The sequence below is a fragment of the Mauremys reevesii genome, linkage group 3 (genome assembly GCF_016161935.1).
Source record: "Mauremys reevesii isolate NIE-2019 linkage group 3, ASM1616193v1, whole genome shotgun sequence".
In the NCBI taxonomy this organism is placed as follows: Eukaryota; Metazoa; Chordata; order Testudines; family Geoemydidae; genus Mauremys; species Mauremys reevesii.
Window position 1 is genome coordinate 68,052,993 of NC_052625.1, and position 72,089 is coordinate 68,125,081.

Below are 72,089 nucleotides of genomic sequence, written 5' to 3' on the forward strand. Positions count from 1 at the left end.
CATACTTTTGCATCATTGTTGTGGTGTTTTCCCAAATTAATGCTGAGTTCCCCCTCCCTTTTAATACAAGTTTTCTTGTGTTAGACACAGATTCAGTGCTTACAAGTGGGGAACTATCACTTCTTAGAGGTGCCTAGGGTGGTGGTTAGTTTTCCCAGATTGAGTGGGGGCTCGAGCCAGTTCTATTTTGTAATGTTAAGAGAAACTTCTGAATATTGAACCTGGCCTTTGTTGTTGCTGATACAACCTGGCAGAAGAGTTGCATCTAGAAGGAGTTACCCCCTCATAAGACCCAATTTTATAAGTGTGCAGAATACAGCTAGCTAAATTCTAACCTGAGCCAAGGTCCCAATCTCCACCTAGACTGATTTTCTAGAGGCTGGAGACTAGCTGTATAGTTACTTGACTCCTTCATTTTGCTTCAGTCAGCAAGCCCCCTTCACATTTTCATACTGCATTCCTAGCATTAGATGGTGCTATATTAGGATATAAATAGAAGCAATCAGAGGCACCATCACATGACCTAAAATGGAGTGCCACTTAGTTTTGAAACAAAAACAAGCCTCTCCCCTACCTTATAAGTTCCCAGGTCTCTGCTGTTGGAAAGGAAAACATAGTGCTGTATCCTGTATGCTGCAGTTGGCTTCTCTATCTTTGCTCTTGAGGCTTTATATACAGTTGCAGCAATTTTTTAAAAATATAGTCAGAATACCTCTTGATGTTAACCCATTAATAGATCTCCCCCTTGCACTCTCATTCTCCACTGACGGCTTGGCCAGATACAGAAAGACCAGTGGGAAATATGGAATTTATTCATAGACCTGTGAATAGCATTTATCACTATAATGTCAGCTCACCTGGAATTTGCTTTTATCTTCACTAAAAAGGAGAAGCCTAACAGATGTATTTATGGAGCAGTGGTTAATGAAGAAAGGGAGAAAAGACAATCATCATATATGGCTCCATGGAGAGCTATGAGTAGAGGGAACAGTCTTTTTTTTTTCAAACAAAAAAAAAAAAAAAGTGGCAAATTAGGTTAAATAATAAATTAAAAAAAAAAAAAAGAAAAATATGCATAAATATTTGCAGGCAGGGATATTGCAGAATCAACATCACTGTGAGTTTAGTCATTAAGGATTAATTAAATTACTGCTATCACAGTGCAGGCAGATGGACTGGAGAACTCCTGAGGGGCTCAGAACTTCTCACAATCAGGTGACAGAAGACCCACCCAGCCCAAATCATCTTCTTATTCTGCCTAGTCTCTGAGTCAAATGAATGTAAGCCAATTGCAAAGTGAGAGTCCAGTGGTGAAGGCAAGAAAAACAAAACAAAAAAACCCAGCCCCAGCAACATGCTTTAGCCCAGGGGTTCTCAAGCCTGTTTTTGTTTTTTTTTTGGAAAAAAAAAAAATAAATCAGGCTGTGATGACATCCCATCCCACCCACCATGCCTGCGCTGCTGGCTGCTGGCTGTGCTTCAGAGCTGGGTGCCCAGCCAGCAGCAGCTGCTGCAGCTCTGCAGCTCAGCAGGGCACACAGAAGAACAACATTGAAACCCTTTGTGACCCCTTTGGACCCCAGACCCCAAAAAAAAAAACATTATTACTTTATTTTTTTTTAAATTTTTTTTTCTAATTTTATATAATCAAAAGTGTAAAAACCTGTAAAAATGAGAGAATCTCTGGCCCCTCTGTCTTCTGAAATTCCACTCGACTTGCAGCAAGAGAGTTTTTTTTTTATTCAATTCATTCATGAAAAAAAACAAAAAAAAGATGAAGTGTCAGAGACAGTGGAAATGTATGGTAGGTCAAGAATCTGCCCAAGAAAGTCATACCCCTGTTGGAATGCAGCAATCTTCTACTTCCAAAACCTCCAAACACTACTACAACGACTGCTTTATTTGGGATGAGCTGCAGAACTCACTCACAACTTCACCATGTATGTAAGCTGGCCATCTAGAAAAGCCTTTATGCCATCGATATTTTTGTTAAAGTGAATATATAAAGAGTGGTACTTTCACTCAAGAAAAAAAAAATTGGTTTGAATTCTTACACTGCTCTTCATTGGTAGAGATAGAACAATAAGAAGCATAAAGCAATGTTATGTTAGTGCAAGGGTGTCCTCCAGTGGTGACAGTGTTATGTAACTCAAAGGATGCATACTATGGAAGGATCCAACATGGCTGCCTCCTGAATGTAACATGGGTCATGCCTGTCACAATGGAGAGGCTGAATGAATATAAAATACAGGGTCTGATTCTTCATTGCATTTTGTGTAGTCATTTTCTCCTATGCAAAGTGAGCTCAAATTGGGTATAAACCACCACCATTTTCATTTTGTGGTATTGTATATCTATTTTACATTAACTTTTCACAGGGGTAATTTCCTACACAAAGAACAAAGCAATAGAGAATAAGATCTATATTTTTACTAATTGACTTAAAAAAATCTCTTATCTGTGCTTCACTTCTGAGGGGGATGCAAATAGAATTTTGCAAAAAAACCACTGCAGTCTGTAGAACACAATATCCAAATCTCTACAGGCGTGCTGGTCCTTTCTGGAGCTCTCTCAGCTGTGCACCGATGGGACACCCACAAAGCCAAGAATCTCTCTACCTGTAATGTTGAATGGGGTACAAAGAATAAACTATGGGGAAAGATTTTTCTCTCTTTTCTCCTCACCCTCCATTTCCCTTCCACTATCATTTAACTTTGTGGATGATGGGAGTTTCCCTTTTAAAATGTTACAAAGGCTGCCAAAACTTACAATTCTCTTCATCGCCAGCTGGCTTCTTGTGCCAAACCACAGCTTTCCACCTCTTTCCCCACTCTCCTCTTTCCTAAATTCACAAGAGTGAAACCAGATCCCTAAATCAGCTCCTTAATTCAGGTCCAGTTTAGATTTATTGTTCCCAATTGTGAAAAAACCCACCAACAGCAGCCAAGGTAAAGGAAAACTATGAGGTTCTCTTCTGTCAGGGGGAAGTTCAGGGTTTGGCCTGCCCTTCACTTGTGTTTAAGGTGTCCTCATCTGCTTTCAGGCAACTGTTTGCTTTTAGGAGCTCAAGTAAAAGGGGAGTCTTTTATATACTGGGGGTCTGACTTCAGGGAGGCTATGTTAGCCACCAACAGCTATATTGAAGTAGCTTCTGGGTCCTGCTTTAAGTGTTAGGGTTTCACACAGGGAATGTGGGATATGGACATGTAAAGTAAACTCAAATTAGACAAGAAAATTGATGGTTTTGGTCTGTTTGCCCACTGACAGTCAGCTGAGGGTTGTGAGTCTGTGCAATTACCTCATTCAAGTTTAAGGGTATTTGCCTGTATTAAAAGCAATGTTATCCAGATGACTGAAGGAGATATTGATAAAATTGCATTAAGCTCTGCTCTCGTTTTGCCCAGTTATCTTGAATTTGACAATCTAGGTCATTCTGGTTATCTCATAAATGTCTCAATTTTGTGACTGAAGACTTACTTGCAGGAGCCACCATCTATCAAGGGAAAAAGATGCTTTTACTGTGATATGCAGGTCCTCAGCTGGTGTAAATTGTCTTGAAGTCAATGGAACTATGACAGTTGACACTAGCTGTTTAATTTATACTGAAATATACCTATGATGTTCATGTGAGCTTATTAGGAGGCATTTTCTGGCTTTCAAACTAGGTTTAGATAAATTCCAAGGTTTATTTTGATAAAGTAAATACCTTTTAAATGTGTCATAGAACCATAGAATATCAGGGTTGGAAGGGACCTCAGGAGGTCATCTAGTCCAACCCCCTGCTCAAAGCAGGACCAATCCCCAACTAAATCATCCCAGCCTGGGCTTTGTCAAGCCTGACCTTAAAAATCTCTAAGGAAGGAGATTCCACCATCTCCCTAGGTAACCCATTCCAGTGCTTCACCACTCTCTGAGTGAAATAGTGTTTCCTAATATCCAACCTAGACCTCCCCCACTGCACCTTGAGACCATTACTCCTTGTTCTGTCATCAGGTATCACTGAGGACAGTCTAGATCCATCCTCTTTGGAACCCCCTTTCAGGTAGTTGAAAGCAGCTATCAAATCCTCCCCTCATTCTTCTCTTCTGCAGACTAAACAATCCCAGTTCCCTCAGCCTCTCCTCATAAATCATGTGCTTCAGCCCCCTAATCATTTTTGTTGCCCTCTGCTGGACTCTTTCCAGTTTTTCCACATCCTCCTTGTAGTGTGGGGCCCAAAACTAGACACAGTACTCCAGATGAGGCCTCACCAATGTCGAATAGAGGGGAATGATCATGTCCCTTGATCTGCTGGCAACGCCCCTACTTATACAGGCCAAAATACCGTTAGCCTTCCCGGCAACAATGGCACACTGTTGACTCATATCCAGCTTATCGTCCACTGTAACTCCTAGGTCCTTTTCTGCAGAACTGCTGCCTAGCCATTCAGTCCCTAGCATGTAGCAATGCATGGGATTCCTCCGTCCTAAGTGCAGGACTCTGCACTTGTCTTTGTTGAACCTCATCAGATTTCTTTTGGCCCAATCCTCTATTTGTTTAGGTCCCTCTGTATTCTATCCCTACCCACCAGCATATCTACCACTTCTCCCAGTTTAGTGTCATCTGCAAACTTGATGAGGGTGCAGTCCACATCATCCTCCAGATCAATCTGGAGGGTCATTTCCGCTTTCATTACATATTTTAGATGCATCAGAACCAATCTAATAAAATGGGCTAGATTCCTTGAAGGCTGCAAGAACAAGGGGGGTCAGCAAAAATGGAATATATTAATAATGATTATTAATGTGTAACATCACATTTTAGCATTGAGTTAAAGTGCATAATCTTTCATCCAGTTTTGGGAACACCTAAAATGCACATTAGAGTAACAAGTTATTATTTAAAATAGGGAAGTGAAACTGTTCCATTGACTTTGATACAGAACCATGCTAGACACTGTCTGTTGAACCAAGACATAGGCCCCAACATTAACCAAACAATTTACTGGAATAATAGACATTAACCAAATGATTTACTGGAATACATAATTGGGAATATTAGGATGGGCTTCTGAAGATGTTTATCATGTCTAGCCTCAGAAATGTTACAAATGCTCATCAGGGCTGGCCTTACCATGAGGCAAACTGAGGCAGTCACCTCAGGTGCCAGATTGTGGGGAGGGGGGTGCCACTAGGACCCAGAGTATAGAAAATTGTGTCTGCTGCTGGTGCATATGTATTCTCTCAGCTCTAGATGCACAGAGATGGTGGAGTGCTGTGCTGGAGGAAGGAGGGCACAAGAGACATAACAGGCAGGCAGGAGAAAAGGTGAGAGGGAATAACAGAAAACAGCAGGAGCTGCAGGGAGAGAGAGGAGGAGGATCCTCTTATGTACCTCTCTAGCACCCCCAGGAGCCTGGACTGATTAACACCAGCTTCTCAGGGAGCTTCTTGTTTCCTGCTGCTTCCCTGAACATACATGAGGAGAACAGGCAGTCAACTGAAGTAGTAGGAGCCAGCTAGGCCCTTAAGATGCTGATATCTTCCCTCACTCAGACCCTGCTACCAGCCTGCTTATTTGACACTGAGCCACTATAGCTGGCACAGAACAGCAGTCATGAGTGAAAGAAGAAAATGCCCCTCTGGGGCAGCATTCAGAAAAAGAAAGAAAGCAAAGAAAGCTTTTCTATCTAAGCAGGAAGGAGCTCTTCTGAGATACATAGACACAAATGTTCACAGTGAGCCTTCCAGCTCCAGTGAGGATGTGAGTGGTGAGGAGATGCCTGATCTTCCAGTTAGTCAGAGTGCAGGTGACCTGGCAGCTACTGCAGCATCCATATCTCCATCTCAAATGGATGTAAACATGCACATTCCTGAAGAAAAGTGTAGACCAGAGAAGAGTGTAGTGGAGGCACAAGAATTTACTGCTGCTGTTGAATTTAGTTCCTTAAATCTAGATGATTCAGGACTGTGGACCCACTTCAGCAGTAGCCTGAGGGACTTCCTTGTACTTCATGGGCCACAACAAGTGAAAAACTTCATGTTCCCCAAAGACAATGAAAATAGAAGTTTCCATCCAACACATTACTGGTGTGAAATCCCCAATGGTGACAAAGCGGAGAGGCCATGGCTTATGTACTCAAAAACCCAGAATGCTGCATACGGTTTTTGTTGCAAACTCTTCCAGTCTAATGTTCCAGCCACATTGGGTTCTACAGGAACAAAGGACTGGAAAAATCTGGCTAGAAATCTGGCATGCCATGAGAAGGCAGCAAATCACCAGAGAGCATTCCATAGGTGGAAAGAGCTTGAGACAAGACTAAGGTTAAAGGCCACCATAGATGATCAGCATCAAAAGAAGATTGCATCAGAGTCTCTTTACTGGCAAAATGTTCTGAAAAGGCTCATTGCCATTGTGAGAATGCTTGCTACCCAAAACCTAGCACTGTGTGGCACTTCAGATCAGCTCTATGTGCCAAACAATGGAAACTTCCTTAAAATTGTGGCACTGATGGCTGAGTTTGATGCTGTACTCCACGAGCATCGAAGAAGAGTTACCACCCCCAAGAAATGTACACACACCACTACCTTGGAAAAACAATTCAAAATGAGATCATACAGTTACTGGCAACAAAAGTCAAACAGAAGCTTGTGTCAGATCTGAAGTCAGCAAGATATTACTCTGTTATTCTGGACTGCACACCTGGACATCAGCCATATGGAACAAATGACTTCAATAGTGCGTTTTGTAACAACAGAAGCTAGTGAAAATGTCCCTGCAATAGTGACTGTCAGAGAGCGTTTTCTAGAATTTATTGACATTGATGATACTACAGGAGCTGGTATGACAAATTTGCATCTTAAAAAGCTGGAAGATACGGGAATTGTGATAGCTGACATGAGAGGTCAGGGCTACGATAACGGTGCCAACATGAGAGGAAAGAACAGAGGAGTGTAGACATGTATCTGAGAGTTAAACCCTCGAGCTTTTTTTGTCCCATGCAGTTCTCATTCATTGAACTTGGTGGTCAGTGATGCAGTATCAGCTTCTAGTGAGGCTGCTGAATTTTTTAATATAATTTAAAGCACCTATGTATTTTTCTCTTCATCAACTCATTGATGGCAAAATTTGAAGCAACATCTGGGAACATCCTCTCTGACACTGAAACCACTGAGTGCCACACGATTGGAAAGTTGAGTGGAGGCGATAAAGCCTATCAAACACCAAATTGGGAAGATAGATGATGCCACAGTTGCCATTATGGAGGATAATACTATGACAGGAACTGTTCATGGGAGAACAGTGGCAGAGGGAAATGGAATCACCAGAAACATATATAACTTCAAATTTCTGTGTGGCTTAGTGTTGTGACATGACATACTGTTTGAAAGAAATGTTGTAAGCAAGAGACTTCAAGGTGTTGACCTTGATCTATCTGGATCAATAGAACAACTGGACAAAGCAAAGTCATACCTACAGTCTTACCAGTCAGATGAGGGATTTCAAAAGGTTCTGAAGAGTGCACAGAAGTTGGCAGAGGAACTTCACACTGAAGCTATTTCCCCATCCATTCAAGAATACAAGAGTAATGGAAGAAGAAGACATTTTGATTACAAGGCATGGGATAATCCCATAAGAGACCCCAAACAACAGTTCAAAGTTGAATTCTTTAACCAGGTGCTAGATTGTGCAATACAGTCAGTTGAAGAACATTTCATGCAGCGCAAGGAACACAGCAGTATATTTGGGATGTAGTATGCTATTCCAAAATTTCTCACTATACCTGAAGAAGACCTACAGCAGCAATGCAGGGCACTAGAGAGAGTGTTGACACATGATGACATGCGCGATATTGATGCGAGTGATTTAGGTGATGAACAGAAAGCACTTTCAAGATCCATTTCAGCAGGATCAACTCCAAAGGCTGCTCTGGAATATATGTGCGCAAATAAGATGACCACCCTCTTTTCAAATGCTTTTGTTGCTCTGTGCATACTTCTAACACTTCCTGTAACAGTTGCCAGTGGAGAATGCAGCTTCTCCAAGCTGAAGTTAATAAAAACACATCTACACTCCACAATGACACAGGAGAGGCTGGTCGGCCTTGCAAATATCTCAATAGAGCATGAGCTGGCCCAGACTGTGGACCTTCAGGAAGCAGTTCAAATCTTTGCAACCAAGAAGGCACGGAAAGCACCACTTTGATTATTCAAACAGATAAAAATGCCAGTGTTTACTATGCAGACAAGAAAAGTTACATTTGCTGGTCAGGCGTTTGAAAGTTAAGTGTTACTTAAAATTTTTGAACAAGGCATTTTAAGTTGTTAGTTCTCCTTTATTGGGGTAGGTACCAGAGCAGTACCATGAGAGGAGTAGAACAGGAAGAAGGCAGAATTGAGACCTTTCAAAGTTTTGGCCCAAGCAAGGGGATATGGGGGCATCATTTGAGCTCCACGCCTCAGGTGCCAAAAATGTTGTGGGCCGGCCCTGATGCTCATGACTGGTGAAATATTGAGATGTACTCTCTGGGCCTGCCAATCAGGGAGACCCATAACTGTTAGGAAAATGGGCTGAGTTTGATGGTGTCAAATGGCTTGAAGTTGAGCTCAATGTTTATTCATCGAGGGACCCTGTAGGAGGTGCAAGTGGGAGAAGCAACAGATCTTCACTGAGAATGACTGACTGCTTCCATCCCCCAAAACATTGCATCTGAAACCAGAATTCTAGGATCTGGTGGACAGCCACACTAGTACTTATGAGCCAAATAACACTTGAGTTTGAGAGAAAGAAATTGGAGATAAGATATAAAAGTCTGGCCAACTTGTAAGGACAAAACAATCTATGAAGCGTTTAACATTCCATCTCTCAGAGGTCTGTTTCAAGAGAACCCCCCTGCCAAGATCCAGGAACAACAAAACAGCACCACAGAGTTATACATATCATTGTGGAAGAAACCTGAACTGTCCTTCCCTATCTGAAAACCTAGTACCTGCCAGCTGTGAAACTGAGCTGGGGAATCCAGCTCCGTGAGACATCTACCTACTAAGTACCAGAGACTTTAATTCATTTTCTTTTGAGTAATGGCTCAATTAATTGAAGTTAATTGAAGTTTTCGAGATGTATTCCTGTGCATATTTATAGGAAAGATTTATTTAGATCACCAATGCCATAATTGGACTTTGGTGTATGATAAGTGTCAGCAATGACTATTGTACTCTGGAAGAGGTAGTTTTGAATTGAATGGGTATCGTCAGTAAATAAGTTATTGGCTGGAGACCTCAGTTCTTCAACTTGTTGCTTGTGGGCAGACTCTGGAGCCCACATGGAGCCCCACTGATGTCAGTGGGGCACAGGTCAGCCCATGTGCACCAAATTGCAGAATTGAGACCTAAGCTTCTTTGGAGTTATTTGGCTGATTTGGCGCAGTAAGGCCCATAGCTTGGAACTGGCATATTAAACTGGAGTGGCAAATCAGAAAAGGACTTGTATTAAGGATCCATGATTTTACACTGATATTGACATTATTTACCTGAATAAGTTAAGTTTTAGCTGGAATAAGTCACTGCTATCTCAAAAGATTTGTGATAAAATGTTTATGGAGTCTACATAAAGACCTAGCACTTCATATTCAATTCATTATTTTGAAACTCTATATACACTCATTTAACTATTTTTATTTTCCATTCTTCAATTTAGCACCATAATATTTTGTATAACAAGATTTACAAATTTAGAAGAATTCTTGCATCTGTACTTTGGATTAACCAAACAGCCATGAAAACTATGATATGGATAATTCATAATTCAGATTACTTAACCAATGTGTGTCTAATCCCATATGTAGTCTATTGTTCTTATCTGGGTAAAATGTAATTTAAAAAATAATTTAAAACAGTTACCGCTAGTCACTTTCAAACTGTAAGAGTGTTTGTGACAGCTATTAAATTTCTGTATTTATAGAAAAAGCTATCACTTGATAAATATCAAACTATACAATTATTTATAAATATGCCTCTTACAGAACAATAGAAATATGGCAAATGCCACTAAAACTATTCATTAAAGTTCAAAAATAAATAATGAATAGGCATATCCTGTCACCAAAATTGAGTGACAGATTAACAAATCCAGCCAAACAGCTCAATATATTTGAAATACTGTATATTTTCACTGAACACCTACTCACGACACATCTGTCTAGGATGCATTTTTGAAGACATGAGTCTAGCAAAGAATAACTTGCAGAGTAATAAACCTATTGGATTGATCACTGATCCATCTAGTCTTGTATCCTGTCTCTAGCAAAGTCTAGAACTTCTGAGTAAGCTGCAAAAAATCCCATAGTGGACATTTATGGGATAAGCTACCTACTGAAATTTCATCATAAGACCCATCAGTTAGAGGTTGTTTTATTCTCGGAGGTAGAGGAGTTTATCTCTTTTAAAAATAACCTTACATAATGCAATTATAGATGCTTTCATTACCAATATATTTTTATTAGTTTCATATAAGCTAATAAAAAGGACATATCTAAGACTCTAGGCACCTTAACACATTAACTACATAATACAGTAATCCCAGCATCATCAAAATAACCATTCCAACAGGAACTCAGCCATCCAGAGCTTACAGGGAGTGGGACTCCTCTCTACCCCTGGAGTATTATGGGATAACATATACCTCTCTGAATGTTATGGAAACTCTTGGTCTCGTGATATCTAGTGGCAATGAATTTTACAGTTTAGTTATGCATGGTGTAAAAAAATATTTCCTTTGATAAAGTAACATTTATCCCCTTACAATTTCATTGAGTACCCTTGTTCTGTTATTGAGATGAGTCAAATAAAAGCACTCAACCTATTTTCTCTGTACATTTAATTATTTTATACCTCTGTCATATCCACTTATTCATGTAAAATAATTTTTAATTTAAATCCAGATTTTCAATCTTTCTTCCTGTGGAAATCTTTCTAAGCTTCTAAGCATTTATGTTGTCCATCTCTGAACCTCCCCACTCTATTTCTGATTATTTTTTTTAAAACATGGTGATCAGAAGTGAACACAATGGGTGAAATCCTGGCAGAGAAGTGGGATGTGATGTACTCGCAGAGGAGGGGGAAGGAGGAGAGGTGCAGGGGAAGGGGGAGGTGCGGGAGGAGAGGGCTGGGGGAGGGCACGAGGGGAGAGATGCGGGTGAAGGGAGAGTACAAGGGGAAGGGGTTTGGCGAAGGAGCGATGGGGGGAGGTACAAGTGAAGAGGCTGTGAGCAGGATGGGGGGTGCAAGGGCTGAGAGGGGCAGGCGCTGACAGCTGCTTCCCCACCCCTGTGCAGGCAGAGCCGAGAGGACGGACACTGACCCCCAGGTGCCTGAGCTGCAGAGGTCCCCCGGTGGGGCAGTATCCCCAGCTGCCCCGCTCGGAGCCGGGCTCTGCCTTTCCCCGCCCCTGGCGCTGTGGGGGCCCGGGGCAAGCAGCGCAGGGCTGAGGCAGGGGAGGTGTGTGGCGAGCGGTGTCCGGGGGGCGGAGGGGGCAGTGGCAGCTCCCTGGCAGCTCGGCAGGGCCAGCTCCAGGGCTTTTGCCACCCCAAGTGAAGGAAAAAAAAAAAGCCGCGATTGGCGTCTGCTCCACCGCGCTGCTTTCTTCTTTGGTGGCAATTCGGCGGCTGGTCCTTCCCTCCGAGAGGGACCAAGGGACCCGCCGCCGAATTGCCGCTGAAGAGCCCGACGTGCTGCCCCTTCTCCTTGGCTGCTCCAAGCACCTGCTTGCTGAGCTGGTGCCTGGAGCCGGCCCTGCTGGTCTTAAATCTATTGATATCTTTTCCTCTCAGAGTCTCTTGTGTCAGAGCCTCCAACTTAGACAGTACCTCATCTTCATTACCTGCTAAGAATAGGTTTGAGGAAGGTATTCCCCACCAACAGCAGCCTCTCTTGTGAAAATGGATACAAATAAATCCTTTATCTTCTTGCAATGCCGTTATTCTCCCTAATTGGTTAACTTGCACACTTGAACCATCCCATACAATATTAGAGATCTGATCAAGGGTCTTGTCTCTCTGATGGGGGAGCCTTCCAGTCAAAGGTCAGAGAAGGAGGTAAGGGCTGCTTTAAAAGTGTATCCCCCACAATCCTTATATGCCAGTAGCAATAGCAACTTGAGCCCAGGAGCTACTGCTCTGCTGCTGTTCTATTTCATTGATAACTGTAGCAGGTTTTTAAATAACTTGCTATTTATCTAACAACCAAAAATAATATAACCACAGTCCTCATACTGATTTTGCTCCACTGTATCCACATCCTGGTTCTAGGACTTTATCATCAGTGCTGATATATAGGACTATTGAATAATAAATAATTTGATGTATATATTTTGCTCCCACAGTAATGGATTATTTATCACAACCTACAATATTCTGAGCAGAATAAAATATTATTGAGTATTTAGAGGTTGTTCTGCTGATCAACTTGATTGAGAACAAAGAAAGTTAATCAGCTAACACTCAGCAGACCACAGCTTAAAATCTTTTAAAAAAAGACTTCACCATATGCCACCTGATCAGCACTGTTGTGACTAAACATATTTAGCTATTTTTATCTAACACCTGGCAGCAACTTGTGCATCACTACTGAAGTCATCAATTGAGCTATTAAGAATGAAGACACATTTAGTAACCACTGCAGTTCTCATAAAAAGCAGGGCAAAGGGTAATGGTGATGTAGTTCTTAGCACCAGCACTGAATTCTGATATAATTTATTATCGTGTCCATTATTTTCCCATAGCTAGAATCTGCATCAGACTTACAAAACATACAGTTACCACTACAAATATGAGAGGTTTCCCAGTTAGCAGGAGTGGTCATAAGTCAGTATAATAATCTTCTCGGGGAGTACAGAAAGAAAAAAAAATCTGAGGTTGTAAAACATGAGGTGGCTACAGGACCTACAAAGAAAATAATGGAGGCAGTCTTTTCCACTGAGCCTGACAATGGAATCTCACAGTGGCATGAGACATCATCTCAGTGGTGTTGGAACAACTTTTAATGTGAACAAAACTAAAACCCCTCTATATGATGGAAGGCACTTAATGCCAAGGGGTGCTGCCATGCCCCCAGTATCCCTAGTTCCAACACCCCTGCAACTTCTTCCCCTGGTGTAAGCAGCTGGAGAGGATTGGCATGTTCAAAACAAAAGTCTTTTGATGAGGGTGTCTTTTATCCAAGGCTTTATTCTGGCTCTGTTATGTATAGAAACAACAAAAGATTCTTACTTAAAAAAATTCAACCCAGGGTTACGCACAACTGCCAGGTTATCAGGAGCACCTGGAATCATTGTTCATAGAGGAAAAGCAAGTGAGCAAGATTTTACAATGAAAAATAACGTGCCTCAAGGGACAAAACCATGAGTTTGGTCCCACCTCTTTCTCCCACTTCCAGATACCCTCACTTACTTGATGATCCCTACCCTTGATGGGACCCAATGTGTTAAGCCAATGTATCTGTCAGCTTTTCCAAAGATGATGGTAAGACAAAGGTTCACACAGTACATTGGCTCTTTACAAGAGCCTGAAGGTCAGGCATGTATTGCTGGTGCAGCTCAGATGCTTGGGCATCTTGGGGGATGCTGTCCGCAGGGACTGATGGAAATTGTTATGCGGGGAGCATGTGACTGAGATCAGGTGGTTGCAGACTATATAATGCAAGCTGTTTGGTCAGTTGGCAGTATTGCCAACCCCAAGCATTTAAAAATCATGACTCAAGCCCTGAAAAAAAACAAAAATCCAACCCTCCCACCCCAACTCCCACAGGATTGGTTTAAAATTGAGCTTTTTTTTTTTTTTTTTTTTTAAAAAAAGGTTTGGGTGGGTTTTATTTTCTATCTGGTTCCTGAGTCTTTGAGTACACTTGATTCACATTAAAACTTCTCTGCCACCATAAGGGCTAGAAACTTATTTTTTAAGAAAGGTTCTCACAGAATCATTTGGCCTTAGGAGCTGAAAAAATAAAGTTGTTGGTGTGGCAACACTGATTTTAGAGATATCAGGGATAAGGCAAGACCAGGAAAAGGGCTCTCCTCCAAAGGAAGGCAGCCTGTGGGGTCAGGCCTTTGGTGAAAAGGCCTATAAAGAAACCCAGGAGGAGGTTTACAGATAATCAGGGGAAGAAAAAGGACCTCCAAGGAAGAGTAAAACACTTGATGGAAAAATCCTGGGGCATCACAATAATGGTGCTCACTTGAAGCCTGGTGTTATGCTCGTTTAAGGCACCAGGCTGGAGTTTCCAGAGTTCTGTTGGCAGCTCAGCTATAGACAAAGATGTGAGGATACTTTTTATCCAGAGAGTTTGGAAGAAGTCCTTTGTCACCCCCCCTGCAACTATTGCAGTAAAAGCTGTAGCCTGGGATGGGACAAGGAAGGTTTAGCAGTGCTTTAATAGGGCAAGAGACTATTTAGCCTGTGAGGGAATTGCTTAGCTTTGTGTCAGTGGTGTAAGAGACTGTTGAGCCTGGAGAGAGCTGAAGGACTATTGAACTGAGGGAAGAGAAAATTTGAAACAGTCTCAAGGTTACGAACATTTACATTTTGCAATTGCCATTCTTTTAAATATCAGCTGAAACCTAGAATGTTGAAGGCTGTGAAATGTCTTAGGTTTGAATGAGTCTTACTTTAGCTGCTGGATGCTTCAGAATTAAGTGCAAAAGAGAAGAAAAGATTGACTTTTGGTGAAGACATGGCACTTAGCTAGGAAATGAGAGTTCCATTGCCAGCTCAGCTATAGACAAGGGGATGAGCATACTTTGCTTGTAAAATTATTGATATAGGGTAGAGAGAAATGTGCACCTTCAATGACTTTTCAAAGTCCATCATGGAGCAAAGAAAGAGCAGTGCCTCCCAGGCCCAATATAAAACTATATTCTCCACTTCAGTAAAAGTAACAAAAATACCATTGTTACTCAAAAAAAATATTCTCTCTCTCCAAACACAAATGTTCTAATTAAAAATTTAATCAAACTCAGGAAGAAGCTTCTGCTTAGTCTCAGAGAATGTCAGCGGAACAGTGTTCCTCTTGCAAAGAAAAGAATAAATTTTAAAAAATATCTTTCACACATGTTATCTTTAACTTTCACTATTCTTACTTCTATAGTTATCAAATTCCTTGTTCCACATCAAACACGGTGTGAGAACCAAGTCTAATTAGGGGAAGTTGATCAAGCTTTTACATTGATTGGCTGTTATGCATCCAACTCTTCCAAGGTTGTGACCCTACATTGATTATTGAAAGAAATGAGATTCATAGTGGGATTTTCAAGAGCACCTACATACCTATCTCATAGAACTGGAAGGGACCCTAAAAGGTCATCAAGTCCAGCCCCCTGCCTTCACTAGCAGGACCAACTACTGATTTTTGCCCCAGATCCCTAAGTGGCCCCCTCAAAGATTGAACTCACAACCCTGGGTTTATTGGGCATGAGGTGCCCAGGCACTTTTGAAAACCCCACTAACAGTATCAGTTTTATAAAAAAACACTTGATATGTTTTTTTCTTGATTTTTATATTTGTTCACCAAAACCAAGCTATTATTAATGTTAAACTAAAGTAAAAATGGAACAATACGAAAACTGAATTAAAATCAAATTGGCAAGTTAGTCTCAAGATTTGATTGAAATGAAATAATCAAATAAGTAAAAATCATAAAATGAATCAAATTAATACTAAACATAATCAAATCTAAAGAGGATTTTAAGTAGGTAGCGGTTTAATTATAAAACCCAACTAAAGAATTTTACCAAGGTTAATCAAATCTATGATTTACAGCTGGTCACAGGCTTAATACTGAAACCAAGTTATCTAATGTCTGAGGCCTAGTCTATACTACATGGTTAGGTCAACATCAGCTGCCTTCATGGACCTAGCTGTGGAAGTGTCTTCACTTAAATTTGGCTCCTATTGATGTAAGTGCCTCTCTACACTGCTTTAGTATCACCACCTCCCCGAGTGGGGTAGAGTTCCGGTTGATGTAACTAGGTTGACACAGTGACAGCATAGACACTGTGTTGCTTACATTGACTATTATTTGCTTTCAGGAGTTGTCCCACAATGCCCCACTGGCAATACAATCAATACCAGGACTCCTAGTGAGGACACACCACTGACACAAGGAGCCAAGTGTGCACACACAGGTGATGTAATAACCGCAGTGGGTGTATGCTGGTGTAAATTAGGTTGGCATAATTTTGTAGTGTAGACATGGCCTAAGCCACATCCTCAGAGACAATTATAAAACTTCCTTAGAATTCTATTCTTGTGTGGTGGGTAACCCTTTCCTCCCTTTTCTCAACAGAGATATTATGGTCTAGACTTTAGCAGACTACTTAAGCAGAAGTTAGACAACTCTTATTACCAGAAATTACAGATGACAATCTCAAGTCTCTCAGGACAAATAACCACAGAACACACTTTAATGAATAATTTTATGAGCCAATATTTTAAGCTACTAAATCTAGAGAACTTTCTGTCACCTTTCCGAGGTAGACTTTATGGGTATTCATACATACCCGTACACAGCCACACTTTCACATCCTAAGGTTAAAAGAATACAAAAAGGCTGCGATGTCTCCCAGCTACAAAAATATTCAGACAAGAAAAACAAAATACTTAAGATAACAGAAGCTTTGCAAATTCTTCAACTGATGTCTGTGACACACATCCCCTCAAAATATAATAAATTCAGTTACATGAGACCACTTTTGAATAAGCTGGCACAGTCTTATCTCTGTGAAAGTTCTTAAGAGGACATTGTGTCATCAGTTTATGGAAAGTTCAACATCAAAATTCTTTAAAAATACTTGACTGAAAAAAACAAACAAAAACAAAACACCCTAACAACAGTCACTCAACATTCATCCATTAGTAAAATTAAAAATAAGTTCAAACAAATAATCAATTTCATCCCTTCAGTTTCTCAGACAAAACAGAGTAAATGCCTCGTTTCTATTTTAGAAGTGGGCTATAAGTCAAACAGCTTGTCTTCTGCAATCTTCATCTTGAAGGATAAAAGTTATTGTAAAGCCTCTGAAGATGAAACCCATCTAAAACATAAATACCGTAAATTTCATATAAAGGTAACTATACCCACGAAGCTATTCTTCTCACAACGGTATTCCAGTCCTGTGATTTTTCCATTTTGTAGTTTCAGTAACTCTATTTTTTATGCCCTTGATCAGAAAGTTTGTGTGTGTCAGAGTCATCGTCAGACCTACTATATGGAGAAGACAGGAACAAACAAAAGTAATCCTGATTCTTGTTTGCAGAATAATAATTCTACACACCACTTCAAATACAGGTCCATAAAAAATTCTGAGTTGTACAACACTTAATTTTTATATTTCTTTTCTTCTGTGACTGGATGATTTCTTTGTGTATCAACAGACGGAGGTGTCAACACACTTAAGGTTAGGTATGTATCACCCACCCCCACCATGCTTATAGTTATACTTCTGGCCACAAGCTTTCTGTTTGATGTTGGGCAAGTTATTTAGCATATTTGACTCAGTGTTCTCTCACTGTATAACAAATACAACATTTACTTATCCACAGCCGTACTTTAAAGCTTACTTTGTTAATATTTGCAAAGCTCTTTGAAATCCTCTAACTGAAGATGCTATACAAGTACAATATTCAAAGTAATGAATTCAAAAATATTAGATGATAAATTTATCCTAGTGAGGATATGTGTAATGTTTCTTTAAAACTGTAGCATGAAGCCAGAAGGGAAGGGCCCTGGAGAAGTTTGTAGGAAAAGCTCTACAGTGAACCAGAAAGACAGAATAGTTTCAGGGACTAATATTCTCATTCTAATAAAGTTCCTTTTTCAGTGTTAAAAAAAGATGTATGTTACCATTTTCACATGACAATACCTCAGTTAAGGTCAAGCCTGTAAAAGGCAAGCCTACCTTAAAAGAAATCATATAAATAACATGAATTATATGGATATTTACATTAAATATTTCAACTTGCTTAGTTTCATTTAAGATTGAATCGGAGCTAGCATGGGGTAGAACATTGGACAATTTCAAACACTAGCACATCTCAAACTCAGGATTGCCTCAAACTCTGGATCATTTAAAAAACTTCTCCAGTGGGAAAGAAACTGAAACAGAAACACATAAAAAACCTCTGAGATTATTACAGTCTATGGACCAGCTCAAATTTGGGACCATCTCAATCTCCAGGCCATCAATTTGAAACTTCACTACTTTAAAACTACTGAACTGATTTTCTTCACATTTGGCTTGTTTTGTAGATATCATTGAAAAAACAAGCAAGGCTGAAGCTTATAAGTACTACACTGTGATTTACTGTATGCAAGTATAAGACATTTCAGTTGTGTATCATATTAATTTTAAAATAACTAGAATTCTATAAGGGACAATACTTAAATATAACCTGGGGGGAAGGAGTTAAATTTGAGCCTTAAGCTCAGCATTTCTTGATTATATTTCTCCTGTTGCAGAATTACAGGTGGTTCAGAGAAGAGTGACAAATGATAATAAAGCGCCTGGAAAAACTCTCATCTGCTGAGAGATTGAAAAGATTGGGATGGTTAATTTTAGAAAGGAAATATGAGAAAAGTATATAATATAGTGAATGGTTTACAGAAGGTACATGGGGAGCTTCTGTTCTCCCAATCTCATTACTCAAGAACACAGAGCCATTCAATGCAATTAAAGGACATGAAATTTAAAACTGATAAAGGGAAATACTTTTTCACATAATGTTTGATTAAACAGTGGAACTTTCAAAGATTAAAAAAAGATCTTACAGAAAAATGCATCGTTCTTTCCCTCAAGTGTGGATTCTTCACCCCCTCATCTGCAAAAATTACACTGGTCCATAATCAAGGATGGGCATTACACAACTGTAATTCCCATGGAAGAGGCAGATCAAAGCACAGTCCAGAGGTCAGAGTTCATGCAAGGATCTGATAGCCAGGAGATCCACTCCAAGGGAAAGGTTCAGCAAGGCAGCAGAATGGTCCAACTAGCAATCAGCAGGCAATGGCTTGTTGATCAGACAAGGACAGAAAGGAAGCAGGAAGTTTATATAGAGTCACTAGCCAATCAGGGTCACGACCATGTGGCCAATCAGGGAGAAGGATGTTGACCCACTCAGCTCTGTAAAGTCCCTCACAGCCTGGTGCATGGGTGTGGTGTGATGGGTAAGGCTGTTTTCTGAGCTTCTAAAGGGCTTCGCTTTGAGACTACATTCCTGACAACAGCCCTGTTCCAGTGATAGATTAAAGTCCAATATCTTACATGACACAAAAACTACAAGGTATATCATTTAAATGCATAGAATAGCTACTTTAGGTTATTTTCAGAGATTTCTAAAATGTATTAAAAAGTTGCATTTACAATTTTTATTAAGGTACATTTCTGCTCTTCCGCTGATCAGTGTACAGTTGGATTTGTCATACTAAAGCAATCTGGCTTTTCAGGCAAAGGGATACAAAAAATAATCCTTCCTTTTCAAAACAACTTTCTAAAATACTTTTCCTGTTAAGTATGTGGCGTAGAATTCATCGTTATATGCATCTATATTATATCATATGCACACACAAAATAGGATAAAGTTCATATAACATCAACATCTTACTATACCCATCCATATCTTTCCTTTTCTATAAATGTGATTATTCAATTGTAAAAGTGAGATGTGCCTGTATTTGCTTATTTAGCTTTCCTTTTCTGTTTTTGATGTAAAAAACAACCAACCCCTCTACTTTTAGCAGAGCTGTTACCCCAAAAAGGTAGACCTGCCAGTGATTCCATGCAGTCCAAGAGGCACTTTACTTGTGCTTCCAATTTATATGGAAGGTGCTCGGATACTACACTGATGGGCAACCATATAAATCCGATGATGGATAGCGAGATTGATGTAATAATTAACTACATCATCTGTCCACCTTCTGGGCAATGTAAAGTTATTATTAGTGCTTTACTCTTTCCCAAAGTGAAATAAAGGGGTTGCTGATTAATAAAAAAGGCAACACATTGAAAAGAAATATATTTTAACATTTTTCATAATCTAACAACAACAAAAAGCTGTCTTGTAAGGGTTTCATTTTCCAAATATTACTGATCTGAGACTCTTTTTTCCTCTAATTACATTTATGTAACCTGTTTTAATAACTGCTGAATCACAATAGCAGCTACCTCCTATGACTGTGAAGACTACTTAGAATGCTTTCATTCCATCAAAACAATAATTCCAATAATTGTAATCACCAGATTTCTGCATATGTTTATTGCAATACAAGTGCCTAATTCATTGAAGTGAATGACAAAACTCCTATTGACTTCTGTAGGAGCAAGATTGGGCCCTTGATTTTCACTAATAGCAACACTATTGTTGAGATATTCCTTGCCTTGTTCAGTTTAAGAAGAATTTGAAGACAAGCTTCCGTTGATCAAACAGTTTTGAATCTTTCCCAGAATCACAAGCAAAGCAAGTCTGGTCATCTCATACTTCATTTTATCCCAAGCTATATAAATGGTCCTCAGATCCTTCTGATCATATTTTAAAGAATGACAAAAGAGTCTCACAACAGTTTTTCTCAATATGCCTTTAAGAAAATGTTACACACCAAATTCATGAACAAGTTCTTGTTTGGATCATAGATGTCAACAAATGCTATTGTCAGTTTATGAACTGCTCCTATTTGTAAAATTACATCTATTGTTACAAACTGACAAACTACTCAAGGCAAAAAATTACTGGGCACACTGGCTAATTCAGCTGCTTTATGTGGCATTTCAACCCCCTCCCCCCCAGTGTGATTATTGGAATTTTTTTCACTGATTGTTAAAATACTGGCTAATTATATATTATCAAAACTGCACATAATAGCTGAGTTTGCCTCACTGCTGATGTCTATAAAAACAAGCTGGCTGAGTCAGAGAGTCAGGTTAGTGATGAATGTGTTGCATGTGTCACTCCACCTGATGCCTGTGCTAGCATTTATTTTTGCCTCCCTTTTGTGTTGCACTCCTATTGCATTGTACTGCTGCACAGCTAGAATGAAAGCATCTACCAAAGGTCATCACGTGTTCTTCTCCGGAAGAAGTGCCCAGTACTTCAGAACCTTGTATCTTGGGTTATTTGAACGATTGTGATAGAGATAACTGGGTGCTAACTCAGTTTTTTATTGGTGCCTGCTCAGTCAGTTATTTCCAAAAAAGAAAATGGAAAATCCCTGCCTATCCCTCCATATTTGAATGGGTTCAACAGGCCTGGAACGTCGTGATACAAATCTGCAAAGCTATACTTTGAGAAGTCATATAACTCTGCACACATATGGTGTTCTTTTGCAAATTATTTTTCAAAAATGAGAAAAAGACCATGTAAGCTGGAAGGCTCACTGCCGAGGAAGCCCAGTTCATTAAACCTAACACCGTAGATTATGAAACCACAGAGTTTTTAAATTGCTGTTTACTTTTTATTATGTACCAGTTGTTTACTTCTTCCATTTCTCTCATTTTAAGGAATGATGACAGACTAAGGCTATGTCTTCACGACGACCTAGGGATTTGATTCGCCTGCTCTTGTGTACATACATGCACTAACGCTCATTAAACTGCCAGGAGTGTAAATAGCAGCATAGCTGTGGTAGCACTGGTACAGGCGGTGGAGGCACAGCTGAGCCATGTCAATACAAACCTGCCTGAAATCTGTGGGTAGGTACCTGACATGGCTTAGCCGTGCCGCTGCTGTGGCTACTCATGCTCCCATGACTATACTGTCGTTTAGACTCCTGCTACCTCTATGGGAGCTGGTGTGAGTACGTGTACATGAGCAGGGGAATCACATGCCTAGCTTGTAGTATACAGATAGCCTTATTTTCACTTTTGTGTCTAGTTAGCATCACTCCCCACGTTTTAGTATCTTGCTGCAGCACAGACCAGTTTCAAGACAGTTTCTGTTCCTAGTGAAAGGGTTTAATGTACAGAAATATGGTAAGACAATGTCCTACTACTTCCTGGCTGCAACCTGCAACTGCCCAGTCCTGGGTTCCTTTGTTTCTGCTCCCCAGCTGGAAGCTTGTCCCAGGAAACCCAAACACTGAATGAAGAATGTACATCAAGTGTGACATTGCTACACATCCTGGAGGACATATAACACATGTATCTCACGCACCTGCAGAATGCTGCAATGCTTGGGTTGCTGGCGTTGCAAGCAAATTCTTATTTTCCCTTCAAAAGCTGTTTCCATCTTAATTTTTTAATTATAAGGAAACATTTCTCTTGGCCTTCTGTTTTGTACAAGCTGGGTTATACGAACCCTAAAATCAGGAGTTAATTGGACATGACAGTGTTCCTATTAACTGTTTCATTGTATTTATATAATTCTTCATAATGAGAGTAATATGCAATATCCCAAGAGGGTGGAGATTACCCATTCTCTGGCACCAGGCTGGGAATTGTTCAAACATGTTGCCTTTTATATTCAGCTGTCACTATTCACAGAGAGATATAGTACTTCCAAAAGCGCACAACCTATAATTACCAGACCTGACAGTTTTGTTTTCTGCTTTGAACAAACTGAAAAAAAATGTAGAAAAACTAAAAATTCAAAGAGCTCAGGTTATGGATACTCTTTCAGACAATGGCTTATTCCATGTGACAAGGCACTTATTTTACCAACTATAGTATTTGAAACAAATAGTGGATATTTCTTCTGAATCTACTATGAACAGATTTTACACCTGAATCTGAAACTATTGTTAGCTTTTAAGTAAATTAGTGCATCCTTAACTTTAGAAATCTTTATTGCAGCATGTGATAAGTTTTTAGTTGGAATATCACTAACTAGGACTTGTTGAGCTATTGTTTTCCTGAGCATTAGCCACAAACATTTGCCCACAGTGGCAGAGGAAATTGCATAGGTTTTTCCTTAATATCCTGCCCTAATTCTGTGGACGCCAATTGTTCTCTTTGTGTGTTTAACAGAGATCGGCATCATTTGTGAGTGCAAGTAATGCTCTACACAATTACCAGAAACATGGTCTGGTTGTCAGGCCTCAAGAAATTCACCTTGCAGACAAAGAATTAAAACCTTTGGAATGGTACTTTGCAGTAAATGACATGGGAGATCTATTTAAACAATCAAGTTTGTCATTACACGGTCTTCCTGTTAGCTATTAATGTGAAAGAAAAGAATTGATTTTTTTTTATCTGTGCCATCCTATTTTCCCTATTATTGCAGATTTGCATTAAAATGGAATATATTATATTCCATATAAAAACTCTATTCAAATGATATTTGTTAAGTGAAGTACTAAAGTAAGGAAATGTCAAATTTAAGGTTACATATAAAACCGTAACTCTGCCTCCTTGTGTATGAGGATTGCATCACAAACAAAGGAAAATAGGAATTGCCATACCCTATCAGATTAGTGCCTTGCCTTTGAAAGTGGGCAGTACCAGATACTTCAGAGGAAGATGCAAAAAACGTCATAATAGACAATTTTAGAATAACTAATTTATCATTAGTGATTGGCTTGTGCCGTAAGCAAATGGGTCTGTATCCTTAATTATTTTTAATCCTATATAATGTCATTGTGGATGTTCTCACTGTATGTACAAACATCTAACCTTTTTCCAAATCCTCTACTAATAATGAAAGGTAATAATTGGAGATATACCAATCTCCCAGAACTGGAAGGGATCTTGAAAGGTCATTGAGTCTGGCCCCCTGCCTTCACTAGCAGGACCAATTTTTGCCCCAAATCCCTAAGTGGTCTCCTCAAGGATTGAACTCACAACCCTGGGTTTAGTAGGCCAATGCTCAAACCACTGAGCTATCCCTCCCCCTAAGTTGTTGTGCTCCATGGTGTCTCATAGCAATGTCTCCTTGCTTCTGCATTCTGAGAGAAAGTAAACAGAAATTCCTGACTTACCTTCCCCCTACCTACCATTCATTATTGTATAGACTTCTTATGTCTCCTCTTATTCACTCTCCTCTCTAAATTAAACAGATCCAATCTTTAAAAACTCTCTTCATATGGATTTCCCCCCATACTTCCAATCTGTTTTTCAACTCCTCTATCTCTGCTTTATCTTTTTTTTGAGAGATAACATGAGAAGCAGAGCATTCCGGGTTTAACACTGATTTATATAATGACACTGTAACATTGTCAGCTTTATTTTCATCCCATTCTTTATACATCTCACATTTGTTTGCTTTTATGCCTGCCACTGTGCATTAGGCAGAGGTGTTTATTTAACAACATGTGATGACATTGACGTCTTTTTCCTGAGTAGTGACAGTTAATTTAGATCCCAGCATTTGCAAATATGAAACTCTACAGCTAGGTCCAGAAATTAAAAATAAAGAAATAAACCTAGGTACATTCATTGACCAGAGAATACTAAAAAATGCATAACAAAAAGAGAGACTTTTCTGTGATTCATGGCTTTGAAATAAAAGTAAATTAGCACTGGAGGAAAATAGAGCCATAACTTCAGTTGGAATAAATCTGTGTAGCACTGTTGAAGTCAGTGACTGAGCATCCGGACAGTAATGTGCATTCGAAGTAGCCACTTACAGCTCTGTTCATCTGGAAGCAGTCTGGAGAGCAATAGATCTGCGCGATAAAAACAAGACACAGTTCATTAATAATAACATCTAGGTCTTCTCTAGTGCTTTTCATCATTAGATCCTAAAGCACTGTACAAAGGACGGTCAATATTTTTATTGCCATTTTTGTCTACAATAATAATGCACTGAATACAGTAACTGAGAAAAGTAATGCTCACCTCTATTAACTCTTACATGACTTGACATTTGTATGGTGATGGAGCTTCAGCTAAAGGGCTGAACCTAACACCTTAGATTAGAGGCCTGGCCCACACTGCCTTGCACCAAGGAACTTAATTATAATAAACAATAGTCTCAGCATTTCAGCCTGCTAATGGGAAAATTCACATATGAAAACCAACCAACCTCTAATTGATGTTTAAAATACAAACACAGCATGTAATGTTTAATAAAGAGTAAGGTCCCTGTGCAGCAAAGCACTGAAGCACATGCTTGACTTTAAGCACGAGTAGCCCCACTGAACCCCGGGCAACTGAAGTCAATGGGGCTACTCACATGCTCAAAGATTAGCACACACTTAGGTGCTGTGCTGGCTCAGGCCCTGAAAGAGTATGTAGAAGTGTTTGTAATGGGCTTTACAAGCCCCATGCTGAGCATAGGTAGCAGGGAGAGAAGAGTCTTCCTGGATTACAGGCTGTCAGACTGACCACATCCCTGCACAACCGCCAGAACTGACAGCGGTGGAGGTATGTAACCAGAGCTGTGATCAATCAAGAGAATAAGCTCAGCTATAAAGGAGGCAGAAAGGTCTGAGATAGCAGAGGGACAATAGTGCCATGTAAGGCTGCCTCCAAGAAACTAAGAAGGAGAAAAAAGATGACTGTAAGCCCTAGAGTGTAAGGGCTGATAGACTCAATTTAGGTTAAGAATGTATGGACTGGTCTAATTGTAGGCAGATTGAAGGAGACGTGTTAGGAGAAAGCTGGGACCCCTAGAATGGAATCCAATGGTCATTGTGGACCCAGCTTGATGACCTGGACTTTGCCGACGACCTTGCACTCCTTTCGCACAGTAAACAGCAGATGCAAGAGAAGACCAACGTAGTGGCAGCCACGTCATCACAGGTTGGCCTCAACATCAAGGGACAAGACCAAGATCCTTAGGATCAATTCCATCAACACGACCAGTCACACTGAAAGCTCCTGCTGGAAAGAAGTGCAGTCTCTTCCCTACCCTAGGTAGCATCATCGCCAGCAGGCAGGCACAGCACAGCACATCAAAGTAAAGGATTGGTAAGGCAAGAGCAGCCTTCTCTTACACAAAGAACATCTGGAGCTCCAGAGAGAGCTGTCTTTGGCAGATCGACTGTGTTCAACTCACTCCTGAAATCAGTCTTACTGTGGTGGAGCTGGTGACCTGGAGGACACAAAACACCAAACCACCAAGAGAGGAAGATTTTTAATAATAGCTGCCTCAAGGATTCTCCTGATCCAGGCCAGCCCACCACCATACCATCCCATCACCTCCCATCCTCTCCCCCCCAGCAGAAGAAATTAGAAGAAGAAAGAAGAAGGGAAGGAGGGATAGGACACTGGCAACACAGCCAACCAACATCACAGACAACAGCACCAGACAGGCCCCACAGCAGCGGAAACCCCCAAGGCAAAAAAAAGAGCTGACCAAGAACCTCCTGGCGCATAAAACCTTCAGGTTGATAGCAAAAACTGGCTAATACCCCAACCAGCTAGAATGGAATGGCCCAGGTTGTTGGCGAGGATAGTTGTTTTGGTTGTTGGGACTGAACCAATGAATGAATGATGGGACCCCTAGAGAGACCGCACCAAGAACAGCTGACAGCATCTTACCTGTCCTGTCAGTGCAACCCAGTGACTTCCCTTTTCTTCCATTTCTATTGTCTGCCTTTGTCAGGTAGATACTTTGTTGTCAGGCAAAGTGGCGTGCCAGTATCCTCTGCAGTCACCACTCACATCTGCTTTGGTGTGAAGATGTAGTACTGGTGCACAGGAGTGTAGGAGGCTCATGTTGGACCAACAGAAGGGTAGCTGAAACACACTCTTCTAGACCCTGCATTCAGACAATCACCCATTAAAGACATTCCTCCTGGGCCAAACAGAGTGTCAGCAAGTATTACAATAATGGTCTCCATCACTTGTATACACTGTGTGCTTGGGTAACTGTTGACACTATTTCACACTGAACTGATGCTCTCTGTGGGTTTTCAATACATGATGGGAGTCAAGGAACTGTTACCCCAGCTGTTGATGGAGAAGTAGTGGAGTAAGTGTACACATATTGCCCATGCAGTGTGGATGTGTTAATGTGCGTTTTTCCCACTTCCCCAGAGCACTGTAGCAAGAGAGGGTGTGGATGTGTTTAGTTACAGTTGTTACTGTTAGTTTTACAGTAATGATCTTTTAATATTTGCTGTTAAACTCTATCACATAGTTTATTGCATCTTCAACAGATGCTAATCTCTTTTCAGAAACAGCTGAGCATTTGGCTTTGCTCAGCTGTTTCCAATTAGAGCCAAAGACAGTCATGCAGCAACCATAGCATTTCATTTTGAAAATTGGCTATGGATATTTAAAAGGAAATGCTGCAGTTTTTCTACAGCACAGCCAAAAGCATTTCTCCCTCTGCATCAGTAATACCCACAACTCCGGCCTGAGGCCTGTTTGCTAATTTTGCTGTTTAAATACATGCTGAAAACTCAATGGGCCAAGAAGGAAGGAGAGAATAGTCTAGTGAGACTGCTCGTAAATGTGAACTCTTGCAGGGACCTCAGTTAGGTAATGGCTAACTGCAGTGAGGTATGGGGAAAGGAGCATCTATCTATTTAGTTTTAGTTGGTGTTGGTCCTGCTTTGAGCAGGGGATTGGACAAGATGACCTCCTGAGATCTCCTCCAACCCTAATATTCTATGATTCTAAACTAGATCCTGTCAAACTAACTTGACACCTCTTTTTGATGATATTACAAGTTAAAGGTAATAATGCTGATATAATATACTTAGACTTCTGTAAGGTGTCGGCACCACACAACATTTTGATTAAAAAACTAGAACAATATAAAATTATCACGGCATATATTAAATAGATTAAAAACTGGCTAACTGATAAGTCTCAAAAATTTAACTGTAAATGGGGAATTAGCATCAAACAGGTGTGTTTCTAGTGGCATCCTGCCGGGATCAGTTCTTGGCCCTCTTCTAGTTAACATTTTTTATCGGTGACCAATAAGAAAACATAAATCATCACTGGTATAGTTTGCAGGTGACACAAAAATTGGAGGAGTGGTAAACAATGGAGAGACTAGATCACTGATAAGAGAGTGATCTGGACCACTTAGGTCAGGGTTTCTCAAACATGGGTTGCCGCTTGTGTAGGGAAAGCCCCTGACAGGCTGGGCTGGTGTGTTTACCTGCCCCATCCGCAGGTGTGGCCGACTGCAGCTCCCACTGGCCACGGATCGCTGCTCTGGGCCAATGGGGGCTGCTGGAAAGTGCAAAAACAGGGAAAACTCGAGTAAGAATAGAGAGGTTATTTGTTTCTGTATTTGGTACTGGTATGACCACTGTGGGGATAGTGTCCAATTCTGGTGTCGACAATTCAAGAAGGGTGTGGATAAATTGGAGAATGTTCAGAGAAGAGCCATGAGAATGATTAAAGGATTGGAAAACATGCCTTATAGTGAGAGACTCAAGGAGCTCAACTTATTTAGCTTATCAAAGGAAAGGCTAAGTGGTGACTTGATCACAGTCTGTAAGTACTTACATGGGGAACAAATATTTGATAATGGGTTCTTCAATCTAACAGAGAAAGGTATAACATGATACGATGGCTGGAAGTTAAAGCTAGATAAATTCAGACTAGAAATAAGGCATATATTTATAACAGTGAGGGTCATGGTGGATTCTCCATCACTAGCAATATTTAAATCTTTTTCCTAAAAGATCTGCTCTAGGAATTATTTTGCAGAATTTCTGTGGTCTGTGTTATGCAGGAGATCAGACTAAATGATCACAATGATCCCTTCTGGCCTCAGAATCTATAAGTCTATGAATCTCACTGACAAATAAGGTCATCTGTACAAATGTGAGGATGACATACATGATGTTATAGAAGTTGAATTTTATGTTTGACGCTAATAATTGTTGAGTCAATTACCCAAGAAAACATCTCTAATATCCCTGAAAGTTAGACCTCAAAACAGTAAGGAATACATTCTGTATATCTGCTAGGGAAACAAATTCTCAAGGTATAAATTCATACTATGTCTGCCTCCCTCACAGCTTGTGATTGCCTCTCTCTGACTCCATCACAACTTTCTTCGCCAAATCATCCTGTTTCCTCACAGAACTTTACACTTGGAAATAACATCCTATTATAATGTGGTAGCTAACAGGTTAAAGACACTTTAGCACTCAGTGTCAAGCAGGACAGGTGTATTTAAAACCACCTCAGACATTCATGTTCCACCAGACTTGCTAAGTGTAATACACGTCAAGTGACATTCATGCATTTGACAGGCCTGTTATGCCTGCTCACATCTCAAGTACATTTTTTATTGGAGGTGGGTGGGGGAGGGACTTTTTCCGTTAGAGTAGGGCAGGGGTAGGCAACCTGTGGCATGTGCGCTGATTTTCAGTAGCACTCACACTGCCCGGGTCCTGGCCACCGGTCCGGGGGGCTCTGCATTTTAATTAAATTTTAAATGAAGCTTCTTAAACATTTTAAAAACCTTATTCACTTTACATACAACAATAGTTTAGTTATATATTATAGACTTATAGAAAGAGAGCTTCTAAAAATGTTTAAATGTATTACCGGCACGCGAAACCTTAAATTAGAGTGAATAAATGATGCCTCGGCACACCACTTCTGAAAGGTTGCTGACCCCTGGAGTAGGGGAAAGGGGACTAGGCTTAGAGCCAGAAGACCATAGGTTCCAGTCTCACTATTTTTACTAATATTGCTGTGAAGTTTACAACTCCTAAAACTGATCAGATCTGCAGATCCCTACATCTACATTCCTCCTTATGTAACGATGTGTTGCACAAGGTCACTTCAGCAAGAGATGGAAATAGAACCCAGGTCTTTGCTGCGGCAAAACTAGGTCTCATCCACTCAGTCACACTGTCTTTCAGATTGTGCCATATATATGTGTTTGGCTGTTCTGCCTTTGACCGATACTCTAAGCACTAGATTACACTTCCCTCCCAGAGTCAGGAATAAACCCCGGAATCATTCCATTGCTGTCTCAAAAACTGCTGTGAAACCCAGTGGCAAAGTGCATGTCATGACCCACCTCTACGGGCTGGCCCACATACAGTATAACCGCCTAATTGTGCCAACAGTGGTTCCATTCACTTAATTAGAAAAAGGTGCCAAGTTAAGGTTGGAAGTACCTATTAGTAATTTAGGGAAAATACATTATGTTTAGGGGAAAAAATTAACAGGATTCAGGGCAGTAATTATCAAAAGAAAACTAATAATACTTATAATAAATACCTAGCTCTCATACAGTGCTTTTCATCTGCGGATCTCAAAAGTAAAGATCTTAAAAAGTAAACCTAGGAAATACAAACCTAGGAAATTCAAATACGTAAAAGTATGGAAATGCATATGTAGGGCACCCAAACAATGTTAACTCTACCCTGTAGTGACACCAAGCAATAACCATGGGACTTTCTAACTGTCAGGGTGGTTAAGCACTGGAATAAATTGCCTACAAAGGTTGTGGAATCTCCATCATTGGAGATTTTTAAGAGCACCTGTCAGGGTTGGTCTAGATAATACTTAGTCCTGCCATGAGTGCAGGCAGAGGTGAAAGTAAGCTGGTACGGAGTACTGGTAAAAAAAGGTGCAGTAGTGTACTGGCAAATAAGTGAAGCATTCAGTACTGGCTTACTTTCACCTCTTTTGGCTGCATAACAAAAAGTTCAAACTCAAAGCTAATAATAGCTTGGGAAGGGAAAACTCACTGTCACATTTGTTTGTTGTTTCTCTCCCTCTCCTCCTCGAGCCAGGCTGCCCAACACACCTAGGCTCCATGTTTCCCCACCCTCCCACTCAGCAGGGGCTGCAGGGGCTCCCTTCTAGCTTGTAGCAGGGAGCAGGGGGACTGGCTGAGGGATAAGCCTCCCCAGGTAGCCTGCTGCCTGCATAAGAACAGTTTAAATTTAGCTGTTCATCCCCTGGTATGAACCGCGGGATTAGGGGCTATTTCTGGCATCCTGTTAATTTCACTCACGGTTGTTGCCGGGTGTGTGTGTGTGTGTGACCAAAGCTGGAAATAGCCCCGAATCCTACAGTTCAGACCATGGAGTGAACAGCTAAGTTTAAACTGTTCCTATGCAGGCAGCAGGCTACCTGGGGAGGCTTCTCCCTTAGCCAGTCCCCCTGCTCCCTGCTACAAGCTAGAGGGGAGCCCCTGCAGCCCCTGCTGAGTGCGGGGGTTGGGGGAATGTGGAGCCTAGCCCTGTCGGGCAGCATTGCTGGAGGAGGAGGAGGAGGGAGGAGGAGGAGAAAAATGTGACAGTGAGTTTTCAGTTTTTCAGGCTTATTCCAATAGTAAAGTTTTATTACAGACAGTACTGGTAGTAGTAATAGTAGCTTTATTTTCTATATCTAAGTCATGCAATGGGAGGGATCCATGAAGTATGTAGGAGAGATGGGTTGCTTGTGTTTGGACTATAGAGGTAAGAAATGTAACTTACTTCCACCCTGGCCCCACCCCTTCCATCTGAGGCCCCGCCCCTTCCTGGGGGCGGGGGCAGAGTGGGACCCGTACTGGTAAGAGCTGTATTTTACTTTTACCCCTGAGTGCAGGGGACTGGACTAGATGACCTCTCGAGGTCCCTTGCAGTCTTATGATTCTATTAGTCTATGATTAAGCAGTTTAGCATTTGTAGTCCCAATGAGGATTAAACTGATTTTTAAAGGCACATTAGAATTTTTCCTTTATCTTTTTTTCCTCATGGTGTCACTACAAGGAAAAAGAAAAATGAGTGACTCAAGTATTTAAAAATCATTTTTAATTAAAATCAGTTAAAACCAAACTATCAGAACTTTTGATGATTTTATTTACAAAAACCTATTAATTTGGGGTGCAAAGCAGACATAATCAGCTGAGGATTCCTCTTGCATGGAGAAATTCTTTTGCCATAATGCAGGACAATTATGTATTTCCCCCCTTGTATTCACACCCTATACACTATTGTAGTACTCTTTGTACAAAATATGCCTTGTGAGGATTAGTTGAAAACTAATAACTCACTGATCATTAATATTGTGATGTATGTACGTGGGGGGTATTAAGAATGATGGATATATGCTGGAATGATGACTAAAGTGTGTTTAAACCAGGCCTGTCAGGGGGAGTTGGTAAACAGGTCTGCCTTAGACAAATGAATGAGTATTTGATTCTCTGACCCACCCTATATTCATGCAAAGACAATGAAAGTCCATTTTGTACATATTAGGTAAACAAAGCTATTAAGATAACAAGTGGGTGAAGAAAGAGCATGGAGTTACCTCCACCACCGGACTCAGTGCCGCCTTCCTCACAGCTTGAATAAACTTTACTTTGAGAGGTAAACCCTCAGAAGAATCCATTTCCTGGTCTATAAAGACAGGGGGTCTGAACCGCAAATGATAAGCAGTCAAATCAACTGGTTGTATACAATATTACGGTACTATAAAATTACATAAAATGAATGCCTATGGCACACTGGTAATTAATATAATTGTGAATTGTACATATTAGCACTATTATGGATACTCATTGATATTAGGCATTCCTGTCTGTGACCAAACAAAAGGAGACATAGGCTGTCTCTCAGATTGGAGCAAGGGTACCTGTCTCCAATGAAATTAGGCAAGGACCAGAAACAATGGAAGCTCCATTACATAAAAATCAGCAGGGGGATGAGAAGCCCACAGGAAGGGAAGAACAGCATGAGGTCATCCTGCCTCTTGAAACAAAGTCATTGACCTCTGGAAGATATAAGCAAAGACAGAAACCATCTCTGGCATCCATCACTAGACAGACACAAGGGAACAGAGCTCTTGCAAGCTGTGAAAGATGGGTCCTTCAACCAAGGGGGATGCTGAAATCTTTGGGAACTGAATATAGGTGAGAAAAAACAACTTGAACAAATCCAGAATCTTAGACTCTTAGATGAGTGTTTTCACTTTTATTTGCTTGTGACCCTTTCTAACTTTATTCCTTGTACCTGGCATCAGTAGGCATCACTATGTTCTGTTGTTAATACATTTGTTACTCTTTTTATTATAAACCAACTCAGTTCTGTGTTTCAAGGCATGTATTTACTCCAACTAAGAGAATAGCTGTGATGTGTTTTTGTGCCTTTAGAGGAACAAACAAACCTTTTTATTTCTCTGAGCTCTCCAGGAGAGGCTGGACATTAAAGAACACACAGTTTTAGGAAAATTCGGGACTGGGAGTATGTTGAGGTCACCTTGTGGGTGGTCACCCAGGCTGGTGGAAGCCAGAGTGGGGCTGTGGGACTGTAGACGGGCTGCTGAGGTTAGAGCTCTTGAACCAGGGCTGGCTACCTAGCACACAGACACTCAGGGTGTGACCTGCATGCAGTAGGCTGGCTGTAAGAGTCCCACGCTGGGATCAACAGCAGCAAAGCATTGTAAAGCACCAAGGGTTGCAGTGCAAGTGGTAACACAATCCTTTTCTGGTCTAGATTGCACCCTGCCACTAGACTTCCGGCTCCTTGGCAGTTACCTTTCCTGGGCAGAGTTCCATATCTCTCTCCCCCAGACCAGGATCTCTCCAGGCTGCACAGCTCTCTGCCTACACTGTGAATTCCCCAGCAAAGTCAAACTACCTAACCAGGCCTGCTTTCCGTTTTTCCTCGGAGATATAAACAGTGTAATTGTCACAGGTAAGTAACTACACAGCTCTTTCTAAGCATTACAGAGAAAATACAGTAAAAGATAAAAGAACATACATGCCAGCTAATAAGTTTGCCAGAGCTCACTCCTGATTCCAAAAGGGACTCTGGCTGGTGAACAGTTCGTCAAACTCCACCCAGGGGTTTTTGTGTGGTTACAAATTCATACCCTCTTTTGCTCAGAAGAAGAACACAGACTGAGCCAAGTCCTTCCAACCTTCCCAGAAAGTATTGGGGCCCTCCGTGGACAGAAGGTCCTGTCTGTTTGTTGGCCTGTCAGGGGGAGTTGGTCAGAAAGAAGGCCCTGAGTTGGTTTAAATTCAGGCTATTTATTCAAAAGTCCTTTCTCTGTCTGTTGTCCTCTGGAGAATCTAGTATGAACTAGTATATTGGAGCATCCCCAGGAGGTGGTACCTCTATGGAGGTATTACAACTGAGTGAATTTGCCTAATCACCCTACACTGTTCTTCGCTCCTGAAGGGGCTGTGGTCAGCTTCCCTCATGGAATTACATACACTCCCTGGCCCACAATGATACACAGACTTAATACAATAAGATCTCCAAAGATATTGCAGGAAATTGCCATGTCTGTCACTTTTCTATTAGCCAGGAGCTGGTCCTGCACTAACCCCTGGGAGCCGTTGGCATGGTGGGAAAGTCAAGGGTGTGGCCAAACATCTGCCATGGTCTGGTGACCCTTCATTGCTTGAAAGGCCCATGGAACTATTGCAGCCAGTAGAAAATTAGAACAGCCCTGAGTCTGCTTTAGTATATATCACCTTTCCCCAGCTCCCAGGTCCTGAAACAAGCAGAGTCTGGATGGACCTAAAAACCTAGCCTCATATTTTTAAATATATATATTTTAAAAGTCTACACTCTATATTTATTCGTACGTTACAATCTGGCACTCTTGGGAGAACATGTCCCCAAACTTCTATTCTTTCTTCCTGCTTTACAAAATGTTAGTGCTATTGGGAAAAAAATCTCATTAGGTCCTGAGATGCAACCTAGATATTGTAAATAAAAGACTAATAATCTCACACTTATCCTCACAGTGGGAAACCGATGTGTATTATGCAGTTACACTAGATGAAAGCAAACGAAATTGGTATAATAAGGTTCTAGGTATTTGCGAGTTGGCAGTAAAGCAATGCAGAACAGCACAACAATTACCTCAAATATTTCAGTGTCCATGTTTGAGCCGGTTGCAATCAGTTTTTCTTAACCCATTTAGCCACTGGTCTTCTGCATAGCATTGAGGTACTTGATTCAAAATGCATGTCCAGTTTAGCCTAATGTATGCAATTCATCCTTTTAAAATGCTGGCTTTCTAGTGGAACATCAGTTCTTCAAGGAGTACATGCAAAGCCCACTGCCACGCAGCTGCAGCAGCAATCAGCAGGAAAGCAGTTTAAAAAAATCATCAAATTGCTATACTTCAGAGTGATGTTGTTGAAGAAAACTGCATCATTGTTCTGTAACTGGGGTCTGAAACTAAAGGTTTCTTTATAAATATCTGCAAATCCCATCTGCCAGTGCAAAGCAAGCTGTGTTCTTTAGATCAATACCTTATAATGTGCCAAAAGTCGGAAAATAACTGTGCTGGATAGAATACATCTTAAAGTTCTCATACTTTAAGAGCACTTCTGATTACTAAGAGAAAAACACAACACTGTAAAGATATCCACTATTAGTCAAACTACATGCTCCCCATGTATCATTTTTATTTGCCAGGTTCTACAACTTGGGGATGCAGAGCTAAGAAAAATAAGGGAATTAATAACAATTTTCCAAGAACATGCGACTAGGAGAAGGGAAGCTGAGTGCCACAGTGGTTTAGTAGTACAGTTTTTTCATGTCTTGAGTTCAAATTTATCTTGGGGACACTTAGGGAAAAGCCCCATAGAGATTAAACAAATAGGGTTCTATAGGAATTAGTCTAAAAGCCTATAGAATTTAAAGGAATGACATCCTTTTTATAGTATTTTCAACTTCTACTATTGGTTGATTACTATAAGTCAATGTCTGAAATGCTGCCTAGAGGTGCAGAGCTCTTCTGCTGACTCCACCAGATCAAATGGGTTTCATTGGCTCCAACCACGGAGTACAAAAGTTGGAGAGTTTCTCTGAAGCAAGAGCAAACTAGAGGCAGAGACAGAAGGGAGTGGGGGAAGCTGGGAACAGCTGTACTGAGGTTGAGATTATGTTTGCAATTGGTTAATTTAACAATAAAGGAAATGCTAGGAGAGAGATAAATTTGGACCACATTCAGCCTGTATGTGTCAGAAAAAATAGGGTGGGAATACTACCTGCTGCTTGTAGAATTTAGTACAGAATTATATCCATGCTGTAGGTTTCTATAAATAGGTTAAAAAAATTCTCTAGAGAAGCTAACATTCTTTATTAAATTCTACAATATGTTTCCATTGTGAAATGTGGCTGGACACCTGCATGTTATTCCTAGGTAACATTTGTCAGAGTTAGAAAATTAAAATAGAGTTTGGTACAAAACTAAAATGCAGCTCTTGCCCAAATCTTGATTCCAATAACTTCAGTCAGAATCCTGTTTATGTCTTCAATGGGATTAAATTTTAGTCCTTTTAGTCCCTCACTGCTTGAGACTGTTGCAGGTATTAGAACAGGAGGGGTGTTGTAGGTCCATATTGCAATTTAACCTTAATTTCTTCACCAACTCATCTGTCTACTTTCTGCCTGCTTCAAATCCATGTTATTGTCTCTTCATGGAGCACTTAAAGTTTCCAAATTCATGGGGGAAAAATTGAGTGTTGTTGACAAATGTTAATGGGGAACTATCCGAAGACAATCAAGCACATTTTACTTTGGAAAATCCTATACAATTGAATATAAAAACTTTCTACAGAATTTTTAAACCATCCTATAGAATTATCCCAGAAAATTACTCAAAAAGGTTACTTTTGATAAAGTGTCAAGAGAAACTACATTATTCAGAACATTTTTCCATCCTTATTTCTGCTAGATCAGTGGTTTTCAACCTTTTTTCATTTGCAGACCCCTAAAAATTTATGAATGGAGGTGCAGACCCCTTTGGAAATCTTAGACATAGTCTGTGGACCCTGGTTGAAGAGCTCTGTATTGGAGCTTTTGTACTTACACACATCACATGAGAAGACTGTAAAAGTTATAGGCAAAATACTTTTGTATTAAGGGTCAAGGTATTGGAAAAAAAATGCCTGAGTTTAGCTTGAATAAAGATTCCCCCTCACCTCCCTTGGGCTGAATAGAGATGTTCATTAGTGTTATTCATACTGCTGATGCCCTTTGCAAAAATATAGTTATTATAAAAACATTTCTTGGCTCAAATAGTATTCCAGAAATTGTTCTAAACAACACAGTGTGTTTACAAATCAGATCAGGCTTGAAGAAAAAGTACAGAATGTCCGAGAAGTAATCAGATAGCAGTAAGAAGAAAGAGTATTATTTGCAGAAGACAAGTAGTGCAGTAGCACCTTCACATTTTATTCCTATTTAGTGTAACTCTAGAGAACATGTACCACTGGGTAGCTCATTAAAAAACCCATAAAAAACGGTAGCAGCAAACAGCTAAAGTAAAATATACTATTTTGACACCTAGCTTAGCATATAATATACACTTCCATGTGCTGGAATTTGCACAGCATCTTAAAAAAATGAACTGTGGGTAAATTCCTTGTGTCCTGTTTCTCCTCAACATGAGCAATTGGGGAAGAGTCAGGCACAATCAGGCTCCATATGTAAAGATTATTTTACCCATCTGTGACAAAGTGCCAGGAATGAGTAGGTGAGCCTGCACTCTGGTCGTTTAGATGCTAGTTAGTGGCCCAGGAGATGCTAATAGGGGTAATTATCTGATCAGGCTGGTGATCTGGGTGGGGATAAAAACTCAGTGGGCCCCATCAACCGAGGGCTGATAAAAGAGAAACCGGAAGGCAGCGAAAGGGAGAGAGAGGGAAGAATAGGACTAGCTGAGTCTAGTTATATAGAGGCCTCAGAGTAGGGAGACCTCTGTCCCCCTCAGGCCCTGATGAGAGGGCCTAAAGCTCAGCAAATATAGTAAATAGGCGAGAGCGTGGGGGACTGTGGTGATATTGGAGAAGGGGAATCGAAATAAAGTGTCACTCAGAGCACACACGGCGGGGTCTGTATGATTTCTGCAGGGAAGAGGATGGGGGCAGTGAAATGCTGCTGTTACACCATCACTGAAGTGTAGCCAACTCTGGGTGAAATGCAGCAATTGTTTAATAGTGCATGGTAAAATGCTACAAAAATTTGTCAAAGGAAGCACTGACAGGGTATGTCTGCACTACGGGATTATTCCGATTTTACATAAACTGGTTTTGTAAAACAGATTGTATAAAGTCGAGTGCATGCGGCCACACTAAGCACATTAATTAGGCGGTGTGAGTCCATGTACCGAGGCTAGCATCGATTTCCGGAGCGTTTCACTGTGGGTAGCTATCCCGTAGCTATCCCATAGTTCCCGCAGTCTCCCTCGCCCATTGGAATTCTGGGTTGAGATCCCAATGCAAAAACAGTGTCGCGGGTGATTCTGGGTAAATGTCATCACTCAATCCTTCCTCCGTGAAAGCAACGGCAGACAATAATTTCGCGCCCTTTTTTCCTGGATTGCCCTGGCAGACGCCATAGCATGGTAACCATGGAGCCCATTTTGCCTTGTCACTGTCACCGTATGTGTACTGGATGCTGCTGACAGACGCGGTACTGCAGTGCTACACAGCAACATTCATTTGCCTTTGCAAAGTAGCAGAGACGGTTACCATCCCTATGGCACCGTCTGCCATTGTAAATTGGCGATGAGATGACGGTTACCAGTCATTTTGTACCGTCTGCTGCTGTCATGGGTGCTCCTGGCTGGCCTCGCTGAGGTCAGCCGGGGGCGCATGGACAAAAATGGGAATGACTCCCCGGGTCATTCTCGTCTTTATGTTTTGTCTAAAAATAGAGTCAGTCCTGCCTAGAATATGGGGCAAGTGTGCTAGAGAACCAGAGAGCACAGTGCTCTGTGTCAGAGCCCCAGAGATCCCGCAGAAATGATGAGCTGCATGCCATTCTAGGGGGTGCCCCTGCAACAACCCCACCCATTGCTTCCCTCCTCCCCCAACCCTCCTGGGCTACAGTGGAAGAGTCCCCCCATTTGTGTGATGAAGTAATAAAGAATGCAGGAATAAGAAACACTGACTTTTTAGTGAGATAAAATGAGGGGGAGGAAGCCTCCAGCTGCTATGATAGTCCAGGCAGGATATTAAAGGGTGTGGGGGGAGGGGAGAGGAGCGCAGCATCCCGCTGCTATGATAGTCCAGGCAGTACAGAATCTTTTCTTTAGACATGAAATGGGGGGGCTGATAGAGCTCAGCCTCCAGTTGCTATGATGAGGACGGTTACCAGCCGTTTTGTACCATCTGCCGGGAATGACCGGGAGTCATTCCCATTTTTACCCAGGCGCCCCCAGCCGACCTCACCAAGGCCAGCCAGAAGCACTCATGGGCTGATGATGACGATGGATAGCAGTCACATTGTACCGTCTGCCACCAGGAAGGAGATGCTGGTGTTCAGCGCTGCAGCCCCCCGTCTACCAGCAGCATGCAGTAGACATAGGGTGACATTGAAAAAAGGCGAGAAACGATTTTTTTCCCTTTTCTTTCGGGAGGGGGGAAGGGTGTAAATAGACGACATATACCCTGAAACAACCGGGAAAATGTTTTTGACTCTTCGGGCATTGGGAGCTCAGCCAAGAATGCAAATGCTTTTCGGGGACTGTGGGATAGCTGGAGTCCTCAGTACCCCCTCCCTCCCTCCATGAGCGTCCATTTGATTTTTTGGCTTTCCGTTACGCTTGTCAAACAGCACTGTGCTGTGGACTCTGTATCATAGCCTGGAGATTTTTTCAAATGCCTTGGCATTTCGTCTTCTGTAACGGAGCTCTGATAGAACAGATTTGTCTCCCCATACAGCGATCAGATCCAGTATCTCCCGTACGGTCCATGCTGGAGCTCCTTTTGGATTTGGGACTGCATCGCCAGGGGCGGCTCTAGGATTTGCACCGCCCCAAGCAGGGCGGCACGCAGCGGGGGGGGGGAGGGGGCGCTCTGGCGGTCGCTGGTCCCGCGGCTCTGGTGGACCTCCCGCAGGCACGCCTGCGGATGCTCCACCGGAGCCGCGGAACCAGCGACCCTCCACAGGCACGTCTGCGGGAGGTCCAGCGGATCCGCGGGACCAGTGGACCCTCCGCAGGCATGCCTGTGGGAGGTCCACCAGAGCCGCCTGCCGCCCTCCCGCGGGACGCTGCCCCAAGCGCGCACTTGGCGCGCTGGGGTCTAGAGCCGGCCCTGTGCATCGCCACCCGTGCTGATCAGAGCGCCACGCCGGGCAAACAGAAAATGAAATTCAAAAGTTTGCGGGGCTTTTCCTGTCTACCTGGCCAGTGCATCCGAGTTCAGATTGCTTTCCAGAGCAGTCACAATGGTGCACTGTGGGATACAGCCCGGAGGCCAATACCGTCGATTTGCGGCCACACTAACCCTAATCCAACATGGCAATACCGATTTCAGCGCTACTCCCCTCGTTGAGGAGGAGTACAGAAATTGGTTTAAAGAGCCCTTTATATCGATATAAAGGGCTTCGTTGTGTGGATGGGTGCAGGGTTAAATCAGTTTAACGCTGCTAAATTCGGTTTAAACGCGTAGTGTAGACCAGGCAACACTCTAGTTCAGAATTTAACTACCCGATCTGGAATTTGGCCAGGACCAAGACCTCATCTCTTCTCATTCAAAATTTGCCATAGGATCTTTCATGACCATCAGAAGTCAGGATGCCTTTTATCTGAAAGATGGTAGGGGACTTGGTTCAGTACTGTTTCCGAGTGTTATACTGCTATAGACCTAGCATCAGGGCCGCCCAGAGGGGGGGGGCAAAGGGAGCAATTTGCCCCAGGCCCCGGACTCCGCAGGGGCCCCCAAGAGAACAGCAGAGACTCCCGCCTCCGCCCCTCTCCTGGAGCCTCAGCGCATCAAGTGCCGTGCCTCCGGCGGAGCCCCTGAGCCCCGCCCCGCTCCGAGCCGCGTGGTGAGGGGCGGGGCTGCGAGCTCCGGGCTGAGCTCAGCTCCCTCCGCTCGGCGTGGAGCTCCCAGCCCCGCCCCCTCACCATGCGGCTCTGAGCAGGACGTACCTCAGGCCCCGCCGGAGACACTCTGCGGCTGTCGGGCGAGGCGCTGAGACTCTGGGTGAGGAGAGAGCCGGGGGTAAGAGGCTGGGGCTGGGGTTGGGGCTGGGGCGGGGGGGAAGCGGGACCCGCTGCCGAAGCGCAGCCCGGTCTTGGCGGCGGGGCCCTTCCGTTCGGGACCCGCCGCCGAAGTGCCCCGAAGACCCGCGGCGGGGACCCCCCCCCGCCGCCGAATTACCGCCGAAGACTGGGCTGCAGTTTGGCGGCGGGTCCCGCTTCCGCGGTAATTCGGAGGCAGGGGGCTCCCGCCGTGGGTCTTCGGGGCCCTTCGGCGGCGGGTCCCGGAACGGAAGGGCCCCCCGCCGCCGAAGACCCCGGGCCCCCGGAATCCTCTGGGCGGCCCTGCCTAGCATCACTCCTTGCAGCAGCTTTGTGGTTCCATTGAGGTATCCCTTGCAATTACTCACTAGGCTTGACTCTGTTTAATGTCAGAGCTCTTAGACGATCATAGCTATTGTGTCATATTTGTGCCTCTAGTAACACTCATTTTTTATCCAATATTTTGAAGACACAAATATATATTGTGGGCCAGATTATACCTGGCCCTGCACATGTGAGAGAGTTTAAGGTGGAGAGGGATACTAGAAGCCTTCTACTCTTACACTCAGGCACAGGTGCTAGGTACAATTGCAGTCCTTGTGTTCAGGGAGTTCAAGGACCATGCAAGTCTAGTGACTTCAGATGTTCTAAACTCTTCAAAGGGAAGGGGTAGAGGCAGGAAGAGAGTGGGGACCATGGAATCATTCCTCACCTCCACACAGGTTAGCAGACTAGGATGTACAAGGATGGGATCACCTGTTACAACCTTTCAAAGGGAGTTAAACTAACAGCTTCTCCTTTTCATCCCAGGAGCTCCTGTTGGGACAGTGTAGCTCTGCACTCATTCCAACACAGATAGTAGGCTCTTGGCTTGATCTAACACTAGGGCTATGTGTACACCCAGCCACTCCTGGTGGATTTTAAATGTTTTTTTTAACAGTGTTTGATTCTGTCCACACTGGCTAGTTAAAAACTTCTTGCAACCATTTTTTCCTGATGCATTGTAAAGTTGTGTTGACTTGAAACCCCTTCAGCTGACATTGGTGCAATGCAAGTGTAGATGAAGCCAAAGACTGTTCACATTAGAACTTTCAATAGTTTTTGACAACAGGTGTCAAACATGGCTTGCCCTGTTCTCCTCCTTTAACTGTTCCAGTGGGTAGACAAGGTGAATAAAGTTCATCAGTCCTTTAAAGGAAACATGGTGGACCAACTGTTCTAACAGGGGAAGCAATCCAATACATTTGCACAGGTCCCTAGAATCCAGTGATAGCTTATGTGGAGGAAAGCTGAGTTTTCCCTTCCATTTCCTCCTTCTATTCCTGCCTCAATCCTCTTGTCCCAAAGTCAATCACATTGGATTGACTCTACTACCTGGCCTTCCTCCTGCACAGAAGATGCTTGCCCAGGTCAGGGGAACTGATGCTGCTAGAAACTGGAGTTAGCGCATTTACATGAAATTATAAGATGCAGTGAATTGCCATAATATCAGTTTATGATTCACAATATCAAGCATGATTAACAAGTTAGCCTGACAGATGAGAAGGGCAAACATGGTCTCGCTGATTTAAGAAGCTCTTTCTTCAGTCAAAAGAAAAAATGAAACCTTCAATAAACAAGGCTTTGGGGTTGCAAAAAGCTATTAAAGTTAGGATTTTAAGGCCACACTTATCAATAAGAATCATCTTTAAGAATCATCATGGGATCTGAGGATCTTCCATGATACATAGTTTTAATACAAGGACTATGTTGTTCATAAGAATTGATTTTTTTAAAACTGAAAATAAGAAATGTGTTATATTAAAATAACTTTAATTTTAATAAAGTTGTCACTAAAACTTGACTCATTCAGTCAGATTTATTCCCAGAAGTATCTTTGATAAATAACTGCATTTTACTAATTCCCCCTGAGTACTAGCCATAATCCAGATGTGCAATATCAAATTGTTATCAGCATAACACAAATGCTACTCACTGCAGAAAAAAAGTATTAGATGTGTGATTAGTAAGGCTGGCTGTTCAGTATGATAAACAATGAGAAACACCATGGCTTTGTTATGGCTCAAAAATGCAAACTTCATCATTTTAGTTTAAAAAAAAAAAGAGAGAAAAGGAAAAGTCAGAGCACTGAAAATTTTAAATAATCTGAAATTGTTTGGCCAGGGAAATGAGAAGTCAAATAGCCTTTATTTTACAATGAAAAGATTTGGGCACCATTGGATAATATTTAGCTAATTCTTTACAACCATTTATTATTTATTATTTGTAGTATGCTAGCATCTAGGAATCCCAGTCATGGATTAGGACCCGATTATACTAGGTGGTGTATAAAAGGATGGCCCCTTTGCCAAAGATCTTACAATCTAAATAATGAATTAAACAATAAATTATAGTAATATAACTAGTAATTAATTTATGATGCCACAGTCCATGACATCTGACATAAAAAGAGCCAAATTTGTAAAAATGCATGACAGTCTTGATTAGTAGCAGGCTGACTCCTATGATAAAGATCATGACTTTCTATTGAAATACCATAAAAGTCACTTTTTGTCATGGAAGTCTTGAGCATGACAGACATACCTCCTTATGAGCAATGCTGCCATAATATATGTAAATCCTAGTTATGCCCATGTGATTTTAAAAGAATTTTGTATTTGTGTAAGGCTCTGTGCTAGCAGGTCATGTTTGGGGATTGGAATCTTAATGAATAGCTTTTAGTTAGTTTGGTGCTTATATAAAGAGATAGCTAATAACTTTTGGAGGACTTTTTGTCTATTATATGCTGCTTATAGAAACATTTCCACAATAATAGAGCTGCTTCTTATAATTGAATCATCACAGAAGCAAATAATTAGAAACAGAAATGAGCAGTTGGGTCATTCAGCACACCCATCTTCGAAAGCAAAAATATTTCCTATAGTACATATGTTTAAATGACTGAAGTCATGGGGATTCTACCTACTATCATCCATCAAGTTGTTAGGAAAGTTTCCTTAATATTCATCTTAAATTTACTTTTATTGAACCATTACTCCTAGTTTTAGCACTTTGTTGTATTCTTACTTATTGTTAAAGATGAGTAGAAAGCAATAGGCATTAAGCAGGGCTGGGCAAATCAGTATGAAATAAGAATTGGCATTCCCCAGTGCCCTGAATCTAACATTTTTGAGATATGAATATGTTTAGTTGATTTTTCTTCTTACGTATATTTTCATTTTTGCATGCTTTGAACTTCCAGGTTTTGTCCAGGATCAGAAGCAGAAATTCTGAAATATTGCAACAAAGGCTTTTCTTGTGGTATTTAAGGAAGTAAGGAAAACCAGAATACTTTGAGGAAAGACTCTTCTAAAGTGATTCCAGCCCAGTTTTACAGACACAAAGGATCTAGTGGCGCTTCATGATCTTCAAAACAAGCAGGGGTTTATCCCAAGTGGTTTTTGGCTCTATGCATGCAGGTAGACATCCTCTTCATCTGATCTTCAGGATCAGCCTGAAAAATTGAGTGTAAAAACACAGCCTTTGTCATGGCTAGGTCATTCACTCCAAGATAAATTATGGGCCTGTTACTTGTTGGTTGGAAGACATCTTTTAATGGTTTATCCTAGAAGGCTAGTGCATTCTAGATATGTTTAAGAAAGTAAACTGCACAGTCACTGAACCACTCTGCTAATGGTTTAGTGGAATAGTCTGACAGTTTTCTACTCACAGTATCTATGGACCTATAGATCTTCAGATTATTAAAACAATCCACTGATTTATTCATCTGTAGTCAGGTGACTCTAATCCTTATTACCACTACTTGAATTACTCTATTTCAACCTAGCCCAGACATTTTGATCAAGGTATAGACAGCAGCTGGCATTAAGGGCCTGATCCAATACCCATTAAAATCATGGAAGTGTATCTATTGCCTTTAATAGACTTTGGATCATGCCCTAACAGTAATATTTTCAAAAGTGCCTAATCAGGTCAGGCACCAAGGTACTTAGGTATCTATGTCCCATTTTTAGATCCCACTGTGACAGTGGTGCCAATTCAGACATTTCTTGATGGAGTGGAGAACAAATTCCTGTCCCTGCCTCACCTCTCACAGGGACCTTGTTCTAGGTTCTGCTCATCCTTGCTGGCCTTCTGCAGGGACCCTGGGTCTCCCTCAGCCAGGAAGTCTCTTCTGTCTCTTAGCTACACCATGCATGAGCTGGTGCCACCAGGAGTTGAGTTCTTGGTGGACTCCCCTGTGCTCTGCTGTACAGAAACTGATTCCCCATACATCAAGTTACAACATTACTCTCTGAAATGTGGCCAGACTAGCTCTCTGTATGAAAAGGCAGCCGGGTCAGATTTCAGTGACATGGCAACCATGCAGTCAGAGTGACTCTCCGGACTACTCTGTTGGCAGTTGTACTGAATTAGTACAGGACGACTGTTTGAAAGTGGTCGGGGCCATGGCCCTCTGACTTTGCAGACTATGGAACTTTGAGCAAATGCAAAAACTGCGGGAAGGGTGTTTACAAAAACTGCGGGAAGGGTGTCCACAAAAACTCCTGCTTGGCTGCTGCCTAGCACTGTAGTGCCTAAACTCACTCAGGGCATTCAGGCGCCTATCTCTTGCCTGAGCATTCACACAGCTGCCTCAGGATAGACATCTGGATGCCTGCCTACGCCCCAGAGCAAGTCACAAATTGGGAAAGATAGGCATTCAGCTGCCTAAGTTGGGTGTAAGGGCCCACTCCGGTAGGCATCCTCTAAGCACACCTCCCAGATCGGGTCCCTCAGACGAGTCCACACAAAACATAGCTGGGGTGGGAAAGGGGGAGGACTTCCCTTATAACCATTAGACTAGTGGTTAGGGTACTCACACAGGATGTAGGACAATGGTTCTAAGCCAGGGCTCGGGCCCCCAGAGGGGGCTGCAAGTAGGTTTCAGGGTGTCCGCCAAAATAAACCAGAGATCAGGGCCAGTATTAGAGCTGGAGCCCAGGGCAGAAAGCCAGGGGCGGCTCCAGGCAAGCAGTGCACCAAGTGTGTGCCTAGGGTTGCAAGCCGTGGGGTGCGGCCTGCCGGTCTCTGTGAGGGCAGCAGTCAAGCTGACTTCGGCAGCATGCCTGCGGGAGGTCTGCCGGTCCCATGGTTTCAGCGGCAATTTAGTGGCGGGTACTCCGAAGGCACGGGACCAGCGGACCTCCCGCAGGCATGCTGCCGAAACTGCATTACCAGAGGACCTCCCGCAGGCATGCCGCCGAAAGCCGCCTGACTGCTGTGCTTGGGGCGGCAAAATACATAGACCCGCCCCTGCAGAAAGCTGAAGACTGAGCCCTACCACCCAGGGTTGAAGCCAAAGCCTGAGCAACTTAGCTTTGCGGGCCGCCTGTGGCGCAAGGCCCTGGGCAATGCCCTGATTGCTACCCCGAATGTCAGCCCTGGCTTTTAATCTACTGGATATGCAGAAAAAGATATGCAGTTGTTGTGGCACAGGAGGGCTGTGGAATTTTTATAACTCAGAAAGAAAAAGGTTGAGAACCCCTGATGCAGGAGACTCCTGCCCCAGTTCACATCCTCCCTCCTCCTGAGGGGAAGAAGGGATTTGAATAGGGATCAGCACTGCTCAGTGAGTGCCCTAACAACTAGGATATGGGGTAGGCTGATGTGAGGGTCCCTCAATCTCTCCTGTTGAAGTTGTTCCACTTTAATTAAATAATTGACTAATTAAATGTTAACTGGGCCGGTGAAAGAGGTAGAACCACTAGCCTCATGGTTAATGTCCTTACCTGAGAGGTGACCGATCTCTGTTAAAATCTCTTCTCCCCTGGAGGCAGGGGGACTTGTACCAACATCGCCTCTGGTACCAGGTGTCTCCTACATTCTGGCTGAGTAGCCTTGCCACTAGGCTGAAGGTTATAAAGGGAAGTCATTCTCCTCCCCCACTTTTTGTTCTGGGCCCTGCACATGACTTAGGCAGCTGAACACCCTTTTTCCCCTGGTTGGTGGATCATAAACGGAGCTAGGCACCTCCCTGCATTCCAAATTTAGGTGGCTATCTCTGTGAGAGGAATGAGGATTAGCACACACCTCCTGTGGTCAACATCTCTCTTTGGCTAGCTTAGGTGGCTCCCACCTAGCTGTTGCTGGCTCTGAATTAAATCACAGTCTAAGGCGCCTTTCTCTCCCCAGTCATTGTATAGAGGCCTAGGCTCCTAACTCAGGCTGTGTGGCTTGCGGTGTTAGTTCCTGTGACTTTCTAGGAGCCTAAAAGTTAGATATCATGCCACTTAGTCCCTTGGTAGTTCTGGACCCTAACTCCCACTGTGTTTGGCTTTTAAAATCTGTGTTTTTATACATTTACAAAAGGAGGAAGCATTTCTTAGATCCCATTTCTTCACCTTTCTCCAACTGTCTAATTCACATATTTGAGAGGTAGATTCAAGGGATGAAAGCCTTACATAGATTTATCTGAAATGCCTTAAGTCCTTTAAAAGGATGGACATTTGCCTCAAGCAAAATATTACATGAAACTGGATCTCTTGTTAGACCCGAGACCTGGGAGGATATCTCTGGACAGATGACCAAAACTGGGATGAAGTAATACAGGCAATCCCTAAAATTTACCTTGCAGCTGATATTGGAGAAACTCAGTACAAAATGATATACAAGTTCAATATCATTCCTGCTTTCAGGGGAAAGTGTGTGTGTCATTTTGATTTAGCAGGTTTGAAATGTGGTATACAGATGGCAGACTGAACCCACTGTCATTGGTGCTGCCCAAGGGTGGACTTACACTGGGAAATAACTTTTTAAAATTGTATAACTTCTTCAATACTTCCCCCCGCCACCCTGTCAGATCCAGTTATAGGAAACACCTCCATATTCAAGGGGATTCATTTGGCACAGGAAACTGGCAGGGCCTGACTGCTCTAACTGAAAGGTGGAGTAAATGCCATTAATTCAGTGGTAGTTGAATTATCACTTCATTGGAAGTGTTCTGCAACTTGCAGGATTGAATCCTTTGAGACTAGGTGGATGAGGTAATATCTTTTATTGCAGTGGTTTTCAACCCGTGGTCCGCAGACCATGTATAAGGGATCCGCAAAAGGTTCTCGTTACCATAGGACAGTGGTTTCCAACCTGTGGCCACAGACTCCTGGGGGTCCGCAGACTATCTCTAAGATTTCCAAGGGTCTACACCTCATTCAAATTTTTTTAGGGGTCTGCCAATGAAAAAAGGTTGAAAACCAGTGTTTTATTGGACCAACTTCTCTTGATGAGATAGAGAAGTTTTGAGTTTACACAGAGCTCTTCTTCAGGTCCTTTTGAACAGGGAAGGAGTCTGAAGCAGTTAGTGGAGAAGATAGGTGTGGGTGGGGGCTGTTTCTGCTATTTCTTGGGTACAAGTCTGGGTATCTACAGGGACAACTTGGGCCAAAAAGTGAAAGATGTGTGTTGGTGGCAGAAGAGGCAGGTTGTTTTATGCAATTCTAGTATGTTCAACATATTTCATACCCTTTGTTTAAAACCTGACATTCAGAAATCTTACAGTCCTCACTCAGGCCAAACTCCATTTAGTTCATTTCTGAGTAAGGACTGCACACTTGGGCCTCATGTTTGAATAATTCATCAATGCAGTTTGGTTTTTCCTTTTTCCATTTTCCCATGAGTCAGCTGTTATGCTGAATGTGGGGATCTGACACCCACAGTGAGTCCCCCTTAGACAAGGTGGTTCTCCCACTCAACTCCACCGTCCTTCATGCAACAGCTCTGTCTATTGAGACTGAATCAGGACAACAATTCCTTTCTTTAATTCAAACACACTTCATAGTAAGTTGGATAAAATTTAATGGAGGTGATAATGACTTTTCCCATTTATAGTATTCTTAGTTTTAATTTCATTGTTGGCTAATGATCTGTCTATTCTTTTATCTTGTGTATCTGCAGGGCTGAAGAAACTGCTCCTCAAACTGTTCCCAGATGAATAGATTAGCAAGATGCTACTTCCTATGCATTTTATATTCCTCCGAAACTAATTACATTTATTTCAGGAGATGTAAATCAGGGAAGGGTTTATCTTATATTGTGTATCTGAAATCACCTTTACAAAGATAGGGAAGTATCATTATATAATTTTGTCTTCTGAGGCCTGGTCTACACTAGAAACTTACATCATCATAGCTACATCTCTTAGGGGTGCAAAAAATCCACACCTGTGAGAGACTTAGCTATACTGACCTAATCCCTGGTGTAGACAGTGCTAGGTTGATTGAAAAATTCTTTTATAAACCTAGCTACTCCCTCTTGGGGAGATGGATTACCTACACTGACAGAAGAAGCCACCCTGTCAGACTAGGTAGTGTCTACAATTAAGCGCTATAGCAGCGCAGCTGCACCCCTGTAGCCTTTTAATTGTAGACATTGTCACATTGTCTAGAGTGGCTTATGTCTGCAAGTGCCTACCTCAGGGCAGATAGTCAGAAAACAAGGCAGACACCCTAAGCTGGTGGTGTGTTCTACAATTAGATTTCACCAAGCCAGTAGCAAATGTCAACTCCTGGATCCCTATACTAGGATTACCATGAAGTCACAGAGATTTCCCTTAGACTCTCCAGTCTATCTTGCCGCCCAGGCAAACTGGACTTAGTGATAAATGGTCACTTACACCAAAAATCACACCACATTCATGCTGCATCCAGTCCCAAGAGATCAGTCATTTATCCCAGATCAACTTGTAGTCTAGATCCTACACCAAATACAACGCCTGTAACCAGTCCTGTAATAAACTATCTAAAGGCTTATTAACTAGGGAAAAGGAATGAGAGTTATTTACAGGTTGAAGCAAGCAAACATATCCACACAAATGAGTTACCATCTAAATCCTAAGAGTGACAGAGTTGTACTGATCTGTCTATTCGAAGTGTCTTTCAGGGCAGACCTAGGAGGCAGCCCATGGGGAATCTCTGGCTTCAGTTTAGAGTCTCTGGCCCTTCAGAGTTCAAACAGCTAAAAAGGTGCAGTTTCTTCTTGTCAGGGATTTTTATTCCTTTCCCCCAGAGTTCAAGATAATGGGATGAGTTCAGGTGCATGTCTCCTCTTCATGGGTGGGGGGAGGGAGCAATCAACGAAGTGTTTTGTCCTCTGAAGTTCCACAATGGTTTGTCTGGGGTCCATCGGCGTTCTTCTGTTGGGCCTTCTATGGCAAGCTAGTTCACACTTGGGAACATTTCTCTCCTGACTGTGGGGGTTTACAGTTTTAGAGCAAACACTTCTACAATTATGGAGCAAACACTTATGTTCTGGCTACACTAGAGAGCTTACAGTGGTACAGCTGCATCGATGCAGCTGCACTGCTGTAAGCTCCGTACTGTTGCTGCTCTAAGCCGATGGGAGAGAGCTCTCTTGCAAACTTAATTAATCCACTCCCAACAAGTGGCGGTAGCCATGTTGGCAGGAGAAGCTCTCCTGCCGACATAGTGCAGTCCACACCAGTGATTAGCTCAGTGTAACTTATGTCATTCAGGGGGGTGACTTACTCACACCCCTGAGTGACATAACTTATACCGACATAAGTGGTAGTGCAGCCATAGCCTTAAATATTACCTTACAACATGGGATACAGTTATTATAAGTGAGATGAATACAAGCAGCAACATACAAGCATTTCATAGAGTCTAAACACTAAATACATTCTTATAAGACCTATTTTGAGCAAAACTAACATACAGGTGACCTGATCTTTCAGTTCTCAGCTAATGCCTGCAGCCTGGGCCAGAGTTGACATCTGGCCTGCCAGTATCACAGACATATGGTTAGACTTCTGTTAATCACTTTCTTTTATTCTTACATCATCTTTCCAACCAGACCCATATATCTGTTTTCATCCACTTGTTTGACATATAAACTGTAAGGTCTCTGGGGCAGGGACTGTCTTCTTTGCTAGTTGTCTATCTAGTGCATAGCATAATGGGCTCCTGATCCTGGACTGTGGTTCCAAGGCAATAGCATAGCACAAATAAATAATAATAATAATAATAATAATTTATAGATGGATAAAGTGAGGCTTAGAAATGCTAAGTGACTTTGCCAAGATCACAAAGAAAGTCTCTGGCACAGTCAGGGCTCCTTGCTCCCTGTCCTGTGCTTTGACCACACCATCCTCTTTCCTCATGTCTAAGCCACCATTTTTACTTGTTTGTTTTCTGTTGTACTGAAAAAACCTTGTTCAGTGTCTGTTTCTGTAGTACTTTGTAGATGGAGTGCAGTGTGTCTGAAACTGGACATTTCTATTAGTGAGCTTTTAAAGGGCGGTATGCGCTCCAATCTAAAATGTTATCTATCAGTCTCATACACTCACCTGAGGCACAGAGAAGGTCAGTGTTGACAGATGTTAGCTTTGTCCTTAGGGTTCCTCAGCCGGAAAACAGAAGTTACAAACTAAACTTAGAAATCGTGTGATCGGTTAACTGGACCTTTGACTCCCCTCCTTCCATTGGTCTTCCTTGAGGACACCCACCTATGGACTCTAGCTACCTAGTCATCACCTCTCTCAGGCAGAGACCTGCAACAGTTTCCTAAGGAGGAGTAGACTTGCAGTCCCTGTGCACCTCACTCTGGGGTCCAGTACCTGAAGCTAACCTTTCTATGCAGGCTATGACAGTGTGTACCAGTTAACCACCGGCCTGTACAAAGCATGATACATTTACTCTTTGGATAAAAGCATTACAGAGAAAACATTAAAAAAACCAACAACAATAAAAGTTCCTACATGATTACTAAACATACCAGGACTCACCCATCAGTATTAAGGGGCCCTAGTAAACCAAATTCGTTCCAACTTTTCAGTAAAGATTGGGTCCTCGTAGGACCCAACATTCTGTCTGTTGAATATAAAGGCAGATTCCGATTTTCCCCAAATTTGACCAAAAGCCCTTTCTCTCTGAAAAAGCCAGCCTGCCCTCCCTCTCACGCACTGTTTTTGGTTCCTGGAGGAGCTGTGGTAACCATCCCTCCGCCTGCCTGCCCCGATGGAATGGCACACAATCCCTGGCCCCCAATGAGACATAAACCATTCATAAACTTAATACAGTCCCCCAAAGATACTGCATGTGGTTGCGATATCCATCACATACAGGCTACAGTGTTCAAAGGACATCTAATCATGCCCCAGAATGAAGATATGAATCTAGAAAGAGGCTACAATATTGGGGCTCTGTGACACCCATCAATTAATTTGCAGTCTTTAGTTTATGCCCCAGAGTGCCTTGAAATACTATTAATCTTTTTTCTGTGATCACTTACGTGGTGCCATCCCACTCTTTTTCCATTTCCAAGATCAGCAATTTTCTGAGATTGTGTGTGTCAGCACACACTGTTCTAATAAAATCCAGTGCTTTTAAATTCTAAAGAGCCAGAGTTCTGTCCTTTTCAGCATGCTGCTGGCTCCTCCTCCAACATATTAATGGCATCCTCTCTGTCCATCTGGCATGCTTCCTTATAAACACATAGGATCGCCTTTTCCAAAGAGCTCTGCTCCATTTTAGGCACCTAAAGGAGATGGCTACGTGTGGGAGCAGGCTACGTGCTAAGCACATTTGAAAAGCTGGCACATAATTCTCTACCGCCTAGAATATTTTTTGTTATAGCTCTAGTTAAAGATAACTGCATGCTCAACCTCAGTGCTGAGCATAGAAGTTTTGTGACTGAGTGTCTGTGATCCTGATAAGCCATGACCAAAGGAGGTTGGACCCAGGAGTTTGAGTATGATGTTGAACCAATCTTTTTAGACACATGAAAAGGGGAGTAATTGCAGCTGTGCACCACTTGCCCTTCTGAGAAACCATCAATTCTCCATGAAGTACTATGACAGAGGGGCTGGTATCTGTCAGTTAGAGATATTTAGTGTGAAATATGTGTATGGTAAAAACAGAGTTATTGACATTTGTAAGTTACTTTTGCAATCTCAGAGAGACATGGAATGGGGCTCAGGAAGTTAAGCATTTGAAAGGAAGCTATTTAGCAACACTCAAGGCCCTTCTGTATATCAATAATGAGGTAAAATGTAATGAGATAACTAGCGCTGCAATGGACAATACGGAGTCTGTTTGGGCAATGGTCACATTGGGGAAGAAAACTACCAGAGCCTCATCCAGGGTAGTGATTGGGGTGTGCTATAGACCGCCGGGATCTAGCTTAGAGATGGATAGGGAGCTCTTTAATGTTTTTAAGGAGGTAAACACTAATAGGAACTGCTTGATCATGGGGGACTTTAACTTCCCGGATATAGATTGGGAAACAAATGCTAGTAATAATAATAGGGCTCAGCTTTTCCTAGACGTGATAGCTAATGAATTCCTTCATCAAGTGGTTGCTGAACCGACGAGGGGGGATGCCATTTTAGATTTGATTTTGGTGAGTAATGAGGACCTTGTTGAGGACATTGTTGTAGGGGACAACCTTGGCTCAGTGATCATGAGCTAATTCGTTTCCAAATAAATGGGAGGATAATCAATAGTGCATCTGAGACTAGGGTGTATGATTTCAAAGGGCTAATTTTACTAAATTAAGGCGACTAGTTAGGAAGTGGACTGGGCTAACATATTTAGGGATCTAAGGGCAGATGACGCCTGGGGTTACTTCACGTTGAAGTTGCAGGAGTTGTCAGAGGCATGTATCCCGAGAAGGGAAAGCGGCTCGTAGGTAGCAGTTTTAGACCGAGCTGGATGAGCAAGCGTCTTAGAGGGTCATTAAGAAAAAGCAGAAAGCGTACCAGGAGTGGAAAATGGGAGGGATCAGCAAGGAAACCTACCTTATTGAGGTCAGAGGGTGCAGGGAAGCTGTGAGAAAGGCAAAGCGACAAGTGGAGATGGATCTAGCGAAGGATTAAAACCAATAGCAAACGGTTTTTAGCCATGTAAATAGGAAGAAAACCAAGAAAGAAGAAGTGGGACCGCTTAAAACTTTAAATGGAGTGGAGATTAGGGATAATCTTGGAATGGCACAATATCTGAACGAATACTTTGCCTCGGTCTTTAATGAGGCTAATGAAGGGCTAAGGAATAGTGATAGAGGACCGATGGGAATGAAGATATGGGGGTAGACATTACGGTAGCTGAGGTAGAAGCCAAACTGGAACAGCTTAACGGAAGTAAATCGGGGGGCCCGGATAATCTTCATCCTAGAATATTAAGGGAATTGGCGAGGGATATTGCTAGCCCGTTAGCGATAATCTTTAATAAATCCCTAAATTCGGGGATTGTACCGACTGACTGGAGATTAGCTAATGTAGTTCCTATATTCAAGAAGGGAAAAAAGTGACCGGGAATTATAGGCCTGTTAGTCTAACATCTGTAGTATGCAAGGTCATGGAAAAATCTTAAAAGAGAGTGGTTCGGAGCATGAGGCCGATGGCAACTGGGATAGATTACAGCATGGATTTACGAAGGTAGATCGTGCCAAACCAACTTGATCTCCTTCTTTGAGAGAGTAACAGATTTTTTAGACAAGGGAAATGCGGTGGATCTCATATATCTGGATTTCAGTAAGGCGTTTGATACGGTACCGCATGAAGAATTACTGGTTAAATTGGAAAAGATGGGGATCGAAGTGAAAATCCAGAGGTGGATAAGGAGCTGGTTAAAGGGGAGACTGCAGAGGGTAGTATTGAAGGGGAACTGTCCGGTTGGAGGGGGGTTACCAGTGGAGTTCCTCAAGGCTCGGTTTTGGGTCCGATTTTATTCAATCTATTTATTGCTGACCTGGGAACCAAGAGTAGGAGTGGGCTGATAAAGTTTGCGGATGACACCAAGTTGGGGTATTGTCAATTCGAAGAGGATCGGGATATTCTCCAGGAGATTTAGATGACCTTGTAAACTGGAGTATTAGTAACAGGATGAAATTCAATAGTGAGAAGTGTAAGGTTATGCATTTAGGGATGTCTAACAAGAACTTTAGTTATAAGCTGGGGACGCACCAGTTGGAAGTAACGGAGGAGGAGAAGGACCTAGGAGTCCTGGTTGATCGCAAGATGACTATGAGTAGGCAATGTGATGTGGCCGTTAAAAGGCTAATGCGGTCTTGGGTTGCATTAGGCGAGGTATTTCTAGTAGGGATAAGGAGGTGCTAGTCCCGTTATATAAGGCGCTGGTGAGACCTCATTTGGAGTATTGTGTGCAGTTTTGGTCTCCCATGTTTAAGAAGGATGAATTCAAACTAGAACAGGTACAAAGAAGGGCCACTAGAATGATCCGAGGAATGGAAGGCCTTTCGTATGAAAGGAGACTTGAGGAGCTCGGTTTGTTTTCCTTAACCAAAAGAAGGATGAGAGGAGATATGATTACACTCTTTAAATATATCAGAGGATAAATACCAGGGAAGGAGAAGAATTATTTCAGCTCAGTGCTAATGTGGACACGAGGACGACGGATATAAACTGTCAGTCAGGAAATTCAGGCTTGAAATTATTTTAACCATCAGGAGTGCAATACTGGAACAGTCTAGAAACAGTGGGGCGAAGGACCTCCATGACTTTAAGATTAAGCTAGATAAGTTTATGGAGGGGATGGTATGATAGGATAACGGGCTTAGTCAATAGGTCAATTATGTGCCTGGTATGATATAACCTTTTCCAGAGGGTTTGGCTGGAGAGTCTTGCCCGCATGCTCGGGGTTCAGCTGACCGCCATATTTGGGGTCGGGAAGGAATTTTCCTCCAGGGAAGATTGGCTATGGCCCTGGAGGTTTTTCGCCTTCCTCCGAAGCATGGGGCAGGGTTCACTTGCTAAGGAGTGGGTGGATCGGCTTATGTGGCCTGCATCTTGCAGGAGGTCAGACTAGATGATCATAATGGTCCCTTCTGATCTTGAATTCTATGATTCTATGATTCTTTCCTTCCCTAAACAATCTCCTGGAGGATGGGGGTGGGGGGAATTCAATGCATATGTTTACCAATATCTATTCTGTGTCTTTTCTCTTCAGAGGATTTCTTGGGGAAAGTTTTGCAATGATAATGAACTCTGGAAAAAAAACCTGAGCATCAAAGAATTTGATAAGGACACACAGACTTGAAAAACTGAAGCCTGGAACATAGGAGAGATCTCAGAGACACAGCAGGGAGGCCAGCTGATCAGGGAATGGTCAGAAAAGGTTGATTGCAACAGGTGTAAACTTTTCTTGCCTCTGAGACAAAGTTAAGAGGAAACCTTTCTCACTGGGCTTTGCAAAGTATCCAGATAAGGCATGTTATACAAGTTCTTTTTTTGCCTTACTACCACTTTCTTTCTGTTTTTAATAAATCTTGTTTTGACGAAAGCAAGTGTTGCATTTGGTCATTTCATACAGGTGGCTCTCCTAGAAATGAGAGCCCCTCAAACACTAAGTAGAGATGCTGAAGAGTAAGGCATTTTGGGAACCTCACCCCACACTAGATATCTTGGCCATAGCCATAGGTGTTCTCTCCCATTGTTGTGTTGCCAAAGGACTGTGGTCAGATGCGCAATCAGGGGAAGCAAGCCAGTACAGAACTTCATATCACTTTCACTCCTGTCATATCCCAAAACATCCATCCTCCCCCTTCTCCCCTTTCACCTTCCTCTTAGCTCTTCTTTTTATTGAAGAATGTGCCCTCTCCCTGAAGGATCTGGCACATGCTCTCCTCTTTCTCTCAGTGCCTCAGAGTGAGTTTCTGCCAGTTTGGATATAGATGGGAGGGAGGCTCAGTGGCTGCAGGAAGCTGCACTGTAGGAGACATTGTGGAAGGTTGTAGTGGGAATGAATGAGAATGGGATGTTCACATAGTACAGTAAGGAACAGGAAAGGAGAAAACAGTAGTTGTCCCAACATGTTCTATTTATCATTTTCTTCCAGTGCTGGTATCTTTACTGTACTTCCTATCTTATCCTCTAAGCCCCTCTCCCTTAATTTTTTTTTTTAAAAAGGAATGTGTCTTGCTATAGTTGTGTGACAGCTATGGGTCATAGACCCATTAATACAATGAAGAGGCGGGGGAGGAAGAAAAGTGGGGAGACCACTAAAATGTAAAAATATATTACTCTTATTTCCTGTGGGAACTTCAATTAAGAGAGTTTAAATTCCAGAAACAGCTGCATAAGAAATCCTCTTTATAAACTACCCAATGAAGGGGGGGAACATTTTAACTACAACCCTTCCTAAAGTTTCCTAATTTTCCAGACTGAAATAAGCTTCTTAAACTCAAACAAACTCCTGAGCTAAGTTACAACTCCCAGATGGAATGAAACCCCGTGTGACCACCCCAGACCTCTACTAAGGTGAGTTCCCCAGCCATAGAGCAGACTTTATAATTCCTGAGCCTTTGCCCTAACAGGTTCTGCCCAATCATCCCCCAGCAACTGACTTACACAGGAGTTTTAACTCTGAGACTCAATTAAACCCATTTAGGAACCAACCCCTCAGCAATGCCCCACACCTGCCTTGAGTCCTATAACCCTACCTTAGTGCTGTCACCAGTCCTGCTGCTTAGTTTTTGTTCTTCTCAGTTTTCTATTATGCTGTCTTTCTCTCTTTTCATTTCTTCATGTTTCCTTTACTGTTTTCTTTCTTTCTCATTGCCCCACCAATCTGTCACCTGCTGATACCCCCCTCCTTTTTATTATATCTCTTCTTCTTCCTTGCTCCTCCATTCCGAATACTATTTTCTCTTCTTCACCTCATCTTGTCTCCTCTTCAGCCAAGTGATCTGGATGCCTTTCCTCCTAAACCATCCACTGTGGAACAGCATCAGCATGGGTTTTTAAGGTGGAAAGGGGTTGGAGAGCAGGAGAGCCTGCAGCTGAGTCTGTGAGAGCGGACACCTACCCTGAACTCAGCAGGTGTAGCAGTGGTCCCTAAAGAAAGTGGGTGCATTATGATGGCAGGATTTATGTCTCCCAAGCCCTACTATGTGATAATATGCAGAATGATAACTAGATCTCTTAAATTCACCAAAACACTTTAGCCCATGCTTTAAGTACATTCTTATTCAACAAAGTGTAGCATGTACTGAACTTCAAGCATACATAAATCTCCCTCTCTCCCCCCATGCACATTAATGTTTCAGAATCTCGGACATTATCTGCATTACCACTGCACCAAATTTTATTTCTGGTGGGTAGAAAATGTGAAAAAAATAATTAATGTTCTGGATATCTGTGTAAGACTACATGTTGATTTATTGAAAATGAAGCTATGATTCAAAACAGAGCAGCTACGTCTTGTCAATCCACCCCAAGGAAAAATCCTCTCTGACCTGTTCTTTCAAAAACTTCCACACTCCAACAGGATTAATACAATCTATCTATCTATCTATCTATCTATCTATCTAAAATATGGAATGTTTTTGGAGACTTGGTTCCCTTTATGACCAAAATATAAAAATTCTGGGAAGTCATTTTTAGTGCTGGAATAAAGAAATGACAGAGATGGATGATCTACCTGATGATCCACTGGTGATCCTACTGATGCGTTTGGCTAAAATGAAAAGATGAAAAGAAAAACATGAATCTGATATTTCACAAGGGGAACCATGGGTGGTGGTTGCATACTGTGAAGCTGCAACAAAATGCATGAAAAAGAGGCCCCAAGCATAAAGAACTGGTTAGAAAGTGTTTGGGAAGCATTAATAATGGGGGAACTAACAGATGCAAAAAACAGCTTCTTTGGAGTCCATCACACAGTTTTTCTTATCCCTTTATATGTTTGTAAAGAAAAACAGACACAATTAATAGTGAGACTCTCCCCCCTCACAAAAAACCCCAATAACCAAATGTTAAATATTTTAAAAGCATGGTCTAGATTTATATATGATGGATTATGGAAACACGGCATACATGAGTATCTACAGCTGTTTGAAGAACTTTGGTGACATGCTCTCATAATTTCCTCATTCACTTTTTTGTTCTCATCTGAAATTGTTGCATTGCAGTATTGAATCCTGTTAAAAGAAAAAAATCAAAGTAATATAATGGAACAATAGTAAATGAGATTCATTAGGTGTTAGCATAAAGTAACTCTACTAAGACATTAAGTTTACGACTGTATTAAGAAACAGGGAAGTAATTATAGAAAAAGGCCTCCTGAAAACTCTACATATGTTATAAAGTAGCTTGGAATTAAGACAAAGCTAAGCCATGAGTGTACTATGTGTCTTAGAAGGCTTATGGATCCCTGCCATGAACCTTAAGAAACCCATGGTTCCCCTTGTGAGTCTCCAGAGGCTCTTTGGTGATCTCCAGAATCAACATCACTCCCCAGAAGTGATAGGGACTGCTTGGCAGCTTTGGAACACCCATCTGGGCCTCTTTGGCTGCTTTAGCAGCTTCATCAGCCGTCAGATGATCCAAAAAGTATTGCAGGTTGCAATTTTCTGTGAGAATTCCCAGGATACTTGCTTGAAGATGAAAGTAATGGTGGTTTACACAAAACCTGCTATGAAATTTATTGGATTGCTTATTGTTTTTGTTGAAGAATCAGTTGGTTGACCTAAAATAAGCAAAATATAGGCTCACACTTTAGTTTAAGTGCCTATGCAATTGATGGTGCATTGTGTATCTTGGCATGCAGGCCCTTAAATATTTTAATCATATTGTTAATCATGGATAAAAATTTAAAAATTAAAGTAGATTCCACTAGAGATCAAGGAGTTTTAATTGGATGAGTAATCAAGAGTGGTTACTAAATCCTTTAGAAATGTGTCTTTAAAGGGCATTTTTTTCCCATTTTCATTTAACATCTTTGGCCTTTGTACACACTTTGTTGAAGGTTTATGCACTCTTTTTAAAAATGAAAGACTGATTCAAAAACTTGCACAATTGAAAATAATTGCACAGGCAATTTACCCACATTACTTTAAATGAAACTGAGCTTTTACCATCTAGCCTAATAGGCTGGTTAGAGAAAAGAAGAAATATTTTAGTATCTCATTTATATAATGAGTAAGAGTTAAAATAAGCTTTGTTGCAGACAAGAATTCTGGAGATACTGTTTTTCCATGATCCATAAGGTATAGGAAGCCAGGAACCAACTACTGTTCTCAGTCATAGCAGCATAAACATAGAGTAACCCCAGTAAAATCAATAGAGTTACTTGAGAGTTAAACTGGTGTAACTGACAGAAGAATCTGCTCCTACTATTTTAACTTGGATGTGCTCTTGCAGAGAAGAATGAAAAAAAGAAACTCAATTTACTAACAATTTGCATGGCACAATTTCCATAAATTTTACTAATAGAGCAATTTATAAAAATTGTGCTGGTATATTAAGGAGCCCAATTTACCAAATGCATTTAGAATCATAAACTGAGGTTTGTCGGTAATGCAGCTATATTTTCAAATAGTGATTTATGTATAAAACAAATTGTCTGCCTGTTTTCATTCATGCTACATTATGTTAATACCTAGTATAGACAAGAGCAAATAATGAAATACTCGGATTTTTTGTTTATCTACAGATTGTAATGATGGTAGCCACATATTCTGGAGGCATTAGACTTTGTTGCTATTGAAAATCATTCTTAACTAGGGCACTGTGGATATTTTTGTGAAAATTATTGAAAAAATTATTTTCTAAAACTCTCTAGCTTGTCAGTCAAACAAATAACTCAACATATAGACGTGAATACATTAGCACCTTGCTAATCCACACTTAGCTAAACCTTATGATTTAAAAATCCATTTGCAAAATGAGCGGTCTCTGCCCACCTATCAGCAAAGATTTAACAGCAGATGTTGTGGTGAGGTCTTTTATTGCTAATACTGCATTATTTAAAATATACACTCTATTACATTTACTAGTATGTTATGAACGATCATAAAGAATGAATGAAAAGGATACATCTGGTGGATACACTATCTTTGTTCATTTAGGAGCAAATCCTGCTCCCATGCTCTTTGGGCATGAATGGCAGTCCACTTGCAGGGGATCCTTTGTGGTTCTCCTACACAAGGAGGAAGGGCAGAATGTAGGAAAGCCATGGAGGATGTGTGTATATTCCCTGTGCAGAATACCACCAAGCTCCATAAGTGCTTCCTCTGTGCTGTTTACAGGGTAGGGGAAATATGAGGTGGGACTGAAGGATCCACTAATGCATTGGTCTTTCAGTTCTTCCCCTTGCAGGGCATGTCTGTGCACATGCACACACAGGTGCTACAGTTAGGCTGGAGCAGCAGCCATGGAAAGTTTCCTTTGCCACTACTGCCTGAACTGGGAGGAGAAATTGTTACCTCCCCCCCACACATACACTGCAGCATTCAGCAGCACCCAGACAAATTAGTTGGTTTGGGTACTGAGGAGAGGATTTTAGCCTCATTTGCTATTCATAACGTTTGTCCCATCCGATGCTGCGACTCATTGAGCTTCTACTGCATATTAGCCTCTGATGAGTGGCAACTGTTAATAACAAACACTGGGAGATGAGAAGGAAAAAAAAATCAAATATGTCTACATTGCATGAGAAGTCCTTGTATTTTAATCATTTTAAACCCCTTAAATATTACTGAAGTAGACGGTCTTCTCATTATGTTCTAAATAGTTTTAAATGCAGCTCCATTTAGGATTAACCATATTTTTTTCCCTAGGCGCCATTCTCCCACCAGCTTCCCCCAGGTGGCATAGCAGGGAACTTACTCCAACATGCATATGATCAAGTTGCATTTATAAGCCAATGCTCTACTGGGTTGCTGGCTGTGCCTTCTAATGGTGTATTTCTCTAGTTCAGTAACAATGCTCCAGGGTCTTATTATCCTGGAAGAGTTTGCTAAGCTTAATGCTCATAGAATGTTATTAAAAATAAGTTGTGAAAATTCTAGTAAAGTAAGGAAGGTTTGGACTTTTCTAAATTTTGGTGAATGGATGACTGTCTTACTTATGTGCTAATCTCGGTATTTCTCATGTTAAGAATAATCTCTCTACATTTGTGTTTCATAACTTTCACATGGCTGGGACAGACCCCATGTAACAAGAGACATTAATCATTGCTGAGTCTTACCCTTACAAAAGGCTACACCCTGTGGGAGAGAGAGTGGTTAATTAATATCCATTAAAAAGCAACAGGTCCAGAGGAAACTCCTCAATTCTCAATGCAGCAGGTAGAAACCACTTTACAGGACAACAGAGAAGAGGAAGGTCTCACCCAGGGATGAGTCACACAGAATGACTTCACCAAAGAATTACCTCATGGACCTTTGCCCTGCCCCAGGCCTTTGCACCTGTGAGCCTAGGGGTCAGAATGGCCACATGGCAGGGTTTTCAAATAAAAGCCGTCTAGTGGAAGGGAACAAGGTTCTTTGTACCAGACTGGATCCTAAGAGGCAGGGACGTTGGCTATGTTTATACTACAGCTTATGTTGGCATAACTTATGTCACACAGGAGGGTGAATAAATCACGCTCCCTCCCCCTCCCGAGCGACATAAGTCACACCGACATAGGCATCGGTGTGGACAGTGCTATGTTGGTGGGAGAGCTTCTCTGGCTGACATAGCTTCTGCTGCTCGTGGGGGCTGGAGTAGTTAAGCCAGCAGTAGATAGCTCTTCCATCATTTTAGAGCAGCTACATTAGAGAGCTTACAGCGGTGCAGCTGCGCGGCTGTACCCTCTCTAGTGTAGCCATGTCCTTTGTCTTCCAGATAAAGGACCCCTAGCTGGGATAAACCTCAGAAGCTGAACCTATAAGACTTTTGTTACATTGCACAAAAGTTTTATAAGATAATAAACTTAAGTTTATATCTGTGTCTTTAGTATTCTTAGCAATGTGCAATTATGTCTGGCTACATTTTTACTGAATTAAGCCTACCAAAGTTCATTACAGGACTGGACAGAGCACTGTCCTGCTGGGTATAGGAGGGAGCTCTAAGGAGGAACTGACATGTGGTATGTATCTGGTCCTTTTGGAACAGTGGAACTTGGATTTTCTGAGCCATTGTGGTAAAAGGGCCTAATATGATAGGGGGGTTCACTTATTTGATGTCAAGAGGGACTGGGCTTTCCAAGGGAACAGTTTAAACTTTACACTGAGGCTGGCAAAAGCCTCAGGAGTTAATAAGCAGTGCTGTAACAGGTGTGTCTAAGGGTTAGAGCCACAGCTGGCACGGGGTTAACTTCACTATTATTGAACAGTCTGTGCTGCAGTGGAACCCATGGCCCTGAGATACTGAGGGGCCTGACAGATTGGCATCATGTACCACAGGTCAGTTCAATCTAAAGATCGAAATTCCCAATGCTGTTAAAATTGACAGCTAAGAGATTCTGATGTGCTAATTTAGAGATCAGAAAAGACAGAATGAGTAGGGTAGAGTCTTTTGACACACTGAACAAGAAAACCCTTGAACATTGATGCTTACAATTCAATTTACTCCATAAAGGAAAAATCAGCCCAAGAGCTGAGAGCCATGCTCACTGAGAGGAGAAGGACCCAGGGTTGGGAAGCCAGCCATCCTTTAATCCCACAGAGACGGCCACTCAGGCAGAACTAGCCAGACGACAGCACCTACGGGACAATGAGGATTGTGTCCATCAGGTCAAATGGCTGAACTGAGAATCCAAGAGAGAGGCAGAAGCAGCAGCGCGGAAGAGAGCAGTCGCAGCCTGTGAGAGAGAAGCAGCGATGGAGGCTGATGCACACCAACAAAGGAGGAGGAGGGGGAACAGAAATCCTTGCAGCTACTTGCAGAAAAGCAGCCTGTGCCCATGGAAAACCCCGCACCGAATTTGAAATGAGACAGCATTTGCTGACCACCGAAAGACGCCGATCTGATCAAAGACTATTTAATGGCTTTTGAAAGGCTTTGCTGTGCACATAAGGTACCCTTTGGAAAACAGATGTCAGTTCTGGCTGTCTTGCAAAGCCATGCTAGTCTTTAATGCAATGGACCTTGAGGAAGCTATGGACTATAATAAATTTAAAGATGCTGTATTAATACCTCACCAAATTAGTCTGGAATATTATAGACAAAAGTTTAGAAATTCTAAAATGCGTTATGTGACGTCTCATGAGGAATTTATGCATGAAACGTGTAACTACCCAACTAAATGGATTTGGGGGAAAAGGGGCTCAGGGAAATTACAACCAGTTGTTTGGTTTAATTGCTCAAGACCTTTTTTTTTTCACTCACGTTCTGATGAGGTGAGGGCCGATGTCTGGGAAAGAGAATGAAAAATGATTAAAATAGCAGCCACTGCTGCTGATTCATATGCACAAGCTCAAACACCGATGGGACAAAAGGTTCCCAGGGAGGATTACATACCACAGTTTATCCCGGGAAGGAGGGAAATAGAGGCAAACCTAACCCCAACTTCAGCAAAAAGGCCCAAGGGAACCGGGGGTATAGATCACCATTCCAAAGGGATAGATACAGAGATGCTATAAATGCCAATCTCCAATCATATAATAACCGGATTGCCCCTTGCTCAGTGGACCCCAGCAACCCACACCCAGCCAGCCATGGTAAAAGCCACTACCGTGGATTGAGGGACAATAGCAGAGGCTGACTCACTGTATATTCGAAAGCTACTGCTTTGAATAACATGAAACAGTGTAGGGATTCCCAGAGAAATTTTGTCAGATCATGGAGCAGACTTCATGTGGCTGGTTTTTTTTTTGGTAAAATTGTGGGTGCTGTTTGGGGTGAAGCATTTATTAACTGCCCCTTATTACCTAGAGACTAATGGTTTAGTTGAGAGGTACAATGGAACACTAAAGTCTACAGTAAGAATGTATGTTTCCAGGAGCACGGCTGGGATGTATTATTGTCTTATTTGCTGTTTGCCTATATGGAAGTACCCCAAGTCTCTACAGAGTTTGCTCCCTTTCATCTTCTGTATGGAAGAAAGGTGAGGGGTCCTCTGGATCTAATCTGAGGTGCCTAGGAAGGTAGCACTGAAGAATCAGGGCAGCTAAGAATCAAATGCATAACTTGTTTTAGAGAAGATCTGAAGTCTATGACAGATTTGGTGGAGCCGAATCTGGGAAAGAGTCAGAGTTCACCAAAAAGAGTGGCATGACAGGAGTACTCAGAGAGATGATTTCATCCCAGTAAGAAAGCAGAAGTTGCAGGACTACTGGGATGGACCTTCTGAGATAGCAGAAAGACTTAACAAAGGGTACGTCCAGACTACCTGCCGTATTGGCAGGTAGCGATCGATTTTTCGGGGATCGATATATCACATCTCATCTATACGCGATATATCGATCCCCGAACGCGCTCCCGTCGACTCCGGAACTCCACCGGAGCGAGCGGCAGTAGCGGAGTCGACATGGGGAGCCGCGGACGTTGATCCTGCGCCGTGAGGACCCGAGGTAAATCGATCTAAGATACTTTGACTTCAGCTACACTATTCACGTAGCTGAAGTTGCGTATCTTAGATCGATACCCCCCCCCCCAGTGTAGACCAGCCCAAAGACACTTATAGTGTAAAAAGGTCCTGTGGCAGGGGAATTTTGCTAACTGTGCATATCAACTGACTAAAAACTTAACAGGGAAGAGAGGTGGCAGTGCATATTATCTGCTGAATCGATGAGGGAACATTTACTGTTCCTTTGATTGACTTAGTTACTGAAAGTAAGAAACAAAACTCCCTTGGAAAATATTGGGATCTATTAGGGGCTAAACCCAAAACAAAAGGCAGAGATGAAGGTACTGCTAAAGATCACAGGCAGGTATTTTCCAGTCAGTCAGATTTAACTGACAATACAGCACATTCATAGGAACATCAGGGCCCCAGTCTGGGCTGAGCCAAGCCTACAGAGCCAAGGGAGAAATGCAGAGGCAGATTCAGGAAGAAGTACAAAACATGTTAAAAATGGGATGATCACTAAATCTGGGAACCCATGGGTTTCTGCTATTGTAATGGCACCTGAGATGGGATGGTGCCATGAGATTCTGCATGGATTTCAGGAGGGTAAATGCTATTACCATACAAAATCCTTTTTCCACAGCATTGGCAGAAGACTTGTTGGGGAGCACTAAATGGATAGGTACCTTAGATGTGACCTGAAAGTACTGGCAAATTCCATTAGATGCAGATGCCCAAGAAAAATCCACTTTCCTAAGGAATCTGGCCTATATGAATTCAAAGTTATTCCTTTTTGTTTGATCAGTGCAGGTGCAATCTTTCAAAGCCTGGTTAATGGTGAGTTGCAGGGTTTACAAAATTTTGCCCAAGTGTACATAGACCACAGGGCCATTTTTAGCGACACATGGCAAGACCACTTGAACCATGTGGGTGCAGTGTTGCAGAGACTTAAAGCAGCAACCTACCGGTCAAGGTGTCCAAGTATAAAATAGGAGCGGCAGAGGTGCCTTACTTGCGACATCGAGGGAGTGGGGGATGACTGATCCCAAACTAAATATTTTGTTTCAGATTTCCTAAAGGGAAATTTTGATTTTAATGGAAATTGTATTTTCCATTGAAAAATCCTTCTTACAGAAAATTCTTGACCAGCCTTTGCCATTAGATTGGCTGTGATGTGGAAATATTATGTTAAATTCTACTGATGGTGCGGAAATTCCAGACAGGCAAATTGAGGGGAGGTTTGGTCATGAATCAAATACATTCTTCTCTGATTTACCTCCTTGTTCAACCCTACTGAACTGAAACAGGTTGCAAGTCAGAGCAAAATTTATTCCTCCTCCTTTTTCCTTTTTATGTCTAAAACTATTTATAACATGTCTAGCTTGATTGTACTGAAATAAGTTTTGAATTGGCAGGCTAAATTTATTTCATATATCATCAAATGATTTAACTGCAGATGAACTGAAGTGCATAAACACTTAACCCATTGTTGGAACAACACATCTATCATTTACACTGGTAATGAAAGGCTCCCTAGCGGGGCAATATCTCTGATGTTTTATAGAGATATTTACAATTTCTTTTCCTCTTCTTCCAGATACTTCAAGAGCCAAACTGCTGGGTTTATTATTCAGTACATTGGTCAATACTGTTTACATTTATAGTCTAATGAGGAATAGAAAGATAAGAGAGCTGTGCAGTGGGAGTCTATCACCAACTAGGTACAAAATGATATCTCCACTCAACTAGTTAGAAAACAGGACTGTACTGCTAACAGCTTTGCTTGCTGAATCCTCTCCAAAGCAAATAGGGATCATTTATGTTACACATCCAAGTCTTAATTTGGGAAAATGTATTATCTTAATACAATTAAGTACCATATTACCACTATGACAGATGTTATATAACTATCTAAATATTTACAGAAACATATATAAAGGATACAGTAAATAGGAAAGTACATTTATCCTAATCAGGGAGAATATGTCCATCAATGGGCAGATGTGTCCAGGTCACCAAATCTCCCTGAACAGCAGAAAACGCTAAAGAAAACTTTAGAAAAGTGTAATGGGTGGGGTGATTATTAATGCTGAGATTGAGCTTTGAGGCTTGCTCTGGAAATCCTTATCAAGGAATCTATGTGTAGCAGCTGTGGCCATTTGATGGTCATCTCAGGATAACCAAAGGGGGTTGGGTAGAACACTGCTGCTCTGTGTTTGGCACACAGAGGCTCCAGGACAGGAGAGAGTTGTAAGTGCCTGAATCCTTTGATTTCTGTGGTAATGAATAGAAGATGTCAAGAAAGGACTAAGGAAGAGGTGTAAACCAGGTCTCAGAGATTGCATTGGTTTTGCCTGTAACTATCTCTTAGGAAGTTGGGGTGTCAGCGACAAGGATCCATATCTTTCATTCATGCTCATTAATGGAAGACTAGTGGTCAGGAAGGTTCCCACCACTTGTGATTTAATTAAGGCTAAGACCCTGACTTTGCATATATCCCTGAAACCTGATTGGACAATACTGCAGGGCACAATTAGTAGCATAATCAGTGCTGTCTGAGTATACAATGCAGCAGCAACTGCAGGGGGTTCATTAAGGAGGCAAACTGGCAGTGTTATCTATATCTGACCTAAAGTGCAGGAGGTCATTTACCCCAAAACCAGAGTGAGGACAGTGTGTCCATCTATTATGAAAGTCCGGTGATAAGTTGGTATTGAGGCCAGTTTTTGGTGTATAGATTTCCCCAATGCACTACAGATCCCTATGTGAGTTGATGGAATCCTGAGTCATCTCAGGATTTTGTGGCCACCATGGTAACCATAAGAGTATTGGCTCAAATCATGTGGCTGGCTGCTCTCTGGATCTAGTGTTTGGAAGGTGTTGCCGGCTCAAAGGGCCCGAGGAAAAGCAACAGCGGGGGTTCGTTGCCCGGTGTGCATTGCACTAATTAACACACCAGGGTGGAGAAGCAAACCAAGTTTATTTGAGCCCAAATAAGGTGCCAGGGAGAAAAAGCATTCTCAAATCCTGTACACCCGTGCGCAGGCGGGGTCCCAGCATTTATACCCCCCTTGTTTGTGTAAGCCTTTTGTTTGGTTTTCCCCCTCACCCCTCCCTTCCCAACAGCAGTTACTTTAAACATTACATTTCAGCGTGTTAGAAAAGTTCCCATTCGCATATTTATCTATGGCCTTCACAGCACAAACGCATGCAGATTTTCCTCCCCCTCCTCCCCGCCGCTTTTTGCTGTTTCAAACTGTCCTACAGCTGCAAGCTGATACAGCTGACAGTTACACATTTTGCTTGCTGTCTGTTAGCATCTTAGGCTGGTTAAAGTTCACAGCATGGAAGACCTTTGGTTACCACTTTGGTTTATTTAGGCCTAGGGACACCAACAAAGGGGATTGGAGGTAGGCCAGTTAGTATTTTACCCATTTCACAGACTAATCATTATCATTAATTAGAGGAGAGGAAAGTGATCAGGAACAGTCAGCATGGATTCACCAAGGGCAAGTCAAGCCTGACTAACGTAATTGCCTTCTATGAGGAGATAACTGGCTCCATGGATGAGGGGAAAGCAATGGACGTGTTATTCCTTGACTTTAGCAAAGCTTTTGATACGGTCTGCCACAGTATTCTTGCCATCAAGTTAAACACATATGGGCTGGATGAATGGACTACAAGGTGGATAGAAAGCTGGGTAGATCATCGGCTCAATGGGTAGTGATCAATGGCTCCATGTCTAGTTGGCAGCCAGTATCAAGCGGAGTGCTCCGAGGGTCGGTCCTGGGGCTGGTTTTGTTCAATATCTTCATTAATGATTTGGAGGATGGCGTGGATTGCACCCTCAGCAAGTTTGCAGATGACACTAAATTGGGAGGAGTGGTAGATACGCTGCAGGGTAGGGATAGGATCCAGAGGGACCTAGACAAATTGGAGGATTGGGCCAAAAGAAATCTGATGAGGTTCAACAAGGACAAGTGCAGAATCCTGCACTTAGGATGGAAGAATCTCATGCACTGCTACAGACTAGGTCCTGAGTGGCTAGGCAGCAGTTCTGCAGAAAAGGACGTAGGGGTTACAGTGGACGAGAAGCTGGATATGAGTCAACAGTTTGCCCTTGTTGTCAAGAAGGCTAATGGCATTTTGGTCTGTATAAGTAGGAGCTTTGCCAGCAGATAGAGGGACGTGATCATTTACCTCTATTCGACATCGGTGAGGCCTCATTTGGAGTACTGTGTCCAGTTTTGGGCCCCACACTACAAGAAGGATGTTGAAAAATTGGAAAGAGTCCAGCGGAGGGCAACAAAAATGATTAGGGGGCTGGAGCACATGACTTATGAGGAGAGGCTGGGGGAACTGGACTTATTTAGTCTGCAGAAGAGAAGAATGAGGGGGCATTTGATAGCTGCTTTCAACTACCTGAAAGGAGGTTCCAAAGAGGATGGATCTAGACTGTTCTCAGTGGTACCAGATGACAGAAGAAGGAGTAATGATCTCACGTTGCAGTGGGGTAGGTTTAGGTAGGATATTAGGAAAAACCTTTTCACTAGGAGTGTGGTGAAGCACTGGAATGGGTTACTTAGGGAGGTGGTGGAATCTCTTTCCTTAGACGTTTTTGTTGTGTATTTGGTTGTCATGGTTTTTGTTCCTATGGCAACTGAGTTAGATTATTAGGGGATAGCCCAGCCGGTTTCGGCCGGTTGGGTGAGCTCTGTGTCTGTAAATAAAATGGTAGTTTTGTTAGCTGTCTGCTGTCTGGCCTCAAGTGATTTCTTCCTAAACCGGCTGCCCCCAAGGATATAACAAGTGGCGACGAGGGTGGGATTCTGGTGCTGCTCCAATAACAGAAGGAAGTAGAAGTCAAGGTAAAGAACAAACAAACAAAAAAGCTGCTTGTTTGCACTGACTGTGAAAGTGAAACTAAAAATCATGGCTACTCTGACCAGGCCACTGGAACCTTTTGATGAGAATATAGAGCAGTGGCATGTGTATACTGAGTGTTTTGAGCTTTTTGTTATTGCAAATGACATTACAGAAGCGAAGAAGGTGCCAATATTCGTAAGTGTTGTAGGGGCTAAAACCTACTCCCTGCTACGCAGCTTACTACACCCTGTTAAGCCAGCGACTAAATCTTACAGTGACATTGTGGAAATCCTGGGGTCCCATTTTTCCCCAAAACCACTGGTAATTGCTGAAAGATATAGGTTCCACAAAAGAGACCAAAAGGAAGATGAAACAGTTGTACAATTTGTAGCAATTTAAAAAAAGCTAGCAGAACACTGTGAATTTAAGGAGATGTTAAATGATGCCCTGTGTGACAGGTTAGTGTGTGGCCTCTACAGTGAAGCTATACAGAAGCGCCTACTGACAGAGGCTCAGCTTACCTTACAGAAGGCTGTTGATATTGCTGTCTCCATGGAACTGGCTACAAGGGAGACGCAATACATCGGTGCATCCCCTAGGGTGCAAAAAGTGTCACAAGAACCGACCCACAAAACGGTGCAGAGTCAAGAATGTTACCGCTGTGGTAAGCCGGGTCACCAGGCATCAGAATGCTGGTGTAAGGACCTGGTGTGTCGACACTGTGGCAAAAGGGGACACATTGAGTGTGCCTGTAAACAAAAGAAAAAGAGGCTGTGGTCTGGCCGACAAAAAGAGGAACCCTGCATACCCTAGAGCAGACCCAGGAAGATCAAAGTGACACCTCATCGCAAGAGGAAGTGCCACTGCATGTTTTGTCTTTGGCAATGGGCTCACATGAATACTGGGTAACCCCGTTGTTGGATGGAAAACCTATACGCATGGAACTGGACACCGGTGCTGCCGTCTCGCTGGTCTCCGAGACTGTGTATAAAGAAAAGCTACAGCATCTTCTGCTTAAGGCAACAAAAACTGTTCTGAAGACGTATACGGGAGAAGCTGTGCCCATGTTGGGCACTATTGATGTTAAGGTGGAGCTCAATGGACAGGCTGCTAAATTGCCACTGTTTGTGGTGAGAGGTAACTACCCAGCCTTAAAGGGTAGGTCTTGGCTTGGGAAGATTCAACTGAACTGGGCAGACGTGCACCAGATGACTAAAGAAGAAACCAGTCTAACCCCTATACTAAGGAAACATGCTGCTGTTTTTGGAGATGATTTGGGAAGTATGAAGGGAATCACTGTGACATTGAACATTAAACCTGACAGTCCACCAAAATATCTGAAAGCCCGAACTGTGCCATATGCCATCAGGCCGAAAGTCGAAGCGGACCTGGAGCGCCTGGTCACCAATGGAGTCCTAATACCAGTTACCCATAGCTCATGGGCCACTCCTATCGTTCCAATAGTGAAGAAAGATGGCTGTCTCCGGATTTGCGGTGATTTTAAAGTCACTGTCAACCCTGTGTTGTGTGCAGAGCAATACCCGCTTCCCCGCATCGATGACCTCTTCGCAGGCCTGGCTGGGGGACAAAAGTTCAGTAAGATTGATCTGAGTCAAGCATATTTACAGATGCACGTCGATGAAAAGTCCCAAGAGCTGTTGACTATTGTGACTCATAAGGGGCTTTATCGATACTGTCGCCTACCCTTCAGAATAACGTCTGCTCCCGCCCTGTTCCAGAGGGCTACGGACCTGATCTTGTGTGGCTTGTCAGGAGTTCAGTGCTATCTGGATGATATCCTGGTCACTGGAAGAAATGAAGAGGATCACTTAAAGAATTTAGAGGCTACCCTACAAAGACTGGAAGAGTATGGCCTACGAGTTCGCAAAGACAAGTGTGAATTCTTCAAGCCCTCTGTTGAATATTTGGGACACATCATTGATTCTGCAGGTCTTCATAAGGCCCCTGCAAAAGTTAAAGCTATTGTGGAGGCTCCCCCACCTTGAAATGTAAGCCAGCTGCGCTCGTTTCTAGGACTACTGAACTATTATGGAAAGTTCATCTCACAGTTAGCCACACTGCTAAAACCACTTCATGAGCTCCTTGGGCAGAACAAGGCCT

General features: G+C 42.3%; 1 long non-coding RNA gene across 1 annotated transcript; it reads left to right on the forward strand.

Annotated features, from left to right (window-relative positions):
- The first annotated feature begins 1,837 nt into the window (after positions 1-1,837).
- LOC120399955 lies at positions 1,838-33,474 on the forward strand. The gene is made up of 3 exons (XR_005595421.1): positions 1,838-1,940; positions 16,057-16,152; positions 33,312-33,474. It is a non-coding gene; the product is annotated as an uncharacterized LOC120399955 (long non-coding RNA).
- Positions 33,475-72,089: the final 38,615 nt, after the last annotated feature.